This window comes from Anas acuta, chromosome 24 (assembly GCF_963932015.1).
Source record: "Anas acuta chromosome 24, bAnaAcu1.1, whole genome shotgun sequence".
Classification (NCBI taxonomy): Eukaryota; Metazoa; Chordata; class Aves; order Anseriformes; family Anatidae; genus Anas; species Anas acuta.
Window position 1 is genome coordinate 514,030 of NC_089002.1, and position 69,213 is coordinate 583,242.

Below are 69,213 nucleotides of genomic sequence, written 5' to 3' on the forward strand. Positions count from 1 at the left end.
GCGAATGGGGCTCTTAACACATTTTCTGTGGCCCGAGCTTTCAGTCGACTGCCAGGCGTGCAAGGGCTATATTTAGGCTTGCGGTGAAAGAGTGAACCCAAAGGGTCCAGTTGCATGTGGGGCTGCATAAAGGCTCCCCTGGGGAGTTCGGTTGTACCCAAAGCCTTCCTTTGGGGGCACTTCTGGATGGGTGAATGGGGCTTGAAACTCTTTTTCTGTGGCCCGAGTTTTCAGTCTTCTGCCATGGTGGCTAGGGGTATATTTAGGGTTGCTCGTAAACAGTGAACAAGGAGGGTCCAGTTGCATGTGGGGCTGCGTTAAGGCTCCCCTGGGGAGTTCACTTGTACCCAAAGCCTTCCTCAGGGGGCACTTTTGGATGGGCGAATTAGGCTTTTAATGCATTTTCTGGGGCCAGAGTTTTCAGTCGACTGCCAGGCGGGCCAGGGCTATATTTAGGGTTGCTGTGAAAGAGCGAATACGGAGGGTCCAGTTGCATGTGGGGCTGCATAAAGGCTCCCCTGGGGAGTCCAATTGTACCCAAAGCCTTCCTTTGGGGGCACTTTTGGATGGTCCAAAGGGAATCGCAATGCGTTTTCTGAGGCCCGCTTTTTCAGTCTTCTCCCATTGCGCCGAGGGCGATATTTAGGCTTGCGGTGAAAGAGCGAATACGGAGGGTCCAGTTGCATGTGGGGCTGCATAAAGGCTCCTCTGGGGAGTTCACTTGTACCCAAAGCCTTCCTTTGGGGGCACTTCTGGATGGGCGAATGGGGAATCGCAATGCGTTTTCTGAGGCCCGCTTTTTCAGTCTTCTCCCATTGCGCCGAGGGCTATATTTAGGCTTGCGGTGAAAGAGTGAACCTGGAGGGTCCAGTTGCATGTGGGGCTGCGTAAAGGCTCCCCTGGGGAGTCCAGTTGTACCCAAAGCCTTCCTCTGGGGGCACTTTTGGATGGGCGAATTAGGCTTTTAACAGTTTTTCTAGGGCCCGAGTTTTCAGTCGACTGCCAGGCGGGCCAGGGTTATATTTAGGATTCCTGTGAAAGAGCGAATACGGAGGGTCCAGTTGCATGTGGGGCTGCATAAAGGCTCCCCTGGGGAGTTCACTTGTACCCAAAGCCTTCCTTTGGGGGCACTTCTGGATGGGCGAAAGGGGCTTGAAACGCTTTTTCTGTGGCCCGAGTTTTCAGTCTTCTGCCATGCTGGCTAGGGTTATATTTAGGGTTGCTGTAAAGAGCGAACACGGAGGGTCCAGTTGCATGTGGGGCTGTGTAAAGGCTCCCCTGGGGAGTTCAGATGTACCCAAAGCCTTCCTTTGGGGCACTTTTGGATGGGCGAATGGGGCTCGTAACACATTTTCTGTGGCCCGAGCTTTCAGTCGACTGCCAGGAGTGCAAGGGCTGTATTTAGGCTTGCGGTGAAAGAGTGAACCCGGAGGGTCCAGTTGCATGTGGGGCTGCATAAAGGCTCCCCTGGGGAGTTCGGTTGTACCCAAAGCCTTCCTTTGGGGGCACTTCTGGATGGGTGAATGGGGCTTGAAGCGCATTTTCTGGAGCCCGAGTTTTCAGTCTTCTGCCATGCTGGCTAGGGGTATATTTAGGGTTGCTCGTAAACAGTGAACAAGGAGGGTCCAGTTGCATGTGGGGCTGCGTTAAGGCTCCCCTGGGGAGTTCAGTTGTACCCAAAGCCTTCCTCTGGGGGCACTTTTGGATGGGCGAATTAGGCTTTTAATGCATTTTCTGGGGCCCGAGTTTTCAGTCGACTGCCAGGCGGGCCAGGGCTATATTTAGGTTTGCTGTGAAAGAGCGAATACGGAGGGTCCAGTTGCATGTGGGGCTGCATAAAGGCTCTCCTGGGGAGTCCAATTGTACCCAAAGCCTTCCTTTGGGGGCACTTTTGGATGGTCCAAAGGGAATCGCAATGCGTTTTCTGAGGGACGCTTTTTCAGTCTTCTCCCATTGCGCCGAGGGCTATATTTAGGCTTGCGGTGAAAGAGCGAATACGGAGGGTCCAGTTGCATGTGGGGCTGCATAAAGGCTCCTCTGGGGAGTTCACTTGTACCCAAAGCCTTCCTCTGGGGGCACTTTTGGATGGGCGAATGGGGCTCGTAACACATTTTCTGTGGCCCGAGCTTTCAGTCGACTGCCAGGCGTGCTAGGGCAATATTTAGGCTTGCGGTGAAAGAGCGAATACGGAGGGTCCAGTTGCATGTGGGGCTGCATAAAGGCTCCCCTGGGGAGTTCAGTTGTACCCAAAGCCTTCCTTTGGGGGCACTTCTGGATGGGGGAATGGGGCTTGAAACGCATTTTCTAGAGCCCGAGTTTTCAGTCTTCTGCCATGCTGGCTAGGGGTATATTTAGGGTTGCTCGTAAACAGTGAACAAGGAGGGTCCAATTGCATGTGGGGCTGCGTAAAGGCTCCCCTGGGGAGTTCAGTTGTACCCAAAGCCTTCCTTTGGGGGCACTTCTGGATGGGTGAATGGGGCTTGAAACGCATTTTCTGGAGCCCGAGTTTTCAGTCTTCTGCCATGCTGGCTAGGGGTATATTAAGGGTTGCTCGTAAACAGTGAACAAGGAGGGTCCAGTTGCATGTGGGGCTGCGTAAAGGCTCCCCTGGGGAGTTCACTTGTACCCAAAGCCTTCCTCTGGGGGCACGTTTGGATGGGCGAATTAGGCTTTTAACAGTTTTTCTGGGGCCCGAGTTTTCAGTCGACTGCCAGGCGGGCCAGGGCTATATTTAGGGTTGCTGCGAAAGAGTAAATACGGAGGGTTCAGTTGCATGTGGGGCTGCGTAAAGGCTCCCCTGGGGAGTCCAGTTGTACCCAAAGCCTTCTTTTGGGGGCACTTTGGGATGGTCCAAAGGGAATCGCAATGCGTTTTCTGAGGGACGCTTTTTCAGTCTTCTCCCATTGCGCCGAGGGCTATATTTAGGCTTGCGGTGAAAGAGCGAATACGGAGGGTCCAGTTGCATGTGGGGCTGCATAAAGGCTCCCCTGGGGAGTTCACTTGTTCCCAAAGCCTTCCTTTGGGGGCACTTTTGGATGGTCGAATGGGGCTTGTAGCACGTTTTCTCTGGCCCGAGTTTTCAGTCTTCTGCCATGCTGGCTAGGGTTATATTTAGGGTTGCTGTAAAGAGCGAACACGGAGGGTCCAGTTGCATGTGGGGCTGCGTAAAGGCTCCCCTGGGGAGTTCAGATGTACCCAAAGCCTTCCTTTGGAGGCACTTTTGGATGGGCGAATGGGGCTCGTAACACATTTTCTGTGGCCCGAGCTTTCAGTCGACTGCCAGGCGTGCTAGGGCTATATTTACGCTTGCGGTGAAAGAGCGAATACGGAGGGTCCAGTTGCATGTGGGGCTGCATAAAGGCTCCCCTGGGGAGTTCACTTGTACCCAAAGCCTTCCTTTGGGGGCACTTCTGGATGGGTGAATGGGGCTTGAAACGCATTTTCTGGAGCCCGAGTTTTCAGTCTTCTGCCATGCTGGCTAGGGGTATATTTAGGGTTGCTCGTAAACAGTGAACAAGGAGGGTCCAGTTGCATGTGGGGCTGCGTAAAGGCTCCCCTGGGGAGTTCACTTGTACCCAAAGCCTTCCTCTGGGGGCACTTTTGGATGGGCGAATTAGGCTTTTAACGCATTTTCTGGGGCCCGAGTTTTCAGTCGACTGCCAGGCGGGCCAGGGCTATATTTAGGGTTGCTGTGAAAGAGCAAATACGGAGGGTCCAGTTGCATGTGGGGCTGCGTTAAGGCTCCCCTGGGGAGTTCACTTGTACCCAAAGCCTTCCTCTGGGGGCACTTTTGAATGGGCGAATTAGGCTTTTAACGCATTTTCTGGGGGCCGAGTTTTCAGTCGACTGCCAGGCAGGCCAGAGCTATATTTAGAGTTGCTGTGAAAGAGTGAACCCGGAGGGTCCAGTTGCATGTGGGGCTGCATAAAGGCTCCCCTGGGGAGTTCACTTGTACCCAAAGCCTTCCTTTGGGGGCACTTCTGGATGGGTGAATGGGGATTGAAACGCATTTTCTGGAGCCCGAGTTTTCAGTCTTCTGCCATGCTGGCTAGGGTTATATTTAGGGTTGCTGTAAAGAGCGAATACGGAGGGTCCAGTTGCATGTGGGGCTGCGTAAAGGCTCCCCTGTGGAGTTCATTTCTACCCAAAGCCTTCCTCTGGGAGCACTTCTGGATGGGTGAATGGGGCTTGAAACGCTTTTTCTGTGGCCCGAGTTTTCAGTCTTCTGCCATGGTGGCTAGGGGTATATTTAGGGTTGCTCGTAAACAGTGAACAAGGAGGGTCCAGTTGCATGTGGGGCTGCGTAAAGGCTCCCCTGGGGAGTTCACTTGTACCCAAAGCCTTCCTCTGGGGGCACTTTTGGATGGGCGAATTAGGCTTTTAACGCATTTTCTGGGGCCCGAGTTTTCAGTCGACTGCCAGGCAAGCCAGGGTTATATTTAGGGTTGCTGTGAAAGAGTGAACCCGGAGGGTCCAGTTGCATGTGGGGCTGCGTTAAGGCTCCCCTGGGGAGTTCAGTTGTACCCAAAGCCTTCCTCTGGGGGCACTTTTGGATGGGCGAATTAGGCTTTTAACAGTTTTTCTGTGGCCCGAGTTTTCAGTTTTCTGCCATGCTGGCTAGTGTTATATTTAGGGTTGCTCGTAAACAGCGAACAAGGAGGGTCCAGTTGCGTATGGGCCTGCATAAAGGCTCCCCTGGGGTGTTCACTTGTACCCAAAGCCTTCCTTTGGGGGCACTTTTGGATGGGCGAATGGGGCTTGTAGCACGTTTTCTGTGGCCCGATTTTTCAGTCGTCTGTCCTGCGGGCCAGGGTTATATTTAGGGTTGCTGTGAAAGAGCGAATACGGAGGGTCCAGTTGCATGTGGGGCTGCATAAAGGCTCCCCTGGGGAGTTCACTTGTACCCAAAGCCTTCCTTTGGGGGCACTTCTGGATGGGCGAAAGGGGCTTGAAACGCATTTTCTGGAGCCCGAGTTTTCAGTCTTCTGCCATGGTGGCTAGGGGTATATTTAGGGTTGCTCGTAAACAGTGAACAAGGAGGGTCCAGTTGCATGTGGGGCTGCGTAAAGGCTCCCCTGGGGAGTTCAGTTGTAGCCAAAGCCTTCCTCTGGGGGCACTTTTGGATGGGCGAATTAGGATTTTAATGTATTCTCTGGGGCCCGAGTTTTAAGTCGACTGCCAGGCGAGCCAGGGTTATATTTAGGGTTGCTGTGAAAGAGTGAACCCGGAGGGTCCAGTTGCATGTGGGGCTGCGTTAAGGCTCCCCTGGGGAGTTCAGTTGTACCGAAAGCCTTCCTCTGGGGGCACTTTTGGATGGGCGAATTAGGCTTTTAACAGTTTTTCTGTGGCCCGAGTTTTCATTCTTCTGACATGCTGGCTAGGGTTATATTTAGGGTTGCTGTAAAGAGCGAACACGGAGGGTCCAGTTGCATGTGGGGCTGTGTAAAGGCTCCCCTGGGGAGTTCACTTGTACCCAAAGCCTTCCTTTGGGGGCACTTCTGGATGGGCGAAAGGGGCTTGAAACGCTTTTTCTGTGGCCCGAGTTTTCAGTCTTCTGCCATGCTGGCTAGGGTTATATTTAGGGTTGCTGTAAAGAGCGAACACGGAGGGTCCAGTTGCATGTGGGGCTGTGTAAAGGCTCCCCTGGGGAGTTCAGATGTACCCAAAGCCTTCCTTTGGGGCACTTTTGGATGGGCGAATGGGGCTCTTAACACATTTTCTGTGGCCCGAGCTTTCAGTCGACTGCCAGGCGTGCAAGGGCTATATTTAGGCTTGCGGTGAAAGAGTGAACCCAAAGGGTCCAGTTGCATGTGGGGCTGCATAAAGGCTCCCCTGGGGAGTTCGGTTGTACCCAAAGCCTTCCTTTGGGGGCACTTCTGGATGGGTGAATGGGGCTTGAAACTCTTTTTCTGTGGCCCGAGTTTTCAGTCTTCTGCCATGGTGGCTAGGGGTATATTTAGGGTTGCTCGTAAACAGTGAACAAGGAGGGTCCAGTTGCATGTGGGGCTGCGTTAAGGCTCCCCTGGGGAGTTCACTTGTACCCAAAGCCTTCCTCAGGGGGCACTTTTGGATGGGCGAATTAGGCTTTTAATGCATTTTCTGGGGCCAGAGTTTTCAGTCGACTGCCAGGCGGGCCAGGGCTATATTTAGGGTTGCTGTGAAAGAGCGAATACGGAGGGTCCAGTTGCATGTGGGGCTGCATAAAGGCTCCCCTGGGGAGTCCAATTGTACCCAAAGCCTTCCTTTGGGGGCACTTTTGGATGGTCCAAAGGGAATCGCAATGCGTTTTCTGAGGCCCGCTTTTTCAGTCTTCTCCCATTGCGCCGAGGGCGATATTTAGGCTTGCGGTGAAAGAGCGAATACGGAGGGTCCAGTTGCATGTGGGGCTGCATAAAGGCTCCTCTGGGGAGTTCACTTGTACCCAAAGCCTTCCTTTGGGGGCACTTCTGGATGGGCGAATGGGGAATCGCAATGCGTTTTCTGAGGCCCGCTTTTTCAGTCTTCTCCCATTGCGCCGAGGGCTATATTTAGGCTTGCGGTGAAAGAGTGAACCTGGAGGGTCCAGTTGCATGTGGGGCTGCATAAAGGCTCCCCTGCGGAGTCCAGTTCTACCCAAAGCCTTCCTTTGGGGGCACTTCTGGATGGGTGAATGGGGCTTGAAACGCATTTTCTGGGGCCCGAGTTTTCAGTCTTCTGCCATGGTGGCTAGGGGTATATTTAGGGTTGCTCGTAAACAGTGAACAAGGAGGGTCCAGTTGCATGTGGGGCTGCGTTAAGGCTCCCCTGGGGAGTTCAGTTGTACCCAAAGCCTTCCTCTGGGGGCACTTTTGGATGGGCGAATTAGGCTTTTAACAGTTTTTCTAGGGCCCGAGTTTTCAGTCGACTGCCAGGCGGGCCAGGGCTATATTTAGGATTCCTGTGAAAGAGCGAATACGGAGGGTCCAGTTGCATGTGGGGCTGCATAAAGGCTCCCCTGGGGAGTTCACTTGTACCCAAAGCCTTCCTTTGGGGGCACTTCTGGATGGGCGAAAGGGGCTTGAAACGCTATTTCTGTGGCCCGAGTTTTCAGTCTTCTGCCATGCTGGCTAGGGTTATATTTAGGGTTGCTGTAAAGAGCGAACACGGAGGGTCCAGTTGCATGTGGGGCTGCGTAAAGGCTCCCCTGGGGAGTTCAGATGTACCCAAAGCCTTCCTTTGGGGCACTTTTGGATGGGCGAATGGGGCTCGTAACACATTTTCTGTGGCCCGAGTTTTCAGTCTTCTGCCATGCTGGCTAGGGGTATATTTAGGGTTGCTCGTAAACAGTGAACAAGGAGGGTCCAGTTGCATGTGGGGCTGCGTTAAGGCTCCCCTGGGGAGTTCACTTGTACCCAAAGCCTTCCTCAGGGGGCACTTTTGGATGGGCGAATTAGGCTTTTAATGCATTTTCTGGGGCCAGAGTTTTCAGTCGACTGCCAGGCGGGCCAGGGCTATATTTAGGGTTGCTGTGAAAGAGCGAATACGGAGGGTCCAGTTGCATGTGGGGCTGCATAAAGGCTCCCCTGGGGAGTCCAATTGTACCCAAAGCCTTCCTTTGGGGGCACTTTTGGATGGTCCAAAGGGAATCGCAATGCGTTTTCTGAGGCCCGCTTTTTCAGTCTTCTCCCATTGCGCCGAGGGCGATATTTAGGCTTGCGGTGAAAGAGCGAATACGGAGGGTCCAGTTGCATGTGGGGCTGCATAAAGGCTCCTCTGGGGAGTTCACTTGTACCCAAAGCCTTCCTTTGGGGGCACTTCTGGATGGGCGAATGGGGAATCGCAATGCGTTTTCTGAGGCCCGCTTTTTCAGTCTTCTCCCATTGCGCCGAGGGCTATATTTAGGCTTGCGGTGAAAGAGTGAACCTGGAGGGTCCAGTTGCATGTGGGGCTGCATAAAGGCTCCCCTGCGGAGTCCAGTTGTACCCAAAGCCTTCATCTGGGGGCACTTTTGGATGGGCGATTTAGGCTTTTAACAGTTTTTCTAGGGCCCGAGTTTTCAGTCGACTGCCAGGCGGGCCAGGGTTATATTTAGGATTCCTGTGAAAGAGCGAATACGGAGGGTCCAGTTGCATGTGGGGCTGCATAAAGGCTCCCCTGGGGAGTTCACTTGTACCCAAAGCCTTCCTTTGGGGGCACTTCTGGATGGGCGAAAGGGGCTTGAAACGCTTTTTCTGTGGCCCGAGTTTTCAGTCTTCTGCCATGCTGGCTAGGGTTATATTTAGGGTTGCTGTAAAGAGCGAACACGGAGGGTCCAGTTGCATGTGGGGCTGCGTAAAGGCTCCCCTGGGGAGTTCAGATGTACCCAAAGCCTTCCTTTGGGGCACTTTTGGATGGGCGAATGGGGCTCGTAACACATTTTCTGTGGCCCGAGCTTTCAGTCGACTGCCAGGCGTGCAAGGGCTATATTTAGGCTTGCGGTGAAAGAGTGAACCCGGAGGGTCCAGTTGCATGTGGGGCTGCATAAAGGCTCCCCTGGGGAGTTCGGTTGTACCCAAAGCCTTCCTTTGGGGGCACTTCTGGATGGGTGAATGGGGCTTGAAGCGCATTTTCTGGAGCCCGAGTTTTCAGTCTTCTGCCATGCTGGCTAGGGGTATATTTAGGGTTGCTCGTAAACAGTGAACAAGGAGGGTCCAGTTGCATGTGGGGCTGCGTTAAGGCTCCCCTGGGGAGTTCAGTTGTACCCAAAGCCTTCCTCTGGGGGCACTTTTGGATGGGCGAATTAGGCTTTTAATGCATTTTCTGGGGCCCGAGTTTTCAGTCGACTGCCAGGCGGGCCAGGGCTATATTTAGGTTTGCTGTGAAAGAGCGAATACGGAGGGTCCAGTTGCATGTGGGGCTGCATAAAGGCTCTCCTGGGGAGTCCAATTGTACCCAAAGCCTTCCTTTGGGGGCACTTTTGGATGGTCCAAAGGGAATCGCAATGCGTTTTCTGAGGGACGCTTTTTCAGTCTTCTCCCATTGCGCCGAGGGCTATATTTAGGCTTGCGGTGAAAGAGCGAATACGGAGGGTCCAGTTGCATGTGGGGCTGCATAAAGGCTCCTCTGGGGAGTTCACTTGTACCCAAAGCCTTCCTCTGGGGGCACTTTTGGATGGGCGAATGGGGCTCGTAACACATTTTCTGTGGCCCGAGCTTTCAGTCGACTGCCAGGCGTGCTAGGGCAATATTTAGGCTTGCGGTGAAAGAGCGAATACGGAGGGTCCAGTTGCATGTGGGGCTGCATAAAGGCTCCCCTGGGGAGTTCAGTTGTACCCAAAGCCTTCCTTTGGGGGCACTTCTGGATGGGTGAATGGGGCTTGAAACGCATTTTCTAGAGCCCGAGTTTTCAGTCTTCTGCCATGCTGGCTAGGGGTATATTTAGGGTTGCTCGTAAACAGTGAACAAGGAGGGTCCAATTGCATGTGGGGCTGCGTAAAGGCTCCCCTGGGGAGTTCAGTTGTACCCAAAGCCTTCCTTTGGGGGCACTTCTGGATGGGTGAATGGGGCTTGAAACGCATTTTCTGGAGCCCGAGTTTTCAGTCTTCTGCCATGCTGGCTAGGGGTATATTTAGGGTTGCTCGTAAACAGTGAACAAGGAGGGTCCAGTTGCATGTGGGGCTGCGTTAAGGCTCCCCTGGGGAGTTCAGATGTACCCAAAGCCTTCCTCTGGGGGCACGTTTGGATGGGCGAATTAGGCTTTTAACAGTTTTTCTGGGGCCCGAGTTTTCAGTCGACTGCCAGGCGGGCCAGGGCTATATTTAGGGTTGCTGTGAAAGAGTAAATACGGAGGGTTCAGTTGCATGTGGGGCTGCGTTAAGGCACCCCTGGGGAGGCCAGTTGTACCCAAAGCCTTCTTTTGGGGGCACTTTGGGATGGTCCAAGGGGAATCGCAATGCGTTTTCTGAGGGACGCTTTTTCAGTCTTCTCCCATTGCGCCGAGGGCTATATTTAGGCTTGCGGTGAAAGAGCGAATACGGAGGGTCCAGTTGCATGTGGGGCTGCATAAAGGCTCCCCTGGGGAGTTCACTTGTTCCCAAAGCCTTCCTTTGGGGGCACTTTTGGATGGTCGAATGGGGCTTGTAGCACGTTTTCTCTGGCCCGAGTTTTCAGTCTTCTGCCATGCTGGCTAGGGTTATATTTAGGGTTGCTGTAAAGAGCGAACACGGAGGGTCCAGTTGCATGTGGGGCTGCATAAAGGCTCCCCTGGGGAGTTCAGATGTACCCAAAGCCTTCCTTTGGAGGCACTTTTGGATGGGCGAATGGGGCTCGTAACACATTTTCTGTGGCCCGAGCTTTCAGTCGACTGCCAGGCGTGCTAGGGCTATATTTACGCTTGCGGTGAAAGAGCGAATACGGAGGGTCCAGTTGCATGTGGGGCTGCATAAAGGCTCCCCTGGGGAGTTCACTTGTACCCAAAGCCTTCCTTTGGGGGCACTTCTGGATGGGTGAATGGGGCTTGAAACGCATTTTCTGGAGCCCGAGTTTTCAGTCTTCTGCCATGCTGGCTAGGGGTATATTTAGGGTTGCTCGTAAACAGTGAACAAGGAGGGTCCAGTTGCATGTGGGGCTGCGTAAAGGCTCCCCTGGGGAGTTCACTTGTACCCAAAGCCTTCCTCTGGGGGCACTTTTGGATGGGCGAATTAGGCTTTTAACGCATTTTCTGGGGCCCGAGTTTTCAGTCGACTGCCAGGCGGGCCAGGGCTATATTTAGGGTTGCTGTGAAAGAGCGAATACGGAGGGTCCAGTTGCATGTGGGGCTGCGTTAAGGCTCCCCTGGGGAGTTCAGATGTACCCAAAGCCTTCCTCTGGGGGCACTTTTGGATGGGCGAATTAGGCTTTTAACGCATTTTCTGGGGGCCGAGTTTTCAGTCGACTGCCAGGCAGGCCAGAGCTATATTTAGGGTTGCTGTGAAAGAGTGAACCCGGAGGGTCCAGTTGCATGTGGGGCTGCATAAAGGCTCCCCTGGGGAGTTCACTTGTACCCAAAGCCTTCCTTTGGGGGCACTTCTGGATGGGTGAATGGGGATTGAAACGCATTTTCTGGAGCCCGAGTTTTCAGTCTTCTGCCATGCTGGCTAGGGTTATATTTAGGGTTGCTGTAAAGAGCGAATACGGAGGGTCCAGTTGCATGTGGGGCTGCGTAAAGGCTCCCCTGGGGAGTTCATTTCTACCCAAAGCCTTCCTCTGGGAGCACTTCTGGATGGGTGAATGGGGCTTGAAACGCTTTTTCTGTGGCCCGAGTTTTCAGTCTTCTGCCATGGTGGCTAGGGGTATATTTAGGGTTGCTCGTAAACAGTGAACAAGGAGGGTCCAGTTGCATGTGGGGCTGCGTAAAGGCTCCCCTGGGGAGTTCACTTGTACCCAAAGCCTTCCTCTGGGGGCACTTTTGGATGGGCGAATTAGGCTTTTAACGCATTTTCTGGGGCCCGAGTTTTCAGTCGACTGCCAGGCGAGCCAGGGTTATATTTAGGGTTGCTGTGAAAGAGTGAACCCGGAGGGTCCAGTTGCATGTGGGGCTGCGTTAAGGCTCCCCTGGGGAGTTCAGTTGTACCCAAAGCCTTCCTCTGGGGGCACTTTTGGATGGGCGAATTAGGCTTTTAACAGTTTTTCTGTGGCCCGAGTTTTCAGTTTTCTGCCATGCTGGCTAGTGTTATATTTAGGGTTGCTTGTAAACAGCGAACAAGGAGGGTCCAGTTGCGTATGGGCCTGCATAAAGGCTCCCCTGGGGTGTTCACTTGTACCCAAAGCCTTCCTTTGGGGGCACTTTTGGATGGGCGAATGGGGCTTGTAGCACTTTTTCTGTGGCCCGATTTTTCAGTCGTCTGTCCTGCGGGCCAGGGTTATATTTAGGGTTGCTGTGAAAGAGCGAATACGGAGGGTCCAGTTGCATGTGGGGCTGCATAAAGGCTCCCCTGGGGAGTTCACTTGTACCCAAAGCCTTCCTTTGGGGGCACTTCTGGATGGGCGAAAGGGGCTTGAAACGCATTTTCTGGAGCCCGAGTTTTCAGTCTTCTGCCATGGTGGCTAGGGGTATATTTAGGGTTGCTCGTAAACAGTGAAAAAGGAGGGTCCAGTTGCATGTGGGGCTGCGTAAAGGCTCCCCTGGGGAGTTCACTTGTACCCAAAGCCTTCCTCTGGGGGCACTTTTGGATGGGCGAATTAGGCTTTTAACGCATTTTCTGGGGCCCGAGTTTTCAGTCGACTGCCAGGCGGGCCAGGGTTATATTTAGGGTTGCTGTGAAAGAGTGAACCCGGAGGGTCCAGTTGCATGTGGGGCTGCGTTAAGGCTCCCCTGGGGAGTTCAGTTGTACCCAAAGCCTTCCTCTGGGGGCACTTTTGGATGGGCGAATTAGGCTTTTAACATTTTTTCTGTGGCCCGAGTTTTCAGTTTTCTGCCATGCTGGCTAGGGTTATATTTAGGGTTGCTTGTAAACAGCAAACACGGGGAGTCCAGTTGCGTATGGGCCTGCATAAAGGCTCCCCTGGGGAGTTCACTTGTACCCAAAGCCTTCCTCTGGGGGCACTTTTGGATGGGCGAATTAGGATTTTAATGTATTCTCTGGGGCCCGAGTTTTAAGTCGACTGCCAGGCGAGCCAGGGTTATATTTAGGGTTGCTGTGAAAGAGTGAACCCGGAGGGTCCAGTTGCATGTGGGGCTGCGTTAAGGCTCCCCTGGGGAGTTCAGTTGTACCGAAAGCCTTCCTCTGGGGGCACTTTTGGATGGGCGAATTAGGCTTTTAACAGTTTTTCTGTGGCCCGAGTTTTCATTCTTCTGACATGCTGGCTAGTGTTATATTTAGGGTTGCTTTAAACAGCGAACAAGGAGGGTCCAGTTGCGTATGGGCCTGCATAAAGGCACCCCTGGGGTGTTCACTTGTACCCAAAGCCTTCCTTTGGGGGCACTTTTGGATGGGCGAATGGGGCTTGTAGCACGTTTTCTGTGGCCCGATTTTTCAGTCGTCTGTCATGCGGGCCAGGGTTATATTTAGGGTTGCTGTGAAAGAGCGAATACGGAGGGTCCAGTTGCATGTGGGGCTGCATAAAGGCTCCCCTGGGGAGTTCACTTGTACCCAAAGCCTTCCTTTGGGGCACTTCTGGATGAGCGAAAGGGGCTTGAAACGCATTTTCTGGAGCCCGAGTTTTCAGTCTTCTGCCATGGTGGCTAGGGGTATATTTAGGGTTGCTCGTAAACAGTGAACAAGGAGGGTCCAGTTGCATGTGGGGCTGCGTAAAGGCTCCCCTGGGGAGTTCACTTGTACCCAAAGCCTTCCTCTGGGGGCACTTTTGGATGGGCGAATTAGGCTTTTAACGCATTTTCTGGGGGCCGAGTTTTCAGTCGAATGCCAGGCGGGCCAGGGCTATATTTAGGGTTGCTGTGAAAGAGTGAACCCGGAGGGTCCAGTTGCATGTGGGGCTGCATAAAGGCTCCCCTGGTGAGTTCAGTTGTACCCAAAGCCTTGCTTTGGGGGCACTTCTGGATGGGCGAAAGGGGATTGAAACGCATTTTCTGGAGCCCGAGTTTTCAGTCTTCTGCTATGGTGGCTAGGGGTATATTTAGGGTTGCTCGTAAACAGTGAACAAGGAGGGTCCAGTTGCATGTGGGGCTGCGTAAAGGCTCCACTGGGGAGTTCAGATGTACCCAAAGCCTTCCTCTGGGGGCACTTTTGGATGGGCGAATTAGGCTTTTAACAGTTTTTCTGGGGCCCGAGTTTTCAGTCGACTGCCAGGCGGGCCAGGGCTATATTTAGGGTTGCTGTGAAAGAGCGAATACGGAGGGTCCAGTTGCATGTGGGGCTGCGTTAAGGCTCCCCTGGGGAGTCCAATTGTACCCAAAGCCTTCCTTTGGGGGCACTTCTGGATGGGTGAATGGGGCTTGAAACGCATTTTCTGGAGCCCGAGTTTTCAGTCGTCTGCCATGCGGGCCAGGGTTATATTTAGGGTTGCTGTGAAAGAGCGAATACGGAGGGTCCAGTTGCATGTGGGGCTGCATAAAGGCTCCCCTGGGGAGTTCACTTGTACCCAAAGCCTTCCATTGGGTGCACTTCTGGTTGGGCGAATGGGGCTTGAAACGCTTTTTCTGTGGCCCGAGTTTTCAGTTTTCTGCCATGCTGGCTAGGGTTATATTTAGGGTTGCTGTAAAGAGCGAACACGGAGGGTCCAGTTGCATGTGGGGCTGCGTAAAGGCTCCCCTGGGGAGTTCACTTGTACCCAAAGCCTTCCTCTGGGGGCACTTTTGGATGGGCGAATTAGGCTTTTAACGCATTTTCTGGGGCCCGAGTTTTCAGTCGACTGCCAGGCGAGCCAGGGTTATATTTAGGGTTGCTGTGAAAGAGTGAACCCGGAGGGTCCAGTTGCATGTGGGGCTGCGTTAAGGCTCCCCTGGGGAGTTCAGTTGTACCCAAAGCCTTCCTCTGGGGGCACTTTTGGATGGGCGAATTAGGCTTTTAACAGTTTTTCTGTGGCCCGAGTTTTCAGTTTTCTGCCATGCTGGCTAGTGTTATATTTAGGGTTCCTTGTAAACAGCGAACAAGGAGGGTCCAGTTGCGTATGGGCCTGCATAAAGGCTCCCCTGGGGTGTTCACTTGTACCCAAAGCCTTCCTTTGGGGCACTTCTGGATGGGCGAAAGGGGCTTGAAACGCATTTTCTGGGGCCCGAGTTTTCAGTCTTCTGCCATGGTGGCTAGGGGTATATTTAGGGTTGCTCGTAAACAGTGAACAAGGAGGGTCCAGTTGCATGTGGGGCTGCGTAAAGGCTCCCCTGGGGAGTTCACTTGTACCCAAAGCCTTCCTCTGGGGGCACTTTTGGATGGGCGAATTAGGCTTTTAACGCATTTTCTGGGGCCCGAGTTTTCAGTCGACTGCCAGGCGGGCCAGGGTTATATTTAGGGTTGCTGTGAAAGAGTGAACCCGGAGGGTCCAGTTGCATGTGGGGCTGCGTTAAGGCTCCCCTGGGGAGTTCAGTTGTACCCAAAGCCTTCCTCTGGGGGCACTTTTGGATGGGCGAATTAGGCTTTTAACATTTTTTCTGTGGCCCGAGTTTTCAGTTTTCTGCCATGCTGGCTAGGGTTATATTTAGGGTTGCTTGTAAACAGCAAACACGGGGAGTCCAGTTGCGTATGGGCCTGCATAAAGGCTCCCCTGGGGAGTTCACTTGTACCCAAAGCCTTCCTTTGGGGGCACTTTTGGATGGGCGAATGGGGCTTCTAGCATGTTTTCTGTGGCCCGATTTTTCAGTCGTCTGCCATGCGGGCCTGGGTTATATTTAGGGTTGCTGTGAAAGAGCGAATACGGAGGGTCCAGTTGCATGTGGGGCTGCATAAAGGCTCCCCTGGGGAGTTCACTTGTACCCAAAGCCTTCCTTTGGGGGCACTTCTGGATGGGCGAAAGGGGCTTGAAACGCATTTTCTGGAGCCCGAGTTTTCAGTCTTCTGCCATGGTGGCTAGGGGTATATTTAGGGTTGCTCGTAAACAGTGAACAAGGAGGGTCCAGTTGCATGTGGGGCTGCGTAAAGGCTCCCCTGGGGAGTTCAGTTGTAGCCAAAGCCTTCCTCTGGGGGCACTTTTGGATGGGCGAATTAGGATTTTAATGTATTCTCTGGGGCCCGAGTTTTAAGTCGACTGCCAGGCGAGCCAGGGTTATATTTAGGGTTGCTGTGAAAGAGTGAACCCGGAGGGTCCAGTTGCATGTGGGGCTGCGTTAAGGCTCCCCTGGGGAGTTCACTTGTACCGAAAGCCTTCCTCTGGGGGCACTTTTGGATGGGCGAATTAGGCTTTTAACAGTTTTTCTGTGGCCCGAGTTTTCATTCTTCTGACATGCTGGCTAGTGTTATATTTAGGGTTGCTTTAAACAGCGAACAAGGAGGGTCCAGTTGCGTATGGGCCTGCATAAAGGCACCCCTGGGGTGTTCACTTGTACCCAAAGCCTTCCTTTGGGGGCACTTTTGGATGGGCGAATGGGGCTTGTAGCACGTTTTCTGTGGCCCGATTTTTCAGTCGTCTGCCATGCGGGCCAGGGTTATATTTAGGGTTGCTGTGAAAGAGCGAATACGGAGGGTCCAGTTGCATGTGGGGCTGCATAAAGGCTCCCCTGGGGAGTTCACTTGTACCCAAAGCCTTCCTTTGGGGCACTTCTGGATGAGCGAAAGGGGCTTGAAACGCATTTTCTGGAGCCCGAGTTTTCAGTCTTCTGCCATGGTGGCTAGGGGTATATTTAGGGTTGCTCGTAAACAGTGAACAAGGAGGGTCCAGTTGCATGTGGGGCTGCGTAAAGGCTCCCCTGGGGAGTTCACTTGTACCCAAAGCCTTCCTCTGGGGGCACTTTTGGATGGGCGAATTAGGCTTTTAACGCATTTTCTGGGGGCCGAGTTTTCAGTCGAATGCCAGGCGGGCCAGGGCTATATTTAGGGTTGCTGCGAAAGAGTGAACCCGGAGGGTCCAGTTGCATGTGGGGCTGCATAAAGGCTCCCCTGGGGAGGCCAGTTGTACCCAAAGCCTTCTTTTGGGGGCACTTTGGAATGGTCCAAGGGGAATCGCAATGCGTTTTCTGAGGGACGCTTTTTCAGTCTTCTCCCATTGCGCCGAGGGCTATATTTAGGCTTGCGGTGAAAGAGCGAATACGGAGGGTCCAGTTGCATGTGGGGCTGCATAAAGGCTCCCCTGGGGAGTTCACTTGTTCCCAAAGCCTTCCTTTGGGGGCACTTTTGGATGGTCGAATGGGGCTTGTAGCACGTTTTCTCTGGCCCGAGTTTTCAGTCTTCTGCCATGCTGGCTAGGGTTATATTTAGGGTTGCTGTAAAGAGCGAACACGGAGGGTCCAGTTGCATGTGGGGCTGCATAAAGGCTCCCCTGGGGAGTTCAGATGTACCCAAAGCCTTCCTTTGGAGGCACTTTTGGATGGGCGAATGGGGCTCGTAACACATTTTCTGTGGCCCGAGCTTTCAGTCGACTGCCAGGCGTGCTAGAGCTATATTTACGCTTGCGGTGAAAGAGCGAATACGGAGGGTCCAGTTGCATGTGGGGCTGCATAAAGGCTCCCCTGGGGAGTTCACTTGTACCCAAAGCCTTCCTTTGGGGGCACTTCTGGATGGGTGAATGGGGCTTGAAACGCATTTTCTGGAGCCCGAGTTTTCAGTCTTCTGCCATGCTGGCTAGGGGTATATTTAGGGTTGCTCGTAAACAGTGAACAAGGAGGGTCCAGTTGCATGTGGGGCTGCGTAAAGGCTCCCCTGGGGAGTTCACTTGTACCCAAAGCCTTCCTCTGGGGGCACTTTTGGATGGGCGAATTAGGCTTTTAACGCATTTTCTGGGGCCCGAGTTTTCAGTCGACTGCCAGGCGGGCCAGGGCTATATTTAGGGTTGCTGTGAAAGAGCAAATACGGAGGGTCCAGTTGCATGTGGGGCTGCGTTAAGGCTCCCCTGGGGAGTTCAGATGTACCCAAAGCCTTCCTCTGGGGGCACTTTTGGATGGGCGAATTAGGCTTTTAACGCATTTTCTGGGGGCCGAGTTTTCAGTCGACTGCCAGGCAGGCCAGAGCTATATTTAGGGTTGCTGTGAAAGAGTGAACCCGGAGGGTCCAGTTGCATGTGGGGCTGCATAAAGGCTCCCCTGGGGAGTTCACTTGTACCCAAAGCCTTCCTTTGGGGGCACTTCTGGATGGGTGAATGGGGATTGAAACGCATTTTCTGGAGCCCGAGTTTTCAGTCTTCTGCCATGCTGGCTAGGGTTATATTTAGGGTTGCTGTAAAGAGCGAATACGGAGGGTCCAGTTGCATGTGGGGCTGCGTAAAGGCTCCCCTGGGGAGTTCATTTCTACCCAAAGCCTTCCTCTGGGAGCACTTCTGGATGGGTGAATGGGGCTTGAAACGCTTTTTCTGTGGCCCGAGTTTTCAGTCTTCTGCCATGGTGGCTAGGGGTATATTTAGGGTTGCTCGTAAACAGTGAACAAGGAGGGTCCAGTTGCATGTGGGGCTGCGTAAAGGCTCCCCTGGGGAGTTCACTTGTACCCAAAGCCTTCCTCTGGGGGCACTTTTGGATGGGCGAATTAGGCTTTTAACGCATTTTCTGGGGCCCGAGTTTTCAGTCGACTGCCAGGCGAGCCAGGGTTATATTTAGGGTTGCTGTGAAAGAGTGAACCCGGAGGGTCCAGTTGCATGTGGGGCTGCGTTAAGGCTCCCCTGGGGAGTTCAGTTGTACCCAAAGCCTTCCTCTGGGGGCACTTTTGGATGGGCGAATTAGGCTTTTAACAGTTTTTCTGTGGCCCGAGTTTTCAGTTTTCTGCCATGCTGGCTAGTGTTATATTTAGGGTTGCTTGTAAACAGCGAACAAGGAGGGTCCAGTTGCGTATGGGCCTGCATAAAGGCTCCCCTGGGGTGTTCACTTGTACCCAAAGCCTTCCTTTGGGGGCACTTTTGGATGGGCGAATGGGGCTTGTAGCACGTTTTCTGTGGCCCGATTTTTCAGTCGTCTGTCCTGCGGGCCAGGGTTATATTTAGGGTTGCTGTGAAAGAGCGAATACGGAGGGTCCAGTTGCATGTGGGGCTGCATAAAGGCTCCCCTGGGGAGTTCACTTGTACCCAAAGCCTTCCTTTGGGGGCACTTCTGGATGGGCGAAAGGGGCTTGAAACGCATTTTCTGGGGCCCGAGTTTTCAGTCTTCTGCCATGGTGGCTAGGGGTATATTTAGGGTTGCTCGTAAACAGTGAACAAGGAGGGTCCAGTTGCATGTGGGGCTGCGTAAAGGCTCCCCTGGGGAGTTCACTTGTACCCAAAGCCTTCCTCTGGGGGCACTTTTGGATGGGCGAATTAGGCTTTTAACGCATTTTCTGGGGCCCGAGTTTTCAGTCGACTGCCAGGCGGGCCAGGGTTATATTTAGGGTTGCTGTGAAAGAGTGAACCCGGAGGGTCCAGTTGCATGTGGGGCTGCGTTAAGGCTCCCCTGGGGAGTTCACTTGTACCCAAAGCCTTCCTCTGGGGGCACTTTTGGATGGGCGAATTAGGCTTTTAACATTTTTTCTGTGGCCCGAGTTTTCAGTTTTCTGCCATGCTGGCTAGGGTTATATTTAGGGTTGCTTGTAAACAGCAAACACGGGGAGTCCAGTTGCGTATGGGCCTGCATAAAGGCTCCCCTGGGGAGTTCACTTGTACCCAAAGCCTTCCTTTGGGGGCACTTTTGGATGGGCGAATGGGGCTTCTAGCATGTTTTCTGTGGCCCGATTTTTCAGTCGTCTGCCATGCGGGCCTGGGTTATATTTAGGGTTGCTGTGAAAGAGCGAATACGGAGGGTCCAGTTGCATGTGGGGCTGCATAAAGGCTCCCCTGGGGAGTTCACTTGTACCCAAAGCCTTCCTTTGGGGGCACTTCTGGATGGGCGAAAGGGGCTTGAAACGCATTTTCTGGAGCCCGAGTTTTCAGTCTTCTGCCATGGTGGCTAGGGGTATATTTAGGGTTGCTCGTAAACAGTGAACAAGGAGGGTCCAGTTGCATGTGGGGCTGCGTAAAGGCTCCCCTGGGGAGTTCAGTTGTAGCCAAAGCCTTCCTCTGGGGGCACTTTTGGATGGGCGAATTAGGATTTTAATGTATTCTCTGGGGCCCGAGTTTTAAGTCGACTGCCAGGCGAGCCAGGGTTATATTTAGGGTTGCTGTGAAAGAGTGAACCCGGAGGGTCCAGTTGCATGTGGGGCTGCGTTAAGGCTCCCCTGGGGAGTTCAGTTGTACCGAAAGCCTTCCTCTGGGGGCACTTTTGGATGGGCGAATTAGGCTTTTAACAGTTTTTCTGTGGCCCGAGTTTTCATTCTTCTGACATGCTGGCTAGTGTTATATTTAGGGTTGCTTTAAACAGCGAACAAGGAGGGTCCAGTTGCGTATGGGCCTGCATAAAGGCACCCCTGGGGTGTTCACTTGTACCCAAAGCCTTCCTTTGGGGGCACTTTTGGATGGGCGAATGGGGCTTGTAGCACGTTTTCTGTGGCCCGATTTTTCAGTCGTCTGTCATGCGGGCCAGGGTTATATTTAGGGTTGCTGTGAAAGAGCGAATACGGAGGGTCCAGTTGCATGTGGGGCTGCATAAAGGCTCCCCTGGGGAGTTCACTTGTACCCAAAGCCTTCCTTTGGGGCACTTCTGGATGAGCGAAAGGGGCTTGAAACGCATTTTCTGGAGCCCGAGTTTTCAGTCTTCTGCCATGGTGGCTAGGGGTATATTTAGGGTTGCTCGTAAACAGTGAACAAGGAGGGTCCAGTTGCATGTGGGGCTGCGTAAAGGCTCCCCTGGGGAGTTCACTTGTACCCAAAGCCTTCCTCTGGGGGCACTTTTGGATGGGCGAATTAGGCTTTTAACGCATTTTCTGGGGGCCGAGTTTTCAGTCGAATGCCAGGCGGGCCAGGGCTATATTTAGGGTTGCTGTGAAAGAGTGAACCCGGAGGGTCCAGTTGCATGTGGGGCTGCATAAATGCTCCCCTGGGGAGTTCAGTTGTACCCAAAGCCTTGCTTTGGGGGCACTTCTGGATGGGCGAAAGGGGATTGAAACGCATTTTCTGGAGCCCGAGTTTTCAGTCTTCTGCTATGGTGGCTAGGGGTATATTTAGGGTTGCTCGTAAACAGTGAACAAGGAGGGTCCAGTTGCATGTGGGGCTGCGTAAAGGCTCCCCTGGGGAGTTCAGATGTACCCAAAGCCTTCCTCTGGGGGCACTTTTGGATGGGCGAATTAGGCTTTTAACAGTTTTTCTGGGGCCCGAGTTTTCAGTCGACTGCCAGGCGGGCCAGGGCTATATTTAGGGTTGCTGTGAAAGAGCGAATACGGAGGGTCCAGTTGCATGTGGGGCTGCGTTAAGGCTCCCCTGGGGAGTCCAATTGTACCCAAAGCCTTCCTTTGGGGGCACTTCTGGATGGGTGAATGGGGCTTGAAACGCATTTTCTGGAGCCCGAGTTTTCAGTCGTCTGCCATGCGGGCCAGGGTTATATTTAGGGTTGCTGTGAAAGAGCGAATACGGAGGGTCCAGTTGCATGTGGGGCTGCATAAAGGCTCCCCTGGGGAGTTCACTTGTACCCAAAGCCTTCCATTGGGTGCACTTCTGGTTGGGCGAATGGGGCTTGAAACGCTTTTTCTGTGGCCCGAGTTTTCAGTTTTCTGCCATGCTGGCTAGGGTTATATTTAGGGTTGCTGTAAAGAGCGAACACGGAGGGTCCAGTTGCATGTGGGGCTGCGTAAAGGCTCCCCTGGGGAGTTCACTTGTACCCAAAGCCTTCCTCTGGGGGCACTTTTGGATGGGCGAATTAGGCTTTTAACGCATTTTCTGGGGCCCGAGTTTTCAGTCGACTGCCAGGCGAGCCAGGGTTATATTTAGGGTTGCTGTGAAAGAGTGAACCCGGAGGGTCCAGTTGCATGTGGGGCTGCGTTAAGGCTCCCCTGGGGAGTTCAGTTGTACCCAAAGCCTTCCTCTGGGGGCACTTTTGGATGGGCGAATTAGGCTTTTAACAGTTTTTCTGTGGCCCGAGTTTTCAGTTTTCTGCCATGCTGGCTAGTGTTATATTTAGGGTTGCTTGTAAACAGCGAACAAGGAGGGTCCAGTTGCGTATGGGCCTGCATAAAGGCTCCCCTGGAGTGTTCACTTGTACCCAAAGCCTTCCTTTGGGGGCACTTTTGGATGGGCGAATGGGGCTTGTAGCACATTTTCTGTGGCCCGATTTTTCAGTCGTCTGTCCTGCGGGCCAGGGTTATATTTAGGGTTGCTGTGAAAGAGCGAATACGGAGGGTCCAGTTGCATGTGGGGCTGCATAAAGGCTCCCCTGGGGAGTTCACTTGTACCCAAAGCCTTCCTTTGGGGCACTTCTGGATGGGCGAAAGGGGCTTGAAACGCATTTTCTGGGGCCCGAGTTTTCAGTCTTCTGCCATGGTGGCTAGGGGTATATTTAGGGTTGCTCGTAAACAGTGAACAAGGAGGGTCCAGTTGCATGTGGGGCTGCGTAAAGGCTCCCCTGGGGAGTTCACTTGTACCCAAAGCCTTCCTCTGGGGGCACTTTTGGATGGGCGAATTAGGCTTTTAACGCATTTTCTGGGGCCCGAGTTTTCAGTCGACTGCCAGGCGGGCCAGGGCTATATTTAGGGTTGCTGCGAAAGAGTAAATACGGAGGGTTCAGTTGCATGTGGGGCTGCATAAAGGCTCCCCTGGGGAGTCCAGTTGTACCCAAAGCCTTCTTTTGGGGGCACTTTGGGATGGTCCAAGGGGAATCGCAATGTGTTTTCTGAGGGACGCTTTTTCAGTCTTCTCCCATTGCGCCGAGGGCTATATTTAGGCTTGCGGTGAAAGAGCGAATACGGAGGGTCCAGTTGCATGTGGGGCTGCATAAAGGCTCCCCTGGGGAGTTCACTTGTTCCCAAAGCCTTCCTTTGGGGGCACTTTTGGATGGTCGAATGGGGCTTGTAGCACGTTTTCTCTGGCCCGAGTTTTCAGTCTTCTGCCATGCTGGCTAGGGTTATATTTAGGGTTGCTGTAAAGAGCGAACACGGAGGGTCCAGTTGCATGTGGGGCTGCGTAAAGGCTCCCCTGGGGAGTTCAGATGTACCCAAAGCCTTCCTTTGGAGGCACTTTTGGATGGGCGAATGGGGCTCGTAACACATTTTCTGTGGCCCGAGCTTTCAGTCGACTGCCAGGCGTGCTAGGGCTATATTTAGGCTTGCGGTGAAAGAGCGAATACGGAGGGTCCAGTTGCATGTGTTGCTGCATAAAGGCTCCCCTGGGGAGTTCACTTGTACCCAAAGCCTTCCTTTGGGGGCACTTCTGGATGGGTGAATGGGGCTTGAAACGCATTTTCTGGAGCCCGAGTTTTCAGTCTTCTGCCATGGTGGCTAGGGGTATATTTAGGGTTGCTCGTAAACAGTGAACAAGGAGGGTCCAGTTGCATGTGGGGCTGCGTAAAGGCTCCCCTGGGGAGTTCACTTGTACCCAAAGCCTTCCTCTGGGGGCACTTTTGGATGGGCGAATTAGGCTTTTAACGCATTTTCTGGGGCCCGAGTTTTCAGTCGACTGCCAGGCGGGCCAGGGCTATATTTAGGGTTGCTGTGAAAGAGCAAATACGGAGGGTCCAGTTGCATGTGGGGCTGCGTTAAGGCTCCCCTGGGGAGTTCAGATGTACCCAAAGCCTTCCTCTGGGGGCACTTTTGGATGGGCGAATTAGGCTTTTAACGCATTTTCTGGGGGCCGAGTTTTCAGTCGACTGCCAGGCAGGCCAGAGCTATATTTAGGGTTGCTGTGAAAGAGTGAACCCGGAGGGTCCAGTTGCATGTGGGGCTGCGTTAAGGCTCCCCTGGGGAGTTCAGTTGTACCCAAAGCCTTCCTCTGGGGGCACTTTTGGATGGGCGAATTAGGCTTTTAACAGTTTTTCTGTGGCCCGAGTTTTCAGTTTTCTGCCATGCTGGCTAGTGTTATATTTAGGGTTGCTTGTAAACAGCGAACAAGGAGGGTCCAGTTGCGTATGGGCCTGCATAAAGGCTCCCCTGGGGTGTTCACTTGTACCCAAAGCCTTCCTTTGGGGGCACTTTTGGATGGGCGAATGGGGCTTGTAGCACGTTTTCTGTGGCCCGATTTTTCAGTCGTCTGTCATGCGGGCCAGGGTTATATTTAGGGTTGCTGTGAAAGAGCGAATACGGAGGGTCCAGTTGCATGTGGGGCTGCATAAAGGCTCCCCTGGGGAGTTCACTTGTACCCAAAGCCTTCCTTTGGGGGCACTTCTGGATGGGCGAAAGGGGCTTGAAACGCATTTTCTGGGGCCCGAGTTTTCAGTCTTCTGCCATGGTGGCTAGGGGTATATTTAGGGTTGCTCGTAAACAGTGAACAAGGAGGGTCCAGTTGCATGTGGGGCTGCATAAAGGCTCCCCTGGGGAGTTCACTTGTACCCAAAGCCTTCCTCTGGGGGCACTTTTGGATGGGCGAATTAGGCTTTTAACGCATTTTCTGGGGCCCGAGTTTTCAGTCGACTGCCAGGCGGGCCAGGGTTATATTTAGGGTTGCTGTGAAAGAGTGAACCCGGAGGGTCCAGTTGCATGTGGGGCTGCGTTAAGGCTCCCCTGGGGAGTTCAGTTGTACCCAAAGCCTTCCTCTGGGGGCACTTTTGGATGGGCGAATTAGGCTTTTAACAGTTTTTCTGTGGCCCGAGTTTTCAGTTTTCTGCCATGCTGGCTAGGGTTATATTTAGGGTTGCTTGTAAACAGCAAACACGGGGAGTCCAGTTGCGTATGGGCCTGCATAAAGGCTCCCCTGGGGAGTTCACTTGTACCCAAAGCCTTCCTTTGGGGGCACTTTTGGATGGGCGAATGGGGCTTCTAGCATGTTTTCTGTGGCCCGATTTTTCAGTCGTCTGCCATGCGGGCCTGGGTTATATTTAGGGTTGCTGTGAAAGAGCGAATACGGAGGGTCCAGTTGCATGTGGGGCTGCATAAAGGCTCCCCTGGGGAGTTCACTTGTACCCAAAGCCTTCCTTTGGGGGCACTTCTGGATGGGCGAAAGGGGCTTGAAACGCATTTTCTGGAGCCCGAGTTTTCAGTCTTCTGCCATGGTGGCTAGGGGTATATTTAGGGTTGCTCGTAAACAGTGAACAAGGAGGGTCCAGTTGCATGTGGGGCTGCGTAAAGGCTCCCCTGGGGAGTTCAGTTGTAGCCAAAGCCTTCCTCTGGGGGCACTTTTGGATGGGCGAATTAGGATTTTAATGTATTCTCTGGGGCCCGAGTTTTAAGTCGACTGCCAGGCGAGCCAGGGTTATATTTAGGGTTGCTGTGAAAGAGTGAACCCGGAGGGTCCAGTTGCATGTGGGGCTGCGTTAAGGCTCCCCTGGGGAGTTCAGTTGTACCCAAAGCCTTCCTCTGGGGGCACTTTTGGATGGGCGAATTAGGCTTTTAACAGTTTTTCTGTGGCCCGAGTTTTCATTCTTCTGACATGCTGGCTAGTGTTATATTTAGGGTTGCTTTAAACAGCGAACAAGGAGGGTCCAGTTGCGTATGGGCCTGCATAAAGGCACCCCTGGGGTGTTCACTTGTACCCAAAGCCTTCCTTTGGGGGCACTTTTGGATGGGCGAATGGGGCTTGTAGCACGTTTTCTGTGGCCCGATTTTTCAGTCGTCTGTCATGCGGGCCAGGGTTATATTTAGGGTTGCTGTGAAAGAGCGAATACGGAGGGTCCAGTTGCATGTGGGGCTGCATAAAGGCTCCCCTGGGGAGTTCACTTGTACCCAAACCCTTCCTTTGGGGCACTTCTGGATGAGCGAAAGAGGCTTGAAACGCATTTTCTGGAGCCCGAGTTTTCAGTCTTCTGCCATGGTGGCTAGGGGTATATTTAGGGTTGCTCGTAAACAGTGAACAAGGAGGGTCCAGTTGCATGTGGGGCTGCGTAAAGGCTCCCCTGGGGAGTTCAGTTGTAGCCAAAGCCTTCCTCTGGGGGCACTTTTGGATGGGCGAATTAGGCTTTTAACGCATTTTCTGGGGCCCGAGTTTTCAGTCGACTGCCAGGCGGGCCAGGGCTATATTTAGGGTTGCTGTGAAAGAGTGAACCCGGAGGGTCCAGTTGCATGTGGGGCTGCATAAAGGCTCCCCTGGGGAGTTCAGTTGTACCCAAAGCCTTGCTTTGGGGGCACTTCTGGATGGGCGAAAGGGGATTGAAACGCATTTTCTGGAGCCCGAGTTTTCAGTCTTCTGCCATGGTGGCTAGGGGTATATTTAGGGTTGCTGTGAAAGAGTGAACCCGGAGGGTCCAGTTGCATGTGGGGCTGCGTAAAGGCTCCCCTGGGGAGTTCAGATGTACCCAAAGCCTTCCTCTGGGGGCACTTTTGGATGGGCGAATTAGGCTTTTAACAGTTTTTCTGGGGCCCGAGTTTTCAGTCGACTGCCAGGCGGGCCAGGGCTATATTTAGGGTTGCTGTGAAAGAGCGAATACGGAGGGTCCAGTTGCATGTGGGGCTGCGTTAAGGCTCCCCTGGGGAGTCCAATTGTACCCAAAGCCTTCCTTTGGGGGCACTTCTGGATGGGTGAATGGGGCTTGAAACGCATTTTCTGGAGCCCGAGTTTTCAGTCGTCTGCCATGCGGGCCAGGGTTATATTTAGGGTTGCTGTGAAAGAGCAAATACGGAGGGTCCAGTTGCATGTGGGGCTGCATAAAGGCTCCCCTGGGGAGTTCACTTGTACCCAAAGCCTTCCATTGGGTGCACTTCTGGTTGGGCGAATGGGGCTTGAAACGCTTTTTCTGTGGCCCGAGTTTTCAGTTTTCTGCCATGCTGGCTAGGGTTATATTTAGGGTTGCTGTAAAGAGCGAACACGGAGGGTCCAGTTGCATGTGGGGCTGCGTAAAGGCTCCCCTGGGGAGTTCACTTGTACCCAAAGCCTTCCTTTGGGGGAACTTTTGGATGGGCGAATGGGGCTCGTAACACATTTTCTGTGGCCCGAGCTTTCAGTCGACTGCCAGGCGTGCTAGGGCTATATTTAGGCTTGCGGTGAAAGAGTGAACCCGGAGAGTCCAGTTGCATGTGGGGCTGCATAAAGGCTCCCCTGGGGAGTTCACTTGTACCCAAAGCCTTCCTTTGGGGGCACTTCTGGATGGGCGAAAGGGGCTTGAAACGCTTTTTCTGGAGCCCGAATTTTCAGTCTTCTGCAATGGTGGCTAGGGGTATATTTAGGGTTGCTCGTAAACAGTGAACAAGGAGGGTCCAGTTGCATGTGGGGCTGCGTAAAGGCTCCCCTGGGGAGTTCAGATGTACCCAAAGCCTTCCTCTGGGGGCACTTTTGGATGGGCGAATTAGGCTTTTAACGCATTTTCTGGGGCCTGAGTTTTCAGTCGACTGCCAGGCGAGCCAGGTTTATATTTAGGGTTGCTGTGAAAGAGCGAATACGGAGGGTCCAGTTGCATGTGGGGCTGCGTAAAGGCTCCCCTGGGGAGTTCAGTTGTAGCCAAAGCCTTCCTCTGGGGGCACTTTTGGATGGGCGAATTAGGCTTTTAACAGTTTTTCTGTGGCCCGAGATTTCAGTTTTCTGCCATGTTGGCTTGTGTTATATTTAGTGTTGCTTGTAAACAGCGAACACGGGGGGTCCAGTTGCGTATGAGCCTGCATAAAGGCTCCCCTGGGGAGTTCAGTTGTACCCAAAGCCTTCCTTTGGGGGCACTTCTGGATGGGCGAAAGGTGCTTGAAACGCATTTTCTGGAGCCCGAGTTTTCAGTCTTCTGCCATGGTGGCTAGGGGTATATTTAGGGTTGCTTGTAAACGGCGAACACGGGGGGTCCAGTTGCGTATGGGCCTGCATAAAGGCTCCCCTGGGGAGTTCACTTGTACCCAAACCCTTCCTTTGGGGGCACTTCTGGATGGGCGAATGGGGCTTGTAACACGTTTTCTGTGGCCCGAGTTTTCAGTCGACTGCCATGCTGGCTAGGGCTATATTTACGCTTGCGGTGAAAGATTGAACACGGAGGGTCCAGTTGCATGTGGGGCTGCATAAAGGCTCCCCTGGGGACTTCACTTGTACCCAAAGCCTTCCTTTGGGGGCACTTCTGGATGGGTGAATGGGGCTTGAAACGCATTTTCTGGAGCCCGAGTTTTCAGTCTTCTGCCATGGTGGCTAGGGGTATATTTAGGGTTGCTCGTAAACAGTGAACAAGGAGGGTCCAGTTGCATGTGGGGCTGCGTAAAGGCTCCCCTGTGGAGTTCACTTGTACCCAAAGCCTTCCTCTGGGGGCACTTTTGGATGGGCGAATTAGGCTTTTAACGCATTTTCTGGGGCCCGAGTTTTCAGTCGACTGCCATGCGAGCCAGGGCTATATTTAGGGTTGCTGTGAAAGAGCGAATACGGAGGGTCCAGTTGCATGTGGGGCTGCATAAAGGCTCCCCTGGGGAGTTCAGTTGTACCGAAAGCCTTCCTCTGGGGGCACTTTTGGATGGGCGAATTAGGCTTTTAACGCATTTTCTGGGGCCCGAGTTTTCAGTCGACTGCCAGGCGGGCCAGGGCTATATTTAGGGTTGCTGTGAAAGAGTGAACCCTAAGGGTCCAGTTGCATGTGGGGCTGCATAAAGGCTCCCCTGGGGACTTCACTTGTACCCAAAGCCTTCCTTTGGGGGCACTTCTGGATGGGCGAAAGGGGCTTGAAACGAATTTTCTGGAGCCCGAGTTTTCAGTCTTCTGCCATGGTGGCTAGGGGTATATTTAGGGTTGCTCGTAAACAGTGAACAAGGAGGGTCCAGTTGCATGTGGGGCTGCATAAAGGCTCCCCTGGGGAGTTCACTTGTACCCAAAGCCTTCCTCTGGGGGCACTTTTGGATTGGCTAATTAGGCTTTTAATGCATTTTCTGGGGCCCGAGTTTTCAGTATTCTGCCATGCTGGCTAGGGTTATATTTAGGGTTGCTGTGAAAGAGCGAATACGGAGGGTCCAGTTGCATGTGGGGCTGCGTTAAGGCTCCCCTGGGGAGTCCAGTTGTACCCAAAGCCTTCCTCTGGGGGCACTTTTGGATGGGCGAATTAGGCTTTTAACAGTTTTTCTGTGGCCCGAGTTTTCAGATTTCTGCCATGCTGGCTAGTGTTATATTTCGGGTTGCTTGTAAACAGCGAACACGGGGGGTCCAGTTGCGTATGGGCCTGCATAAAGGCTCCCCTGGGGAGTTCACTTGTACCCAAAGCCTTCCTTTGGGGGCACTTTTGGATGCGCGTATGGGGCTTGTAGCACGTTTTCTGGGGCCCGATTTTTCAGTCGTCTGCCATGCGGGCCAGGGATATATTTAGGGTTGCTGTGAAAGAGCGAATACGGAGGGTCCAGTTGCATGTGGGGCTGCATAAAGGCTCCCCTGGGGAGTTCACTTGTACCCAAAGCCTTCCTTTGGGGGCACTTCTGGATGGGCGAAAGGGGCTTGAAACGCTTTTTCTGTGGCCCGAGTTTTCAGTCTTCTGCCATTGCACCGAGGGCTATATTTAGGCTTGCGGTGAAAGAGTGAACCCGGAGGGTCCAGTTGCATGTGGGGCTGCATAAAGGCTCCCCTGGGGAGTTCACTTGTACCCAAAGCCTTCCTTTGGGGGCACTTCTGGATGGGTGAATGGGGCTTGAAACGCATTTTCTGGAGCCGGAGTTTTCAGTCTTCTGCCATGGTGGCTAGGGGTATATTTAGGGTTGCTCGTAAACAGTGAACAAGGAGGGTCCAGTTGCATGTGGGGCTGCGTAAAGGCTCCCCTGGGGAGTTCAGTTGTACCCAAAGCCTTCCTCTGGGGGCACTTTTGGATGGGCGAATTAGGCTTTTAACGCATTTTCTGGGGCCCGAGTTTTCAGTCGACTGCCAGGCGGGCCAGGGCTATATTTAGGGTTGCTGTGAAAGAGCGAATACGGAGGGTCCAGTTGCTTGTGGGGCTGCATAAAGGCTCTCCTGGGGAGATCACTTGTACCCAAAGCCTTCTTTTGGGGGCACTTTGGGATGGTCCAAGGGGAATCGCAATGCGTTTTCTGAGGCCCGCTTTTTCAGTCTTCTCCCATTGCGCCGAGGGCTATATTTAGGCTTGCGGTGAAAGAGTGAACCCGGAGGGTCCAGTTGCATGTGGGGCTGCATAAAGGCTCCCCTGGGGAGTTCAGTTGTACCCAAAGCCTTCCTCTGGGGGCACTTTTGGATGGGCGAATGGGGCTCGTAACACATTTTCTGTGGCCCGAGCTTTCAGTCGACTGCCAGGCGTGCTAGGGCTATATTTAGGCTTGCGGTGAAAGAGCGAATACGGAGGGTCCAGTTGCATGTGGGGCTGCGTAAAGGCTCCCCTGGGGAGTTCAGATGTACCCAAAGCCTTCCTTTGGAGGCACTTTTGGATGGGCGAATGGGGCTCGTAACACATTTTCTGTGGCCCGAGCTTTCAGTCGACTGCCAGGCGTGCTAGGGCTATATTTAGGCTTGCGGTGAAAGAGCGAATACGGAGGGTCCAGTTGCATGTGGGGCTGCATAAAGGCTCCCCTGGGGAGTTCAGTTGTACCCAAAGCCTTCCTCTGGGGGCACTTTTGGATGGGCGAATGAGGCTTTTAACGCATTTTCTGTGGCCCGAGTTTTCAGTCGACTGCCAGGCGGGCCAGGGCTATATTTAGGGTTGCTGCGAACGAGTAAATACCAAGGGTCCAGTTGCATGTGGGGCTGCGTTAAGGCTCCCCTGGGGAGTTCATTTGTACCCAAAGCCTTCCTTTGGGGGCACTTTTGGATGGGCGAATTAAGCTTTTAACAGTTTTTCTGGGGCCAGAGTTTTCAGTCGACTGCCAGGCAAGCCAGGGCTATATTTAGGTTTGCTGTGAAAGAGCGAATACAAAGGGTCCAGTTGCATGTGGGGCTGCGTTAAGGCTCCCCTGGGGAGTCCAGTTGTACCCAAAGCCTTCTTTTGGGGGCACTTTGGGATGGTCCAAGGGGAATCGCAATGCATTTTCTGATGCCCGCTTGTTCAGTCTTCTCCCATTGCGCCGAGGGCTATATTTAGGCTTGCGGTGAAAGAGTGAACCCGGAGGGTCAAGTTGCATGTGGGGCTGCATAAAATCTCCCCTGGGGAGTTCACTTGTTCCCAAAGCCTTCCTTTGGGGGCACTTTTGGATGGTCGAATGGGATTTCTAGCAGGTTTTCTGTGGCCCGAGTTTTCAGTCTTCTGCCATGCTGGCTAGGGTTATATTTAGGGTTGCTGTAAATAGCGAACACGGAGGGTCCAGTTGCATGTGGGGCTGCGTAAAGGCTCCCCTGGGGAGTTCAGATGTACCCAAAGCCTTCCTTTGGGGGCACTTTTGGATGGGCGAATGGGGCTCGTAACACATTTTCTGTGGCCCGAGATTTCAGTCGACTGCCAGGCGTGCTAGGGCTATATTTAGGCTTGCGGTGAAAGAGTGAACCCGGAGGGTCCAGTTGCATGTGGGGCTGCATAAAGGTTCGCCTGGGGAGTTCACTTGTACCCAAAGCCTTCCTTTGGGGGCACTTTTGGATGGTCGAATGGGATTTCTAGCAGGTTTTCTGTGGCCCGATTTTTCAGTCTTCTGCCATGCTGGCTAGGGCTATATTTAGGGTTGCTGTGAAAGAGCGAATACAGAGGGTCCAGTTGCATGTGGGGCTGCGTTAAGGCTCCCCTGGGGAGTTCAGTTGTACCCAAAACCTTCCTCTGGGGGCACTTTTGGATGGGCGAATTAGGCTTTTAACGCATTTTCTGGGGCCTGAGTTTTCAGTCTTCTGTTATGGTGGGTAGGGGTATATTTAGGGTTGCTCGTAAACAGTGAACAAGGAGGGTCCAGTTGCATGTGGGGCTGCGTAAAGGCTCCCCTGGGGAGTTCACTTGTACCCAAAGCCTTCCTTTGGGGGCACTTTTGGATGGTCGAATGGGGCTTGTATCACGTTTTCTGCGGCCCGATATTTCAGTCGTCTGCCATGCGGGCCAGGGTTATATTTAGGGTTGCTGTGAAAGAGCAAATACGGAGGGTCCAGTTGCATGTGGGGCTGCGTTAAGGCTCCCCTGGGGAGTCCAGTTGTACCCAAAGCCTTCCTTTGGAGGCACTTTGGGATGGTCCAAGGGGAATCGCAATGCGTTTTCTGAGGCCCGCTTTTTCAGTCTTCTCCCATTGCGCCGAGGGCTATATTTAGGCTTGCGGTGAAAGAGTGAACCCGGAGGGTCCAGTTGCATGTGGGGCTGCATAAAGGCTCCCCTGGGGAGTTCAGTTGTACCCAAAGCCTTCCTCTGGGGGCACTTTTGGATGGGCGAATGGGGCTCGTAACACATTTTCTGTGGCCCGAGCTTTCAGTCGACTGCCAGGCGTGCTAGGGATATATATTTAGGCTTGCCGTGAAAGAGCGAATACGGAGGGTCCAGTTGCATGTGGGGCTGCATAAAGGCTCCCCTGGGGAGTTCAGTTGTACCCAAAGCCTTCCTTTGGGGGCACTTCTGGATGGGTGAATGGGGCTTGAAACGCATTTTCTGGAGCCCGAGTTTTCAGTCTTCTGCCATGCTGGCTAGGGGTATATTTAGGGTTGCTCGTAAACAGTGAACAAGGAGGGTCCAGTTGCATGTGGGGCTGCGTAAAGGCTCCCCTGGGGAGTTCACTTGTACCCAAAGCCTTCCTCTGGGGGCACTTTTGGATGGGCGAATTAGGCTTTTAACAGTTTTTCTGGGGCCCGAGTTTTCAGTCGACTGCCAGGCGGGCCAGGGCTATATTTAGGGTTGCTGCGAAAGAGTAAATACGGAGGGTCCAGTTGCATGTGGGGCTGCGTTAAGGCTCCCCTGGGGAGTCCAGTTGTACCCAAAGCCTTCCTCTGGGGGCACTTCTGGATGGGTGAATGGGGCTTGAAACGCTTTTTCTGTGGCCCGAGTTTTCAGTTTTCTGCCATGCTGGCTAGTGTTATATTTAGGGTTCCTTGTAAACAGTGAACAAGGAGGGTCCAGTTGCATGTGGGGCTGCATAAAGGCTCCCCTGGGGAGTTCAGTTGTACCCAAAGCCTTCCTCTGGGGGCACTTTTGGATGGGCGAATTAGGCTTTTAACGCATTTTCTGTGGCCCGAGTTTTCAGTCGACTGCCAGGCGGGCCAGGGATATATTTAGGGTTGCTGTGAAAGAGCGAATACAAAGGGTCCAGTTGCATGTGGGGCTGCGTTAAGGCTCCCCTGGGGAGTCCAGTTGTACCCAAAGCCTTCTTTTGGGGGCACTTTTGGATGGGCGAATTAGGCTTTTAACAGTTTTTCTGTGGCACGAGATTTCAGTTTTCTGCCATGCTGGCTAGTGTTATATTTAGGGTTGCTTGTAAACAGCGAACACGGGGGGTCTAGTTGCGTATGAGCCTGCATAAAGGCTCCCCTGGGGACTTCACTTGTACCCAAAGCCTTCCTTTGGGGGCACTTCTGGATGGGCGAATGGGGCTTGAAACGCATTTTATGGAGCCCGAGTTTTCAGTCTTCTGCCATGGTGGCTAGGGGTATATTTAGGGTTGCTCGTAAACAGTGAACAAGGAGGGTCCAGTTGCATGTGGGGCTGCATAAAGGCTCCCCTGGCGAGTTCACTTGTACCCAAAGCCTTCCTCTGGGGGCACTTTTGTATGGGCGAATGGGGCTTGTAGCACGTTTTCTGTGGCCCGATTTTTCAAACGTCTGTCATGCGGGCCAGGGTTATATTTAGGGTTGCTGTGAAAGAGCGAATACGGAGGGTCCAGTTGCATGTGGGGCTGCATAAAGGCTCCCCTGGGGAGTTCACTTGTACCCAAAGCCTTCCTTTGGGGGCACTTCTGGATGGGCGAAAGGGGCTTGAAACGCATTTTCTGGAGCCGGAGTTTTCAGTCTTCTGCCATGGTGGCTAGGGGTATATTTAGGGTTGCTCGTAAACAGTGAACAAGGAGGGTCCAGTTGCATGTGGGGCTGCGTAAAGGCTCCCCTGGGGAGTTCACTTGTACCCAAAGCCTTCCTCTGGGGGCACTTTTGGATGGGCGAATTAGGCTTTTAACGCATTTTCTGGGGCCCGAGTTTTCAGTCGACTGCCAGGCGGGCCAGGGTTATATTTAGGGTTGCTGTGAAAGAGCGAATACGGAGGGTCCAGTTGCATGTGGGGCTGCGTTAAGGCTCCCCTGGGGAGTTCAGTTGTACCCAAAGCCTTCCTCTGGGGGCACTTTTGGATGGGCGAATTAGGCTTTTAACAGTTTTTCTGTGGCCCGAGTTTTCATTCTTCTGCCATGCTGGCTAGTGTTATATTTAGGGTTGCTTGTAAACAGCGAACAAGGAGGGTCCAGTTGCGTATGGGCCTGCATAAAGGCACCCCTGGGGTGTTCACTTGTACCCAAAGCCTTCCTTTGGGGGCACTTCTGGATGGGTGAATGGGGCTTGAAACGCATTTTCTGGAGCCCGAGTTTTCAGTCGTCTGCCATGCGGGCCAGGGTTATATTTAGGGTTGCTGTGAAAGAGCAAATACGGAGGGTCCAGTTGCATGTGGGGCTGCATAAAGGCTCCCCTGGGGAGTTCACTTGTACCCAAAGCCTTCCATTGGGTGCACTTCTGGTTGGGCGAATGGGGCTTGAAACGCTTTTTCTGTGGCCCGAGTTTTCAGTTTTCTGCCATGCTGGCTAGGGTTATATTTAGGGTTGCTGTAAAGAGCGAACACGGAGGGTCCAGTTGCATGTGGGGCTGCGTAAAGGCTCCCCTGGGGAGTTCACTTGTACCCAAAGCCTTCCTTTGGGGGAACTTTTGGATGGGCGAATGGGGCTCGTAACACATTTTCTGTGGCCCGAGCTTTCAGTCGACTGCCAGGCGTGCTAGGGCTATATTTAGGCTTGCGGTGAAAGAGTGAACCCGGAGAGTCCAGTTGCATGTGGGGCTGCATAAAGGCTCCCCTGGGGAGTTCACTTGTACCCAAAGCCTTCCTTTGGGGGCACTTCTGGATGGGCGAAAGGGGCTTGAAACGCTTTTTCTGGAGCCCGAATTTTCAGTCTTCTGCAATGGTGGCTAGGGGTATATTTAGGGTTGCTCGTAAACAGTGAACAAGGAGGGTCCAGTTGCATGTGGGGCTGCGTAAAGGCTCCCCTGGGGAGTTCAGATGTACCCAAAGCCTTCCTCTGGGGGCACTTTTGGATGGGCGAATTAGGCTTTTAACGCATTTTCTGGGGCCTGAGTTTTCAGTCGACTGCCAGGCGAGCCAGGTTTATATTTAGGGTTGCTGTGAAAGAGCGAATACGGAGGGTCCAGTTGCATGTGGGGCTGCGTAAAGGCTCCCCTGGGGAGTTCACTTGTACCCAAAGCCTTCCTCTGGGGGCACTTTTGGATGGGCGAATTAGGCTTTTAACAGTTTTTCTGTGGCCCGAGATTTCAGTTTTCTGCCATGTTGGCTTGTGTTATATTTAGTGTTGCTTGTAAACAGCGAACACGGGGGGTCCAGTTGCGTATGAGCCTGCATAAAGGCTCCCCTGGGGAGTTCAGTTGTACCCAAAGCCTTCCTTTGGGGGCACTTCTGGATGGGCGAAAGGTGCTTGAAACGCATTTTCTGGAGCCCGAGTTTTCAGTCTTCTGCCATGGTGGCTAGGGGTATATTTAGGGTTGCTTGTAAACGGCGAACACGGGGGGTCCAGTTGCGTATGGGCCTGCATAAAGGCTCCCCTGGGGAGTTCACTTGTACCCAAACCCTTCCTTTGGGGGCACTTCTGGATGGGCGAATGGGGCTTGTAACACGTTTTCTGTGGCCCGAGTTTTCAGTCGACTGCCATGCTGGCTAGGGCTATATTTACGCTTGCGGTGAAAGATTGAACACGGAGGGTCCAGTTGCATGTGGGGCTGCATAAAGGCTCCCCTGGGGACTTCACTTGTACCCAAAGCCTTCCTTTGGGGGCACTTCTGGATGGGTGAATGGGGCTTGAAACGCATTTTCTGGAGCCCGAGTTTTCAGTCTTCTGCCATGGTGGCTAGGGGTATATTTAGGGTTGCTCGTAAACAGTGAACAAGGAGGGTCCAGTTGCATGTGGGGCTGCGTAAAGGCTCCCCTGTGGAGTTCACTTGTACCCAAAGCCTTCCTCTGGGGGCACTTTTGGATGGGCGAATTAGGCTTTTAACGCATTTTCTGGGGCCCGAGTTTTCAGTCGACTGCCATGCGAGCCAGGGCTATATTTAGGGTTGCTGTGAAAGAGCGAATACGGAGGGTCCAGTTGCATGTGGGGCTGCATAAAGGCTCCCCTGGGGAGTTCAGTTGTACCGAAAGCCTTCCTCTGGGGGCACTTTTGGATGGGCGAATTAGGCTTTTAACGCATTTTCTGGGGCCCGAGTTTTCAGTCGACTGCCAGGCGGGCCAGGGCTATATTTAGGGTTGCTGTGAAAGAGTGAACCCTAAGGGTCCAGTTGCATGTGGGGCTGCATAAAGGCTCCCCTGGGGACTTCACTTGTACCCAAAGCCTTCCTTTGGGGGCACTTCTGGATGGGCGAAAGGGGCTTGAAACGAATTTTCTGGAGCCCGAGTTTTCAGTCTTCTGCCATGGTGGCTAGGGGTATATTTAGGGTTGCTCGTAAACAGTGAACAAGGAGGGTCCAGTTGCATGTGGGGCTGCATAAAGGCTCCCCTGGGGAGTTCACTTGTACCCAAAGCCTTCCTCTGGGGGCACTTTTGGATTGGCTAATTAGGCTTTTAATGCATTTTCTGGGGCCCGAGTTTTCAGTATTCTGCCATGCTGGCTAGGGTTATATTTAGGGTTGCTGTGAAAGAGCGAATACGGAGGGTCCAGTTGCATGTGGGGCTGCGTTAAGGCTCCCCTGGGGAGTCCAGTTGTACCCAAAGCCTTCCTCTGGGGGCACTTTTGGATGGGCGAATTAGGCTTTTAACAGTTTTTCTGTGGCCCGAGTTTTCAGATTTCTGCCATGCTGGCTAGTGTTATATTTCGGGTTGCTTGTAAACAGCGAACACGGGGGGTCCAGTTGCGTATGGGCCTGCATAAAGGCTCCCCTGGGGAGTTCACTTGTACCCAAAGCCTTCCTTTGGGGGCACTTTTGGATGCGCGTATGGGGCTTGTAGCACGTTTTCTGGGGCCCGATTTTTCAGTCGTCTGCCATGCGGGCCAGGGATATATTTAGGGTTGCTGTGAAAGAGCGAATACGGAGGGTCCAGTTGCATGTGGGGCTGCATAAAGGCTCCCCTGGGGAGTTCACTTGTACCCAAAGCCTTCCTTTGGGGGCACTTCTGGATGGGCGAAAGGGGCTTGAAACGCTTTTTCTGTGGCCCGAGTTTTCAGTCTTCTGCCATTGCACCGAGGGCTATATTTAGGCTTGCGGTGAAAGAGTGAACCCGGAGGGTCCAGTTGCATGTGGGGCTGCATAAAGGCTCCCCTGGGGAGTTCACTTGTACCCAAAGCCTTCCTTTGGGGGCACTTCTGGATGGGTGAATGGGGCTTGAAACGCATTTTCTGGAGCCCGAGTTTTCAGTCTTCTGCCATGCTGGCTAGGGGTATATTTAGGGTTGCTCGTAAACAGTGAACAAGGAGGGTCCAGTTGCATGTGGGGCTGCGTAAAGGCTCCCCTGGGGAGTTCACTTGTACCCAAAGCCTTCCTCTGGGGGCACTTTTGGATGGGCGAATTAGGCTTTTAACGCATTTTCTGGGGCCCGAGTTTTCAGTCGACTGCCAGGCGGGCCAGGGCTATATTTAGGGTTGCTGTGAAAGAGCGAATACGGAGGGTCCAGTTGCTTGTGGGGCTGCATAAAGGCTCTCCTGGGGAGATCACTTGTACCCAAAGCCTTCTTTTGGGGGCACTTTGGGATGGTCCAAGGGGAATCGCAATGCGTTTTCTGAGGCCCGCTTTTTCAGTCTTCTCCCATTGCGCCGAGGGCTATATTTAGGCTTGCGGTGAAAGAGTGAACCCGGAGGGTCCAGTTGCATGTGGGGCTGCATAAAGGCTCCCCTGGGGAGTTCAGTTGTACCCAAAGCCTTCCTCTGGGGGCACTTTTGGATGGGCGAATGGGGCTCGTAACACATTTTCTGTGGCCCGAGCTTTCAGTCGACTGCCAGGCGTGCTAGGGCTATATTTAGGCTTGCGGTGAAAGAGCGAATACGGAGGGTCCAGTTGCATGTGGGGCTGCGTAAAGGCTCCCCTGGGGAGTTCAGATGTACCCAAAGCCTTCCTTTGGAGGCACTTTTGGATGGGCGAATGGGGCTCGTAACACATTTTCTGTGGCCCGAGCTTTCAGTCGACTGCCAGGCGTGCTAGGGCTATATTTAGGCTTGCGGTGAAAGAGCGAATACGGAGGGTCCAGTTGCATGTGGGGCTGCATAAAGGCTCCCCTGGGGAGTTCAGTTGTACCCAAAGCCTTCCTCTGGGGGCACTTTTGGATGGGCGAATGAGGCTTTTAACGCATTTTCTGTGGCCCGAGTTTTCAGTCGACTGCCAGGCGGGCCAGGGCTATATTTAGGGTTGCTGCGAACGAGTAAATACCAAGGGTCCAGTTGCATGTGGGGCTGCGTTAAGGCTCCCCTGGGGAGTTCATTTGTACCCAAAGCCTTCCTTTGGGGGCACTTTTGGATGGGCGAATTAAGCTTTTAACAGTTTTTCTGGGGCCAGAGTTTTCAGTCGACTGCCAGGCAAGCCAGGGCTATATTTAGGTTTGCTGTGAAAGAGCGAATACAAAGGGTCCAGTTGCATGTGGGGCTGCGTTAAGGCTCCCCTGGGGAGTCCAGTTGTACCCAAAGCCTTCTTTTGGGGGCACTTTGGGATGGTCCAAGGGGAATCGCAATGCATTTTCTGATGCCCGCTTGTTCAGTCTTCTCCCATTGCGCCGAGGGCTATATTTAGGCTTGCGGTGAAAGAGTGAACCCGGAGGGTCAAGTTGCATGTGGGGCTGCATAAAATCTCCCCTGGGGAGTTCACTTGTTCCCAAAGCCTTCCTTTGGGGGCACTTTTGGATGGTCGAATGGGATTTCTAGCAGGTTTTCTGTGGCCCGAGTTTTCAGTCTTCTGCCATGCTGGCTAGGGTTATATTTAGGGTTGCTGTAAATAGCGAACACGGAGGGTCCAGTTGCATGTGGGGCTGCGTAAAGGCTCCCCTGGGGAGTTCAGATGTACCCAAAGCCTTCCTTTGGGGGCACTTTTGGATGGGCGAATGGGGCTCGTAACACATTTTCTGTGGCCCGAGATTTCAGTCGACTGCCAGGCGTGCTAGGGCTATATTTAGGCTTGCGGTGAAAGAGTGAACCCGGAGGGTCCAGTTGCATGTGGGGCTGCATAAAGGTTCGCCTGGGGAGTTCACTTGTACCCAAAGCCTTCCTTTGGGGGCACTTTTGGATGGTCGAATGGGATTTCTAGCAGGTTTTCTGTGGCCCGATTTTTCAGTCTTCTGCCATGCTGGCTAGGGCTATATTTAGGGTTGCTGTGAAAGAGCGAATACAGAGGGTCCAGTTGCATGTGGGGCTGCGTTAAGGCTCCCCTGGGGAGTTCAGTTGTACCCAAAACCTTCCTCTGGGGGCACTTTTGGATGGGCGAATTAGGCTTTTAACGCATTTTCTGGGGCCTGAGTTTTCAGTCTTCTGTTATGGTGGGTAGGGGTATATTTAGGGTTGCTCGTAAACAGTGAACAAGGAGGGTCCAGTTGCATGTGGGGCTGCGTAAAGGCTCCCCTGGGGAGTTCACTTGTACCCAAAGCCTTCCTTTGGGGGCACTTTTGGATGGTCGAATGGGGCTTGTATCACGTTTTCTGCGGCCCGATATTTCAGTCGTCTGCCATGCGGGCCAGGGTTATATTTAGGGTTGCTGTGAAAGAGCAAATACGGAGGGTCCAGTTGCATGTGGGGCTGCGTTAAGGCTCCCCTGGGGAGTTCACTTGTACCCAAAGCCTTCCTCTGGGGGCACTTTTGGATGGGCGAATTAGGCTTTTAACGCATTTTCTGGGGCCCGAGTTTTCAGTCGACTGCCAGGCGGGCCAGGGCTATATTTAGGGTTGCTGTGAAAGAGCGAATACGGAGGGTCCAGTTGCTTGTGGGGCTGCATAAAGGCTCTCCTGGGGAGATCACTTGTACCCAAAGCCTTCTTTTGGGGGCACTTTGGGATGGTCCAAGGGGAATCGCAATGCGTTTTCTGAGGCCCGCTTTTTCAGTCTTCTCCCATTGCGCCGAGGGCTATATTTAGGCTTGCGGTGAAAGAGTGAACCCGGAGGGTCCAGTTGCATGTGGGGCTGCATAAAGGCTCCCCTGGGGAGTTCAGTTGTACCCAAAGCCTTCCTCTGGGGGCACTTTTGGATGGGCGAATGGGGCTCGTAACACATTTTCTGTGGCCCGAGCTTTCAGTCGACTGCCAGGCGTGCTAGGGCTATATTTAGGCTTGCGGTGAAAGAGCGAATACGGAGGGTCCAGTTGCATGTGGGGCTGCGTAAAGGCTCCCCTGGGGAGTTCAGATGTACCCAAAGCCTTCCTTTGGAGGCACTTTTGGATGGGCGAATGGGGCTCGTAACACATTTTCTGTGGCCCGAGCTTTCAGTCGACTGCCAGGCGTGCTAGGGCTATATTTAGGCTTGCGGTGAAAGAGCGAATACGGAGGGTCCAGTTGCATGTGGGGCTGCATAAAGGCTCCCCTGGGGAGTTCAGTTGTACCCAAAGCCTTCCTCTGGGGGCACTTTTGGATGGGCGAATGAGGCTTTTAACGCATTTTCTGTGGCCCGAGTTTTCAGTCGACTGCCAGGCGGGCCAGGGCTATATTTAGGGTTGCTGCGAACGAGTAAATACCAAGGGTCCAGTTGCATGTGGGGCTGCGTTAAGGCTCCCCTGGGGAGTTCATTTGTACCCAAAGCCTTCCTTTGGGGGCACTTTTGGATGGGCGAATTAAGCTTTTAACAGTTTTTCTGGGGCCAGAGTTTTCAGTCGACTGCCAGGCAAGCCAGGGCTATATTTAGGTTTGCTGTGAAAGAGCGAATACAAAGGGTCCAGTTGCATGTGGGGCTGCGTTAAGGCTCCCCTGGGGAGTCCAGTTGTACCCAAAGCCTTCTTTTGGGGGCACTTTGGGATGGTCCAAGGGGAATCGCAATGCATTTTCTGATGCCCGCTTGTTCAGTCTTCTCCCATTGCGCCGAGGGCTATATTTAGGCTTGCGGTGAAAGAGTGAACCCGGAGGGTCAAGTTGCATGTGGGGCTGCATAAAATCTCCCCTGGGGAGTTCACTTGTTCCCAAAGCCTTCCTTTGGGGGCACTTTTGGATGGTCGAATGGGATTTCTAGCAGGTTTTCTGTGGCCCGAGTTTTCAGTCTTCTGCCATGCTGGCTAGGGTTATATTTAGGGTTGCTGTAAATAGCGAACACGGAGGGTCCAGTTGCATGTGGGGCTGCGTAAAGGCTCCCCTGGGGAGTTCAGATGTACCCAAAGCCTTCCTTTGGGGGCACTTTTGGATGGGCGAATGGGGCTCGTAACACATTTTCTGTGGCCCGAGATTTCAGTCGACTGCCAGGCGTGCTAGGGCTATATTTAGGCTTGCGGTGAAAGAGTGAACCCGGAGGGTCCAGTTGCATGTGGGGCTGCATAAAGGTTCGCCTGGGGAGTTCACTTGTACCCAAAGCCTTCCTTTGGGGGCACTTTTGGATGGTCGAATGGGATTTCTAGCAGGTTTTCTGTGGCCCGATTTTTCAGTCTTCTGCCATGCTGGCTAGGGCTATATTTAGGGTTGCTGTGAAAGAGCGAATACAGAGGGTCCAGTTGCATGTGGGGCTGCGTTAAGGCTCCCCTGGGGAGTTCAGTTGTACCCAAAACCTTCCTCTGGGGGCACTTTTGGATGGGCGAATTAGGCTTTTAACGCATTTTCTGGGGCCTGAGTTTTCAGTCTTCTGTTATGGTGGGTAGGGGTATATTTAGGGTTGCTCGTAAACAGTGAACAAGGAGGGTCCAGTTGCATGTGGGGCTGCGTAAAGGCTCCCCTGGGGAGTTCACTTGTACCCAAAGCCTTCCTTTGGGGGCACTTTTGGATGGTCGAATGGGGCTTGTATCACGTTTTCTGCGGCCCGATATTTCAGTCGTCTGCCATGCGGGCCAGGGTTATATTTAGGGTTGCTGTGAAAGAGCAAATACGGAGGGTCCAGTTGCATGTGGGGCTGCGTTAAGGCTCCCCTGGGGAGTCCAGTTGTACCCAAAGCCTTCCTTTGGAGGCACTTTGGGATGGTCCAAGGGGAATCGCAATGCGTTTTCTGAGGCCCGCTTTTTCAGTCTTCTCCCATTGCGCCGAGGGCTATATTTAGGCTTGCGGTGAAAGAGTGAACCCGGAGGGTCCAGTTGCATGTGGGGCTGCATAAAGGCTCCCCTGGGGAGTTCAGTTGTACCCAAAGCCTTCCTCTGGGGGCACTTTTGGATGGGCGAATGGGGCTCGTAACACATTTTCTGTGGCCCGAGCTTTCAGTCGACTGCCAGGCGTGCTAGGGATATATATTTAGGCTTGCCGTGAAAGAGCGAATACGGAGGGTCCAGTTGCATGTGGGGCTGCATAAAGGCTCCCCTGGGGAGTTCAGTTGTACCCAAAGCCTTCCTTTGGGGGCACTTCTGGATGGGTGAATGGGGCTTGAAACGCATTTTCTGGAGCCCGAGTTTTCAGTCTTCTGCCATGCTGGCTAGGGGTATATTTAGGGTTGCTCGTAAACAGTGAACAAGGAGGGTCCAGTTGCATGTGGGGCTGCGTAAAGGCTCCCCTGGGGAGTTCACTTGTACCCAAAGCCTTCCTCTGGGGGCACTTTTGGATGGGCGAATTAGGCTTTTAACAGTTTTTCTGGGGCCCGAGTTTTCAGTCGACTGCCAGGCGGGCCAGGGCTATATTTAGGGTTGCTGCGAAAGAGTAAATACGGAGGGTCCAGTTGCATGTGGGGCTGCGTTAAGGCTCCCCTGGGGAGTCCAGTTGTACCCAAAGCCTTCCTCTGGGGGCACTTCTGGATGGGTGAATGGGGCTTGAAACGCTTTTTCTGTGGCCCGAGTTTTCAGTTTTCTGCCATGCTGGCTAGTGTTATATTTAGGGTTCCTTGTAAACAGTGAACAAGGAGGGTCCAGTTGCATGTGGGGCTGCATAAAGGCTCCCCTGGGGAGTTCAGTTGTACCCAAAGCCTTCCTCTGGGGGCACTTTTGGATGGGCGAATTAGGCTTTTAACGCATTTTCTGTGGCCCGAGTTTTCAGTCGACTGCCAGGCGGGCCAGGGATATATTTAGGGTTGCTGTGAAAGAGCGAATACAAAGGGTCCAGTTGCATGTGGGGCTGCGTTAAGGCTCCCCTGGGGAGTCCAGTTGTACCCAAAGCCTTCTTTTGGGGGCACTTTTGGATGGGCGAATTAGGCTTTTAACAGTTTTTCTGTGGCACGAGATTTCAGTTTTCTGCCATGCTGGCTAGTGTTATATTTAGGGTTGCTTGTAAACAGCGAACACGGGGGGTCTAGTTGCGTATGAGCCTGCATAAAGGCTCCCCTGGGGACTTCACTTGTACCCAAAGCCTTCCTTTGGGGGCACTTCTGGATGGGCGAATGGGGCTTGAAACGCATTTTATGGAGCCCGAGTTTTCAGTCTTCTGCCATGGTGGCTAGGGGTATATTTAGGGTTGCTCGTAAACAGTGAACAAGGAGGGTCCAGTTGCATGTGGGGCTGCATAAAGGCTCCCCTGGCGAGTTCACTTGTACCCAAAGCCTTCCTCTGGGGGCACTTTTGTATGGGCGAATGGGGCTTGTAGCACGTTTTCTGTGGCCCGATTTTTCAAACGTCTGTCATGCGGGCCAGGGTTATATTTAGGGTTGCTGTGAAAGAGCGAATACGGAGGGTCCAGTTGCATGTGGGGCTGCATAAAGGCTCCCCTGGGGAGTTCACTTGTACCCAAAGCCTTCCTTTGGGGGCACTTCTGGATGGGCGAAAGGGGCTTGAAACGCATTTTCTGGAGCCGGAGTTTTCAGTCTTCTGCCATGGTGGCTAGGGGTATATTTAGGGTTGCTCGTAAACAGTGAACAAGGAGGGTCCAGTTGCATGTGGGGCTGCGTAAAGGCTCCCCTGGGGAGTTCACTTGTACCCAAAGCCTTCCTCTGGGGGCACTTTTGGATGGGCGAATTAGGCTTTTAACGCATTTTCTGGGGCCCGAGTTTTCAGTCGACTGCCAGGCGGGCCAGGGTTATATTTAGGGTTGCTGTGAAAGAGCGAATACGGAGGGTCCAGTTGCATGTGGGGCTGCGTTAAGGCTCCCCTGGGGAGTTCAGTTGTACCCAAAGCCTTCCTCTGGGGGCACTTTTGGATGGGCGAATTAGGCTTTTAACAGTTTTTCTGTGGCCCGAGTTTTCATTCTTCTGCCATGCTGGCTAGTGTTATATTTAGGGTTGCTTGTAAACAGCGAACAAGGAGGGTCCAGTTGCGTATGGGCCTGCATAAAGGCACCCCTGGGGTGTTCACTTGTACCCAAAGCCTTCCTTTGGGGGCACTTTTGGATGGTCCAAGGGGAATCGCAATGCGTTTTCTGAGGCCCGCTTTTTCAGTCTTCTCCCATTGCGCCGAGGGCTATATTTAGGGTTGCTGTGAAAGAGTGAACCCGGAGGGTCCAGTTGCATGTGGGGCTGCATAAAGGCTCCCCTGGGGAGTTCAGTTGTACCCAAAGCCTTCCTTTGGGGGCACTTCTGGATGGGTGAATGGGGCTTGAAACGCATTTTCTGGAGCCCGAGTTTTCAGTCGTCTGCCATGCGGGCCAGGGTTTTATTTAGGGTTGCTGTGAAAGAGCGAATACGGAGGGTCCAGTTGCATGTGGGGCTGCATAAAGGCTCCCCTGGGGAGTTCACTTGTACCCAAAGCCTTCCTTTGTGGGCACTTCTGGATGGGTGAATGGGGCTTGAAACGCTTTTTCTGTGGCCCGAGTTTTCAGTTTTCTGCCATGCTGGCTAGTGTTATATATAGGGTTGCTTGTAAACAGTGAACAAGGAGGGTCCAGTTGCATGTGGGGCTGCATAAAGGCTCCCCTGGGGAGTTCAGTTGTACCAAAAGCCTTCCTCTGGGGGCACTTTTGGATGGGCGAATGGGGCTTGAAACGCTTTTTCTGTGGCCCGAGTTTTCAGTCTTCTACCATGCTGGCTAGGGTTATATTTAGGGTTGCTGTAAAGAGCGAACACGGAGGGTCCAGTTGCATGTGGGGCTGCGTAAAGGCTCCCCTGGGGAGTTCAGATGTACCCAAAGCCTTCCTTTGGGGGCACTTTTGGATGGGCGAATGGGGCTCGTAACACATTTTCTGTGGCCTGAGCTTTCAGTCGACTGCCAGGCGTGCTAGGGCTATATTTAGGCTTGCGGTGAAAGAGTGAACCCGGAGGGTCCAGTTGCATGTGGGGCTGCATAAAGGCTCCCCTGGGGAGTTCAGTTGTACCCAAAGCCTTCCTTTGGGGGCACTTCTGGATGGGTGAATGGGGCTTGAAACGCATTTTCTGGATCCCGAGTTTTCAGTCTTCTGCCATGGTGGCTAGGGTTATATTTAGGGTTGCTGTAAAGAGCGAACACGGAGGGTCCAGTTGCATGTGGGGCTGCGTAAAGGCTCCCCTGGGGAGTTCAGATGTACCCAAAGCCTTCCTTTGGGGGCACTTTTGAATGGGCGAATGGGGCTTGTAGCACGTTTTCTGTGGCCCGATTTTTCAGTCGTCTGTCATGCGGTCCAGGGTTATATTTAGGGTTGCTGTGAAAGAGCGAATACGGAGGGTCCAGTTGCATGTGGGGCTGCATAAAGGCTCCCCTGGGGAGTTCAGATGTACCCAAAGCCTTCCTTTGGGGGAACTTTTGGATGGTCGAATGGGATTTGTAGCACGTTTTCTGTGGCCCGAGTTTTCAGTCTTCTGCCATGCTGGCTAGGGTTATATTTAGGGTTGCTGTAAAGAGTGAACACGGAGGGTCCAGTTGCATGTGGGGCTGCGTAACGGCTCCCCTGGGGAGTTCAGATGTACCCAAAGCCTTCCTTTGGGGGCACTTTTGGATGGTCGAATGGGGCTTGTAGCACGTTTTCTGTGGCCCGATTTTTCAGTCTTCTGCCATGCTGGCAAGCGTTATATTTAGGGTTGCTGTAAAGAGTGAACCCGGAGGGTCCAGTTGCATGTGGGGCTGCATAAAGGCTCTCCTGGGGAGTTAACTTGGACCCAAAGCCTTCCTCTGGGGGCACTTTTGGATGGGCGAATTAGGCTTTTAATGCATTTTCTGTGGCCCGAGTTTTCAGTCGACTGCCAGGCAGGCCAGGGCTATATTTAGGGTTGCTGTGAAAGAGCGAATATGGAGGGTCCAGTTGCATGTGGGGCTGCGTTAAGGCTCCCCTGGGGAGTTCAGTTGTACCCAAAGCCTTCCTCTGGGGGCACTTTTGGATGGGCGAATTAGGCTTTTAACAGTTTTTCTGTGGCCCGAGATTTCAGTTTTCTGCCATGCTGGCTAGTGTTATATTTAGGGTTGCTTGTAAACAGCGAACACGGGGGGTCTAGTTGCGTATGAGCCTGCATAAAGGCTCCCCTGGGGAGTTCACTTGTACCCAAAGCCTTCCTTTGGGGGCACTTCTGGATGGGCGAATGGGGCTTGAAACGCATTTTATGGAGCCCGAGTTTTCAGTCTTCTGCCATGGTGGGTAGGGGTATATTTAGGGTTGCTCGTAAACAGTGAACAAGGAGGGTCCAGTTGCATGTGGGGCTGTATAAAGGCTCCCCTGGGGAGTTCACTTGTGCCCAAAGCCTTCCTTTGGGGGCACTTTTGTATGGGCGAATGGGGCTTGTAGCACGTTTTCTGTGGCCCGATTTTTCAGACGTCTGTCATGCGGGCCAGGGTTATATTTAGGGTTGCTGTGAAAGAGCGAATACGGAGGGTCCAGTTGCATGTGGGGCTGCATAAAGGCTCCCCTGGGGAGTTCACTTGTACCCAAAGCCTTCCTTTGGGGGCACTTCTGGATGGGTGAATGGGGCTTGAAACGCATTTTCTGGATCCCGAGTTTTCAGTCTTCTGCCATGGTGGCTAGGGTTATATTTAGGGTTGCTTGTAAACAGCGAACAAGGAGGGTCCAGTTGCGTATGGGCCTGCATAAAGGCTCCCCTGGGGTGTTCACTTGTACCCAAAGCCTTCCTTTGGGGGCACTTTTGAATGGGCGAATGGGGCTTGTAGCACGTTTTCTGTGGCCCGATTTTTCAGTCGTCTGTCATGCGGTCCAGGGTTATATTTAGGGTTGCTGTGAAAGAGCGAATACGGAGGGTCCAGTTGCATGTGGGGCTGCATAAAGGCTCCCCTGGGGATTTCAGATGTACCCAAAGCCTTCCTTTGGGGGAACTTTTGGATGGTCGAATGGGATTTGTAGCACGTTTTCTGTGGCCCGAGTTTTCAGTCTTCTGCCATGCTGGCTAGGGTTATATTTAGGGTTGCTGTAAAGAGTGAACACGGAGGGTCCAGTTGCATGTGGGGCTGCGTAACGGCTCCCCTGGGGAGTTCAGATGTACCCAAAGCCTTCCTTTGGGGGCACTTTTGGATGGTCGAATGGGGCTTGTAGCACGTTTTCTGTGGCCCGATTTTTCAGTCTTCTGCCATGCTGGCAAGCGTTATATTTAGGGTTGCTGTAAAGAGTGAACCCGGAGGGTCCAGTTGCATGTGGGGCTGCATAAAGGCTCTCCTGGGGAGTTAACTTGGACCCAAAGCCTTCCTCTGGGGGCACTTTTGGATGGGCGAATTAGGCTTTTAATGCATTTTCTGTGGCCCGAGTTTTCAGTCGACTGCCAGGCAGGCCAGGGCTATATTTAGGGTTGCTGTGAAAGAGCGAATATGGAGGGTCCAGTTGCATGTGGGGCTGCGTTAAGGCTCCCCTGGGGAGTTCAGTTGTACCCAAAGCCTTCCTCTGGGGGCACTTTTGGATGGGCGAATTAGGCTTTTAACAGTTTTTCTGTGGCCCGAGATTTCAGTTTTCTGCCATGCTGGCTAGGGTTATATTTAGGGTTGCTTGTAAACAGCGAACACGGGGGGTCTAGTTGCGTATGAGCCTGCATAAAGGCTCCCCTGGGGAGTTCACTTGTACCCAAAGCCTTCCTTTGGGGGCACTTCTGGATGGGCGAATGGGGCTTGAAACGCATTTTATGGAGCCCGAGTTTTCAGTCTTCTGCCATGGTGGGTAGGGGTATATTTAGGGTTGCTCGTAAACAGTGAACAAGGAGGGTCCAGTTGCATGTGGGGCTGCATAAAGGCTCCCCTGGGGAGTTCACTTGTACCCAAAGCCTTCCTTTGGGGGCACTTTTGTATGGGCGAATGGGGCTTGTAGCACGTTTTCTGTGGCCCGATTTTTCAGACGTCTGTCATGCGGGCCAGGGTTATATTTAGGGTTGCTGTGAAAGAGCGAATACGGAGGGTCCAGTTGCATGTGGGGCTGCATAAAGGCTCCCCTGGGGTGTTCACTTGTACCCAAAGCCTTCCTTTGGGGGCACTTTTGAATGGGCGAATGGGGCTTGTAGCACGTTTTCTGTGGCCCGATTTTTCAGTCGTCTGTCATGCGGTCCAGGGTTATATTTAGGGTTGCTGTGAAAGAGCGAATACGGAGGGTCCAGTTGCATGTGGGGCTGCATAAAGGCTCCCCTGGGGAGTTCAGTTGTACCCAAAGCCTTCCTTTGGGGGAACTTTTGGATGGTCGAATGGGATTTGTAGCACGTTTTCTGTGGCCCGATTTTTCAGTCTTCTGCCATGCTGGCTAGGGTTATATTTAGGGTTGCTGTAAAGAGTGAACACGGAGGGTCCAGTTGCATGTGGGGCTGCGTAACGGCTCCCCTGGGGAGTTCAGATGTACCCAAAGCCTTCCTTTGGGGGCACTTTTGGATGGTCGAATGGGGCTTGTAGCACGTTTTCTGTGGCCCGATTTTTCAGTCTTCTGCCATGCTGGCAAGCGTTATATTTAGGGTTGCTGTAAAGAGTGAACCCGGAGGGTCCAGTTGCATGTGGGGCTGCATAAAGGCTCTCCTGGGGAGTTAACTTGGACCCAAAGCCTTCCTCTGGGGGCACTTTTGGATGGGCGAATTAGGCTTTTAATGCATTTTCTGTGGCCCGAGTTTTCAGTCGACTGCCAGGCAGGCCAGGGCTATATTTAGGGTTGCTGTGAAAGAGCGAATATGGAGGGTCCAGTTGCATGTGGGGCTGCGTTAAGGCTCCCCTGGGGAGTTCAGTTGTACCCAAAGCCTTCCTCTGGGGGCACTTTTGGATGGGCGAATTAGGCTTTTAACAGTTTTTCTGTGGCCCGAGATTTCAGTTTTCTGCCATGCTGGCTAGTGTTATATTTAGGGTTGCTTGTAAACAGCGAACACGGGGGGTCTAGTTGCGTATGAGCCTGCATAAAGGCTCCCCTGGGGAGTTCACTTGTACCCAAAGCCTTCCTTTGGGGGCACTTCTGGATGGGCGAATGGGGCTTGAAACGCATTTTATGGAGCCCGAGTTTTCAGTCTTCTGCCATGGTGGCTAGGGGTATATTTAGGGTTGCTCGTAAACAGTGAACAAGGAGGGTCCAGTTGCATGTGGGGCTGCATAAAGGCTCCCCTGGGGAGTTCACTTGTACCCAAAGCCTTCCTTTGGGGGCACTTTTGGATGGGCGAATGGGGCTTGTAGCACGTTTTCTGTGGCCCGATTTTTCAGACGTCTGTCATGCGGGCCAGGGTTATATTTAGGGTTGCTGTGAAAGAGCGAATACGGAGGGTCCAGTTGCATGTGGGGCTGCATAAAGGCTCCCCTGGGGAGTTCACTTGTACCCAAAGCCTTCCTTTGGGGGCACTTCTGGATGGGCGAAAGGGGCTTGAAACGCATTTTCTGGAGCCCGAGTTTTCAGTCTTCTGCCATGGTGGGTAGGGGTATATTTAGGGTTGCTCGTAAACAGTGAACAAGGAGGGTCCAGTTGCATGTGGGGCTGCGTAAAGGCTCCCCTGGGGAGTTCACTTGTACCCAAAGCCTTCCTCTGGGGGCACTTTTGGATGGGCGAATTAGGCTTTTAACGCATTTTCTGGGGCCCGAGTTTTCAGTCGACTGCCAGGCGGGCCAGGGTTATATTTAGGGTTGCTGTGAAAGAGCGAATACGGAGGGTCCAGTTGCATGTGGGGCTGCGTTAAGGCTCCCCTGGGGAGTTCAGTTGTACCCAAAGCCTTCCTCTGGGGGCACTTTTGGATGGGCGAATTAGGCTTTTAACAGTTTTTCTGTGGCCCGAGTTTTCATTCTTCTGCCATGCTGGCTAGTGTTATATTTAGGGTTGCTTGTAAACAGCGAACAAGGAGGGTCCAGTTGCGTATGGGCCTGCATAAAGGCACCCCTGGGGTGTTCACTTGTACCCAAAGCCTTCCTTTGGGGGCACTTTTGGATGGTCCAAGGGGAATCGCAATGCGTTTTCTGAGGCCCGCTTTTTCAGTCTTCTCCCATTGCGCCGAGGGCTATATTTAGGGTTGCTGTGAAAGAGTGAACCCGGAGGGTCCAGTTGCATGTGGGGCTGCATAAAGGCTCCCCTGGGGAGTTCACTTGTACCCACAGCCTTCCTTTGGGGGCACTTCTGGATGGGTGAATGGGGCTTGTATCACGTTTTATGTGGCCCGCTTTTTCAGTCGTCTGCCATGCGGGCCAGGGCTATATTAAGGGTTGCTGTGAAAGAGCGAATACAGAGGGTCCAGTTGCATGTGGGGCTGCGTTAAGGCTCCCCTGGGGAGTCCATCTGTACCCAAAACCTTCCTCTGGGGGCACTTTTGGATGGGTGAATTAGGCTTTTAACGCATTTTCTGGGGCCTGAGTTTTCAGTCTTCTGCTATGGTGGGTAGGGGTATATTTAGGGTTGCTCGTAAACAGTGAACAAGGAGGGTCCAGTTGCATGTGGGGCTGCGTAAAGGCTCCCCTGGGGAGTTCACTTGTACCCAAAGCCTTCCTTTGGGGGCACTTTTGGATGGTCGAATGGGGCTTGTAGCACGTTTTCTGCGGCCCGATATTTCAGTCGTCTGCCATGCGGGCCAGGGTTATATTTAGGGTTGCTGTGAAAGAGCAAATACGGAGGGTCCAGTTGCATGTGGGGCTGCGTTAAGGCTCTCCTGGGGAGTCCAGTTGTACCCAAAGCCTTCCTTTGGAGGCACTTTGGGATGGTCCAAGGGGAATCGCAATGCGTTTTCTGAGGCCCGCTTTTTCAGTCTTCTCCCATTGCGCCGAGGGCTATATTTAGGCTTGCGGTGAAAGAGTGAACCCGGAGGGTCCAGTTGCATGTGGGGCTGCATAAAGGCTCCCCTGGGGAGTTCAGTTGTACCCAAAGCCTTCCTCTGGGGGCACTTTTGGATGGGCGAATGGGGCTCGTAACACATTTTCTGTGGCCCGAGCTTTCAGTCGACTGCCAGGCGTGCTAGGGCTATATTTAGGCTTGCGGTGAAAGAGCGAATACGGAGGGTCCAGTTGCATGTGGGGCTGCATAAAGGCTCCCCTGGGGAGTTCACTTGTACCCAAAGCCTTCCTTTGGGGGCACTTCTGGATGGGTGAATGGGGCTTGAAACGCATTTTCTGGAGCCCGAGTTTTCAGTCTTCTGCCATGCTGGCTAGGGGTATATTTAGGGTTGCTCGTAAACAGTGAACAAGGAGGGTCCAGTTGCATGTGGGGCTGCATAAAGGCTCCCCTGGGGAGTTCACTTGTTCCCAAAACCTTCCTTTGGGGGCACTATTAGATGGTCGAATGGGGCTTGTAGCACGTTTTCTCTGGCCCGAGTTTTCAGTCTTCTGCCATGCTGGCTAGGGTTATATTTAGGGTTGCTGTAAAGAGCAAACACGGAGGGTCCAGTTGCATGTGGGGCTGCGTAAAGGCTCCCCTGGGGAGTTCAGATGTACCCAAAGCCTTCCTTTGGAGGCACTTTTGGATGGGCGAATGGGGCTCGTAACACATTTTCTGTGGCCCGAGCTTACAGTCGACTGCCAGGCGTGCTAGGGCTATATTTAGGCTTGCGGTGAAAGAGCGAATACGGAGGGTCCAGTTGCATGTGGGGCTGCATAAAGGCTCCCCTGGGGAGTTCACTTGTACCCAAAGCCTTCCTTTGGGGGCACTTCTGGATGGGTGAATGGGGCTTGAAACGCTTTTTCTGTGGCCCGAGTTTTCAGTTTTCTGCCATGGTGGCTAGTGTTATATTTAGGGTTGCTTGTAAACAGTGAACAAGGAGGGTCCAGTTGCATGTGGGGCTGCATAAAGGCTCCCCTGGGGAGTTCAGTTGTACCCAAAGCCTTCCTCTGGGGGCACTTTTGGATGGGCGAATGGGGCTCGTAACACATTTTCTGTGGCCCGAGCTTTCAGTCGACTGCCAGGCGGGCCAGGGCTATATTTAGGCTTGCTGTGAAAGAGTGAACCCGGAGGGTCCAGTTGCATGTGGGGCTGCATAAAGGCTCCCCTGGGGAGTTCACTTGTATCCAAAGCCTTACTTTGGGGCACTTCTGGATGGGTGAATGGGGCTTGAAACTCATTTTCTGGAGCCCGAGTTTTCAGTCTTCTGCCATGGTGGGTAGGTGTATATTTAGGGTTGCTCGTAAACAGTGAACAAGGAGGGTCCAGTTGCATGTGGGGCTGCGTAAAGGCTCCCCTGGGGAGTTCAGTTGTACCCAAAGCCTTCCTCTGGGGGCACTTTTGGATGGGCGAATTAGGCTTTTAACGCATTTTCTGGGGCCCGAGTTTTCAGTCGACTGCCAGGCGGGCCAGGGCTATATTTAGGGTTGCTGTGAAAGAGCAAATACGGAGGGTCCAGTTGCATGTGGGGCTGCGTTAAGGCTCCCCTGGGGAGTTCAGTTGTACCCAAAGCCTTCCTCTGGGGGCACTTTTGGATGGGCGAATTAGGCTTTTAACAGTTTTTCTGTGGCCCGAGATTTCAGTTTTCTGCCATGCTGGCTAGTGTTATATTTAGGGTTGCTTGTAAACAGCGAACACGGGGGGTCTAGTTGCGTATGAGCCTGCATAAAGGCTCCCCTGGGGAGTTCACTTGTACCCAAAGCCTTCCTTTGGGGGCACTTCTGGATGGGCGAATGGGGCTTGAAACGCATTTTATGGAGCCCGAGTTTTCAGTCTTCTGCCATGGTGGGTAGGGGTATATTTAGGGTTGCTCGTAAACAGTGAACAAGGAGGGTCCAGTTGCATGTGGGGCTGCATAAAGGCTCCCCTGGGGAGTTCAGTTGTACCCAAAGCCTTCCTTTGGAGGCACTTTTGGATGGGCGAATTAGGCTTTTAACAGTTTTTCTGTGGCCCGAGTTTTCAGATTTCTGCCATGCTGGCTAGTGTTATATTTAGGGTTGCTTGTAAACAGCGAACAAGGAGGGTCCAGTTGCATGTGGGGCTGCATAAAGGCTCCCCTGGGGAGTTCACTTGTACCCAAAGCCTTCCTCTGGGGGCACTTTTGTATGGGCGAATGGGGCTTGTAGCACGTTTTCTGGGGCCCGATTTTTCAGTCGTCTGCCATGCGGGCCAGGGATATATTTAGGGTTGCTGTGAAAGAGCGAATACGGAGGGTCCAGTTGCATGTGGGGCTGCATAAAGGCTCCCCTGGGGAGTTCACTTGTACCCAAAGCCTTCCTTTGGGGGCACTTCTGGATGGGCGAAAGGGGCTTGAAACGCTTTTTCTGTGGCCCGAGTTTTCAGTCTTCTGCCATTGCACCGAGGGCTATATTTAGGGTTGCTTGTAAACAGCGAACACGGGGGGTCCAGTTGCGTATGGGCCTGCATAAAGGCTCCCCTGGGGAGTTCACTTGTACCCAAAGCCTTCCGCTGGGGGCACTTTTGGATGGGCGAATTAGGCTTTTAACGCATTTTCTGGGGCCCGAGTTTTCAGTCGACTGCCAGGCGGGCCAGGGCTATATTTAGGGTTGCTGTGAAAGAGCGAATACGGAGGGTCCAGTTGCATGTGGGGCTGCATAAAGGCTCCCCTGGGGAGTTCAGTTGTACCCAAAGCCTTCCTCTGGGGGCACTTTTGGATGGGCGAATTAGGCTTTTAACGCATTTTCTGGGGCCTGAGTTTTCAGTCGACTGCCAGGCGGGCCAGGGCTATATTTAGGGTTGCTGTGAAAGCGTGAACCCGGAGGGTCCAGTTGCATGTGGGGCTGCGTAAAGGCTCCCCTGGGGAGTTCACTTGTACCCAAAGCCTTCCTCTGGGGGCACTTTTGGATGGGCGAATTAGGCTTTTAACAGTTTTTCTGTGGCCCGAGTTTTCAGATTTCTGCCATGCTGGCTAGTGTTATATTTAGGGTTGCTTGTAAACAGCGAACACGGGGGGTCCAGTTGCGTATGGGCCTGCATAAAGGCTCCCCTGGGGAGTTCACTTGTACCCAAAGCCTTCCTTTGGGGGCACTTTTGGATGGGCGAATGGGGCTTGTAGCACGTTTTCTGGGGCCCGATTTTTCAGTCGTCTGCCATGCGGGCCTGGGATATATTTAGGGTTGCTGTGAAAGAGCGAATACGGAGGGTCCAGTTGCATGTGGGGCTGCATAAAGGCTCCCCTGGGGAGTTCACTTGTACCCAAAGCCTTCCTTTGGGGGCACTTCTGGATGGGCGAAAGGGTCTTGAAACGCTTTTTCTGTGGCCCGAGTTTTCAGTCTTCTGCCATTGCGCCGAGGGCTATATTTAGGGTTGTTGTGAAAGAGTGAACCCGGATGTTCCAGTTGCATGTGGGGCTGCATAAAGGCTCCCCTGGGGAGTTCAGTTGTACCCAAAGCCTTCCTTTGGGGGCACTTGGGTTCTGTCTTGGGCGAATCGGGGCAGGAGATCCCTCGACACAGTGGTCCGGCCACGAGCTGCATGCGTAGCAGCCGTGTCGTGAAACAAGAGGCTGTCATCCTCTGGCTCGGGGGCTGGCTGTCCCCGAGACGAAAGCTTCTGTCCTGTCCGGAGCGGCCGCCGTCCTTCCCGAACAGCCACGCTCCGGTCCTGGGCGAAGTGTGCGCTAGCTGCACTAGGACCCGGTCGAACCTCTGTCGGCTCCGCTATTTCGATCGCAGGAAACGTGTGTCCCTCTACGGGCTGCGTGGGTCCGGCTTCCCGAGCCCCTAGGCTCCGGTCCTGGGCGACGTGTGTGCTAGCCGCACTGGGGTCCGGGTGGGACCTCGGTCGGCTCCGGTATTTCGATCGCAGGACACGAGTGTCCCTCCACGGGCAGCGTGGGTCCGGCTTCCCGAGCCCTTTGACTCCATCCTGGGTGTCGTGTTTGCTCGCCGCACCGGGGTCCGGATCCCATTTCGGGCGCCTCCTACGACACGGTTGTCCGGCCACAAGCGCTGTGGCTGCCAGCCGTGTCGAGAAGTGGAGGCTGTCGTTCAGCGGCTCGGAGTTACTCAGTGCCGGGGACCGGGGATTCAGACAATCCAGAGCGGCAGGCGTCCGGATGTGGACCCTGGGCTTCGGTCCTGGGCGACGTGTATGCTAGCCGCGCCGGGGTCCGGGTCCCGCCTTGGGCGGCTGGACTAAAGTGATCGCAAGAAACGGTTGTGCGGCCACAAGCGCTGTGGCTGCCAGCCGTGTCGAGAAGTGGAGGCTGTCGTTCAGCGACTCGGAGTTACGCAGTGCCGGGGAACGGGGATTCAGACAGTCCAGAGCGGCAGGTGTCCGGATATGGACCCTGGGCTTCGTCCTGGGCGACGTGTGTGCTAGCCGCACTGGGGTCCGGGTTCTGTCTTGGGAGAATCGGGGAAGGAGATCCCACGACACAGTGGTCCGGCCACGAGCTGCATGCGTAGCAGCCGTGTCGTGAAACAAGAGGCTGTCATCCTCTGGCTCGGGGGCTGGCTGTCCCCGAGACGAAAGCTTCTGTCCTGTCCGGAGCGGCCGCCGTCCTTCCCGAACAGCCACGCTCCGGTCCTGGGCGAAGTGTGCGCTAGCTGCACTAGGACCCGGTCGAACCTCTGTCGGCTCCGCTATTTCGATCGCAGGAAACGTGTGTCCCTCTACGGGCTGCGTGGGTCCGGCTTCCCGAGACCCTAGGCTCCGGTCCTGGGCGACGTGTGTGCTAGCCGCACTGGGGTCCGGGTGGGACCTCGGTCGGCTCCGGTATTTCGATCGCAGGACACGAGTGTCCCTCCACGGGCAGCGTGGGTCCGGCTTCCCGAGCCCTTTGACTCCATCCTGGGTGTCGTGTTTGCTCGCCGCACCGGGGTCCGGATCCCATTTCGGGCGCCTCGGGGAAGGAGATCCTACGACACGGTTGTCCGGCCACAAGCGCTGTGGCTGCCAGCCGTGTCGAGAAGTGGAGGCTGTCGTTCAGCGGCTCGGAGTTACGCAGTGCCGGGGACCGGGGATTCAGACAGTCCAGAGCGGCAGGCGTCCGAATGTGGACCCTGGGCTTCGGTCCTGGGCGACGTGTGTGCTAGCCGCACCGGGGTCCGGGTCCCGCCTTGGGCGGCTCGACTAAAATGATCGCAAGATACGGGTGACCCGCCGCAAGCGGTGTGGCTGCCAGCCTTGCCGCGAAGCGTGTGGCTGTCCTCCGCCGGCTCGTGGGCTGGCAGTCGCGGGGACATGGGGTTCTGTCCTCTACGGAGCGGCAGCCGTCCGTCCCGAACAACCACGCTCCTATCCTGGGCGACGTGTGTGCTAGCCGCACTGGGGTCCGGGTTCTGTCTTGGGCGAATCGGGGAAGGAGATCCCACGACACAGTGGTCCGGCCACGAGCTGCATGCGTAGCAGCCGTGTCGTGAAACAGGAGGCTGTCATCCTCTGGCTCGGGGGCTGGCTGTCCCCGAGACGAAAGCTTCTGTCCTGTCCGGAGCGGCGGCCGTCCTTCCCGAACAGCCACGCTCCGGTCCCGGGCGATGTGTGTGCTAGCCGCACTAGGACCCAGTCGAACCTCTGTCGGCTCCGCTATTTCGATCGCAGGAAACGTGTGTCCCTCTACGGGCGGCGTGGGTCCGGCTTCCCGAGCCCCTAGGCTCCGGTCCTGCGCGACGTGTGTTCTAGCAGCGCCGGGGTCCCGATCCCGCCTTGGTCGGCTCGACGAAAGTGATCGCAAGACACGGTTGTGCGGCCACAAGTGCTGTGTCTGCCCGCCGTGTCGAGAAGTGGAGGCTGTCGTTCAGCGGCTCGGAGTTACGCAGTGCCGGGGACCGGGGATTCAGACAGTCAAGAGCGGCAGGTGTCCGGATATGGACCCTGGGCTTCGGTCCTGGGCGACGTGTGTGCTAGCCGCACCGGGGTCCGGATCCCATTTCGGGCGCCTCGGGGAAGGAGATCCTACGACACGGATGTCCGGCCACAAGCGCTGTGGCTGCCAGCCGTGTCGAGAAGTGGAGGCTGTCGTTCAGCGGCTCGGAGTTACGCAGTGCCGGGGACCGGGGATTCAGACAATCCAGAGCGGCAGGCGTCCGGATGTGGACCCTGGGCTTCGGTCCTGGGCGACGTGTGTGCTAGCCGCACCCGGGTCCGGGTCCGCCTTGGGCGGCTCGACGAAAGTGATCGCAAGACAGGGATGAACGGCCACTAGCGGTGTGGCTGCCAGCCGTGTCGAGAAGTGGACGCTGTCCTTCAGCGGCTCGGCGTTACGCAGTGCTGGGGACCGGGGATTCAGACAGTCCAGAGCGGCAGGCGTCCGGATGTGGACCCTGGGCTTCGGTCCTGGGCGACGTGTGTGCTAGCCGCACTGGGGTCCGGGTGGGACCTCGGTCGGCTCCGGTATTTCGATCGCAGGACACGAGTGTCCCTCCACGGGCAGCGTGGGTCCGGCTTCCCGAGCCCTTTGACTCCATCCTGGGTGTCGTGTTTGCTCGCCGCACCGGGGTCCGGATCCCATTTCGGGCGCCTCGGGGAAGGAGATCCTACGACACGGTTGTCCGGCCACAAGCGCTGTGGCTGCCAGCCGTGTCGAGAAGTGGAGGCTGTCGTTCAGCGGCTCGGAGTTACGCAGTGCCGGGGACCGGGGATTCAGACAGTCCAGAGCGGCAGGCGTCCGGATGTGGACCCTGGGCTTCGGTCCTGGGCGACGTGTGTGCTAGCCGCACCGGGGTCCGTGTCCCGCCTTGGGCGGCTCGACTAAAATGATCGCAAGATACGGGTGACCCGCCGCAAGCGGTGTGGCTGCCAGCCTTGCCGCGAAGCGTGTGGCTGTCCTCCGCCGGCTCGTGGGCTGGCAGTCGCGGGGACATGGGGTTCTGTCCTCTACGGAGCGGCAGCCGTCCGTCCCGAACAACCACGCTCCTATCCTGGGCGACGTGTGTGCTAGCCGCACTGGGGTCCGGGTTCTGTCTTGGGCGAATCGGGGAAGGAGATCCCACGACACAGTGGTCCGGCCACGAGCTGCATGCGTAGCAGCCGTGTCGTGAAACAGGAGGCTGTCATCCTCTGGCTCGGGGGCTGGCTGTCCCCGAGACGAAAGCTTCTGTCCTGTCCGGAGCGGCGGCCGTCCTTCCCGAACAGCCACGCTCCGGTCCCGGGCGATGTGTGTGCTAGCCGCACTAGGACCCAGTCGAACCTCTGTCGGCTCCGCTATTTCGATCGCAGGAAACGTGTGTCCCTCTACGGGCGGCGTGGGTCCGGCTTCCCGAGCCCCTAGGCTCCGGTCCTGCGCGACGTGTGTTCTAGCAGCGCCGGGGTCCCGATCCCGCCTTGGTCGGCTCGACGAAAGTGATCGCAAGACACGGTTGTGCGGCCACAAGTGCTGTGTCTGCCCGCCGTGTCGAGAAGTGGAGGCTGTCGTTCAGCGGCTCGGAGTTACGCAGTGCCGGGGACCGGGGATTCAGACAGTCAAGAGCGGCAGGTGTCCGGATATGGACCCTGGGCTTCGGTCCTGGGCGACGTGTGTGCTAGCCGCACCGGGGTCCGGATCCCATTTCGGGCGCCTCGGGGAAGGAGATCCTACGACACGGATGTCCGGCCACAAGCGCTGTGGCTGCCAGCCGTGTCGAGAAGTGGAGGCTGTCGTTCAGCGGCTCGGAGTTACGCAGTGCCGGGGACCGGGGATTCAGACAATCCAGAGCGGCAGGCGTCCGGATGTGGACCCTGGGCTTCGGTCCTGGGCGACGTGTGTGCTAGCCGCACCCGGGTCCGGGTCCGCCTTGGGCGGCTCGACGAAAGTGATCGCAAGACAGGGATGAACGGCCACTAGCGGTGTGGCTGCCAGCCGTGTCGAGAAGTGGACGCTGTCCTTCAGCGGCTCGGCGTTACGCAGTGCTGGGGACCGGGGATTCAGACAGTCCAGAGCGGCAGGCGTCCGGATGTGGACCCTGGGCTAAGGTCCTGGGCGACGTGTGTGCTAACAGCACTGGGGTCCGGGTTCTGTCTTGGGAGAATCGGGGAAGGAGATAACAAGACACAGTGGTCCGGCCACGAGCTGCGTGCGTAGCAGCCGTGTCGTGAAAAAAGAGGCTGTCATCCTCTGGCTCAGGGGCTGGTTTTCCCCGAGACGAAAGCTTCTTTCCTGTCCGGAGCGGCGGCCGTCCTTCCCGAACAGCCACGCTCCGGTCCTGCGCGACGTGTGTTCTAGCCGCGCCGGGGTCCGGGTCCCGCCTTGGGCGGCTCGACGAAAGTGATCGCAAGACACGGGTAACCGGCCACAAGCGGTGTGGGTGCCAGCCTTGCCGCGAAGCAGGAACTTGTGTTCCGTTCTCTCGGCAACTATTCGTCCCGGAGTGGCCGCCGTCTTTCCCGAACGCCAAGACTCCGGTCCTGGGAGACGTGTATGCTAGCCGCGCAAGGGTAAGAATCCCGTTTCGGGCGGACTGGGGACAACGATCCCATGACACGGTTGTCCGGCCACGAGCGGCATGGGAGTCAGACTTGCCGCGAAGCGTGCGGCTGTCCACCGCCGGCTCGTGGGCTAGCAGTCTCGGGGCCAAGGGGTTCTGTCCTCTACGGAGCGGCAGCTGTCCGTCCCGAACAACCACGCTCCTATGCTGGGCGACGTGTGTGCTAGCCGCACTGGGGTCCGGGTTCTGTCTTGGGCGAATCGGGGAAGGAGATCCCACGACACAGTGGTCCGGCCACGAGCTGCATGCGTAGCAGCCGTGTCGTGAAACAGGAGGCTGTCATCCTCTGGCTCGGGGGCTGGCTGTCCCCGAGACGAAAGCTTCTGTCCTGTCCGGAGCGGCGGCCGTCCTTCCCGAACAGCCACGCTCCGGTCCTGGGCGACGTGTGTGCTAGCCGCACTGGGGTCCGGGTGGGACCTCGGTCGGCTCCGCTATTTCGATCGCAGGACACGAGTGTCCCTCCACGGGCAGCGTGGGTCCGGCTTCCCGAGCCCTTTGACTCCATCCTGGGTGTCGTGTTTGCTCGCCGCACCGGGGTCCGGATCCCATTTCGGGCGCCTCGGGGAAGGAGATCCTACGACACGGTTGTCCGGCCACAAGCGCTGTGGCTGCCAGCCGTGTCGAGAAGTGGAGGCTGTCCTTCAGCGGCTCGGCGTTACGCAGTGCCGGGGACCGGGGATTCAGACAGTCCAGAGCGGCAGGCGTCCGGATGTGGACCCTGGGCTTCGGTCCTGGGCGACGTGTGTGCTAGCCGCACCGGGGTCCGGGTCCCGCCTTGGGCGGCTCGACTAAAATGATCGCAAGATACGGGTGACCCGCCGCAAGCGGTGTGGCTGCCAGCCTTGCCGCGAAGCGTGTGGCTGTCCTCCGCCGGCTCGTGGGCTGGCAGTCGCGGGGACATGGGGTTCTGTCCTCTACGGAGCGGCAACCGTCCGTCCCGAACAACCACGCTCCTATGCTGGGCGACGTGTGTGCTAGCCGCACTGGGGTCCGGGTTCTGTCTTGGGCGAATCGGGGAAGGAGATCCCACGACACAGTGGTCCGGCCACGAGCTGCATGCGTAGCGGCCGTGTCGTGAAACAAGAGGCTGTCATCCTCTGGCTCGGGGGCTGGCTGTCCCCGAGACGAAAGCTTCTGTCCTGTCCGGAGCGGCGGCCGTCCTTCCCGAACAGCCACGCTCCGGTCCCGGGCGATGTGTGTGCTAGCCGCACTAGGACCCAGTCGAACCTCTGTCGGCTCCGCTATTTCGATCGCAGGAAACGTGTGTCCCTCTACGGGCGGCGTGGGTCCGGCTTCCCGAGCCCCTAGGCTCCGGTCCTGCGCGACGTGTGTTCTAGCAGCGCCGGGGTCCCGATCCCGCCTTGGTCGGCTCGACGAAAGTGATCGCAAGACACGGTTGTGCGGCCACAAGTGCTGTGTCTGCCCGCCGTGTCGAGAAGTGGAGGCTGTCGTTCAGCGGCTCGGAGTTACGCAGTGCCGGGGACCGGGGATTCAGACAGTCAAGAGCGGCAGGTGTCCGGATATGGACCCTGGGCTTCGGTCCTGGGCGACGTGTGTGCTAGCCGCACCGGGGTCCGGATCCCATTTCGGGCGCCTCGGGGAAGGAGATCCTACGACACGGATGTCCGGCCACAAGCGCTGTGGCTGCCAGCCGTGTCGAGAAGTGGAGGCTGTCGTTCAGCGGCTCGGAGTTACGCAGTGCCGGGGACCGGGGATTCAGACAATCCAGAGCGGCAGGCGTCCGGATGTGGACCCTGGGCTTCGGTCCTGGGCGACGTGTGTGCTAGCCGCACCCGGGTCCGGGTCCGCCTTGGGCGGCTCGACGAAAGTGATCGCAAGACAGGGATGAACGGCCACTAGCGGTGTGGCTGCCAGCCGTGTCGAGAAGTGGACGCTGTCCTTCAGCGGCTCGGCGTTACGCAGTGCTGGGGACCGGGGATTCAGACAGTCCAGAGCGGCAGGCGTCCGGATGTGGACCCTGGGCTAAGGTCCTGGGCGACGTGTGTGCTAACAGCACTGGGGTCCGGGTTCTGTCTTGGGAGAATCGGGGAAGGAGATAACAAGACACAGTGGTCCGGCCACGAGCTGCGTGCGTAGCAGCCGTGTCGTGAAAAAAGAGGCTGTCATCCTCTGGCTCGGGGGCTGGTTTTCCCCGAGACGAAAGCTTCTTTCCTGTCCGGAGCGGCGGCCGTCCTTCCCGAACAGCCACGCTCCGGTCCCGGGCGATGTGTGTGCTATCCGCACTAGGACACGGTCGAACCTCTGTCGGCTCCGCTATTTCGATCGCAGGAAACGTGTGTCCCTCTACGGGCGGCGTGGGTCCGGCTTCCCGAGCCCCTAGGCTCCGGTCCTGCGCGACGTGTGTTCTAGCCGCGCCGGGGTCCGGGTCCCGCCTTGGGCGGCTCGACGAAAGTGATCGCAAGACACGGGTAACCGGCCACAAGCGGTGTGGGTGCCAGCCTTGCCGCGAAGCAGGAACTTGTGTTCCGTTCTCTCGGCAACTATTCGTCCCGGAGTGGCCGCCGTCTTTCCCGAACGCCAAGACTCCGGTCCTGGGAGACGTGTATGCTAGCCGCGCAAGGGTAAGAATCCCGTTTCGGGCGGACTGGGGACAACGATCCCATGACACGGTTGTCCGGCCACGAGCGGCATGGGAGTCAGACTTGCCGCGAAGCGTGCGGCTGTCCACCGCCGGCTCGTGGGCTAGCAGTCTCGGGGCCAAGGGGTTCTGTCCTCTACGGAGCGGCAGCTGTCCGTCCCGAACAACCACGCTCCTATGCTGGGCGACGTGTGTGCTAGCCGCACTGGGGTCCGGGTTCTGTCTTGGGCGAATCGGGGAAGGAGATCCCACGACACAGTGGTCCGGCCACGAGCTGCATGCGTAGCAGCCGTGTCGTGAAAGGAGGCTGTCATCCTCTGGCTCGGGGGCTGGCTGTCCCCGAGACGAAAGCTTCTGTCCTGTCCGGAGCGGCGGCCGTCCTTCCCGAACAGCCACGCTCCGGTCCTGGGCGACGTGTGTGCTAGCCGCACTGGGGTCCGGGTGGGACCTCGGTCGGCTCCGCTATTTCGATCGCAGGACACGAGTGTCCCTCCACGGGCAGCGTGGGTCCGGCTTCCCGAGCCCTTTGACTCCATCCTGGGTGTCGTGTTTGCTCGCCGCACCGGGGTCCGGATCCCATTTCGGGCGCCTCGGGGAAGGAGATCCTACGACACGGTTGTCCGGCCACAAGCGCTGTGGCTGCCAGCCGTGTCGAGAAGTGGAGGCTGTCGTTCAGCGGCTCGGAGTTACGCAGTGCCGGGGACCGGGGATTCAGACAATCCAGAGCGGCAGGCGTCCGGATGTGGACCCTGGGCTTCGGTCCTGGGCGACGTGTGTGCTAGCCGCACCCGGGTCCGGGTCCGCCTTGGGCGGCTCGACGAAAGTGATCGCAAGACAGGGATGAACGGCCACTAGCGGTGTGGCTGCCAGCCGTGTCGAGAAGTGGACGCTGTCCTTCAGCGGCTCGGCGTTACGCAGTGCCGGGGACCAGGGATTCAGACAGTCCAGAGCGGCAGGCGTCCGGATGTGGACCCTGGGCTTCGGTCCTGGGCGACGTTTGTGCTAGCCGCACTGGGGTCCGGGTTCTGTCTTGGGCGGCTCGGGGAAGGAGATCCCAAGACACAGTGGTCCGGCCACGAGCTGCGTGCGTAGCGGCCGTGTCGTGAAACAAGAGGCTGTCATCCTCTGGCTCGGGGGCTGGTTTTCCCGGAGACGAAAGCTTCTTTCCTGTCCGGAGCGGCGGCCGTCCTTCCCGAACAGCCACGCTCCGGTCCCGGGCGATGTGTGTGCTATCCGCACTAGGACACGGTCGAACCTCTGTCGGCTCCGCTATTTCGATCGCAGGAAACGTGTGTCCCTCTACGGGCGGCGTGGGTCCGGCTTCCCGAGCCCCTAGGCTCCGGTCCTGGGCGACGTGTGTGCTAGCCGCACCGGGGTCCGTGTCCCGCCTTGGGCGGCTCGACTCAAATGATCGCAAGATACGGGTGACCCGCCGCAAGCGGTGTGGCTGCCAGCCTTGCCGCGAAGCAGGAACTTGTGTTCCGTTCTCTCGGCAACTATTCGTCCCGGAGTGGCCGCCGTCTTTTCCGAACGCCAAGACTCCGGTCCTGGGAGACGTGTATGCTAGCCGCGCAAGGGTAAGAATCCCGTTTCGGGCGGACTGGGGACAACGATCCCATGACACGGTTGTCCGGCCACGAGCGGCATGGGAGTCAGACTTGCCGCGAAGCGTGCGGCTGTCCACCGCCGGCTCGTGGGCTAGCAGTCTCGGGGCCAAGGGGTTCTGTCCTCTACGGAGCGGCAGCTGTCCGTCCCGAACAACCACGCTCCTATGCTGGGCGACGTGTGTGCTAGCCGCACTGGGGTCCGGGTTCTGTCTTGGGCGAATCGGGGAAGGAGATCCCACGACACAGTGGTCCGGCCACGAGCTGCATGCGTAGCAGCCGTGTCGTGAAACAGGAGGCTGTCATCCTCTGGCTCGGGGGCTGGCTGTCCCCGAGACGAAAGCTTCTGTCCTGTCCGGAGCGGCGGCCGTCCTTCCCGAACAGCCACGCTCCGGTCCTGGGCGACGTGTGTGCTAGCCGCACTGGGGTCCGGGTGGGACCTCGGTCGGCTCCGCTATTTCGATCGCAGGACACGAGTGTCCCTCCACGGGCAGCGTGGGTCCGGCTTCCCGAGCCCTTTGACTCCATCCTGGGTGTCGTGTTTGCTCGCCGCACCGGGGTCCGGATCCCATTTCGGGCGCCTCGGGGAAGGAGATCCTACGACACGGTTGTCCGGCCACAAGCGCTGTGGCTGCCAGCCGTGTCGAGAAGTGGAGGCTGTCCTTCAGCGGCTCGGCGTTACGCAGTGCCGGGGACCGGGGATTCAGACAGTCCAGAGCGGCAGGCGTCCGGATGTGGACCCTGGGCTTCGGTCCTGGGCGACGTGTGTGCTAGCCGCACCGGGGTCCGGGTCCCGCCTTGGGCGGCTCGACTAAAATGATCGCAAGATACGGGTGACCCGCCGCAAGCGGTGTGGCTGCCAGCCTTGCCGCGAAGCGTGTGGCTGTCCTCCGCCGGCTCGTGGGCTGGCAGTCGCGGGGACATGGGGTTCTGTCCTCTACGGAGCGGCAACCGTCCGTCCCGAACAACCACGCTCCTATGCTGGGCGACGTGTGTGCTAGCCGCACTGGGGTCCGGGTTCTGTCTTGGGCGAATCGGGGAAGGAGATCCCACGACACAGTGGTCCGGCCACGAGCTGCATGCGTAGCGGCCGTGTCGTGAAACAAGAGGCTGTCATCCTCTGGCTCGGGGGCTGGTTGTCCCCGAGACGAAAGCTTCTGTCCTGTCCGGAGCGGCGGCCGTCCTTCCCGAACAGCCTCGCTCCGGTCCCGGGCGATGTGTGCGCTAGCTGCACTAGGACCCGGTCGAACCTCTGTCGGCTCCGCTATTTCGATCGCAGGAAACGTGTGTCCCTCTACGGGCGGCGTGGGTCCGGCTTCCCGAGCCCCTAGGCTCCGGTCCTGCGCGACGTGTGTTCTAGGCGCGCCGGGGTCCGGGTCCCGCCTTGGGCGGCTCGACGAAAGTGATCGCAAGACACGGGTAACCGGCCACAAGCGGTGTGGGTGCCAGCCTTGCCGCGAAGCAGGAACTTGTGTTCCGTTCTCTCGGCAACTATTCGTCCCGGAGTAGCCGCCGTCTTTCCCGAACGCCAAGACTCCGGTCCTGGGAGACGTGTATGCTAGCCGCGCAAGGGTAAGAATCCCGTTTCGGGCGGACTGGGGACAACGATCCCATGACACGGTTGTCCGGCCACGAGCGGCATGGGAGTCAGACTTGCCGCGAAGCGTGCGGCTGTCCACCGCCGGCTCGTGGGCTGGCAGTCTCGGGGCCAAGGGGTTCTGTCCTCTACGGAGCGGCAGCTGTCCGTCCCGAACAACCACGCTCCTATGCTGGGCGACGTGTGTGCTAGCCGCACTGGGGTCCGGGTTCTGTCTTGGGCGAATCGGGGAAGGAGATCCCACGACACAGTGGTCCGGCCACGAGCTGCATGCGTAGAAGCCGTGTCGTGAAACAGGAGGCTGTCATGCTCTGGCTCGGGGGCTGGCTGTCCCCGAGACGAAAGCTTCTGTCCTGTCCGGAGCGGCGGCCGTCCTTCCCGAACAGCCACGCTCCGGTCCTGGGCGACGTGTGTGCTAGCCGCACTGGGGTCCGGGTGGGACCTCTGTCGGCTCCGCTATTTCGATCGCAGGACACGAGTGTCCCTCCACGGGCAGCGTGGGTCCGGCTTTCCGAGCCCTTTGACTCCATCCTGGGTGTCGTGTTTGCTCGCCGCACCGGGGTCCGGATCCCATTTCGGGCGCCTCGGGGAAGGAGATCCTACGACACGGTTGTCCGGCCACAAGCGCTGTGGCTGCCAGCCGTGTCGAGAAGTGGAGGCTGTCGTTCAGCGGCTCGGAGTTACGCAGTGCCGGGGACCGGGGATTCAGACAATCCAGAGCGGCAGGCGTCCGGATGTGGACCCTGGGCTTCGGTCCTGGGCGACGTGTGTGCTAGCCGCACCCGGGTCCGGGTCCGCCTTGGGCGGCTCGACGAAAGTGATCGCAAGACAGGGATGAACGGCCACTAGCGGTGTGGCTGCCAGCCGTGTCGAGAAGTGGACGCTGTCCTTCAGCGGCTCGGCGTTACGCAGTGCCGGGGACCAGGGATTCAGACAGTCCAGAGCGGCAGGCGTCCGGATGTGGACCCTGGGCTTCGGTCCTGGGCGACGTTTGTGCTAGCCGCACTGGGGTCCGGGTTCTGTCTTGGGCGGCTCGGGGAAGGAGATCCCAAGACACAGTGGTCCGGCCACGAGCTGCGTGCGTAGCAGCCGTGTCGTGAAACAAGAGGCTGTCATCCTCTGGCTCGGGGGCTGGTTTTCCCGGAGACGAAAGCTTCTTTCCTGTCCGGAGCGGCGGCCGTCCTTCCCGAACAGCCACGCTCCGGTCCCGGGCGATGTGTGTGCTATCCGCACTAGGACCCGGTCGAACCTCTGTCGGCTCCGCTATTTCGATCGCAGGAAACGTGTGTCCCTCTACGGGCGGCGTGGGTCCGGCTTCCCGAGCCCCTAGGCTCCGGTCCTGGGCGACGTGTGTGCTAGCCGCACCGGGGTCCGTGTCCGGCCTTGGGCGGCTCGACTAAAATGATCGCAAGATACGGGTGACCCGCCGCAAGCGGTGTGGCTGCCAGCCTTGCCGCGAAGCAGGAACTTGTGTTCCGTTCTCTCGGCAACTATTCGTCCCGGAGTGGCCGCCGTCTTTTCCGAACGCCAAGACTCCGGTCCTGGGAGACGTGTATGCTAGCCGCGCAAGGGTAAGAATCCCGTTTCGGGCGGACTGGGGACAACGATCCCATGACACGGTTGTCCGGCCACGAGCGGCATGGGAGTCAGACTTGCCGCGAAGCGTGCGGCTGTCCACCGCCGGCTCGTGGGCTAGCAGTCTCGGGGCCAAGGGGTTCTGTCCTCTACGGAGCGGCAGCTGTCCGTCCCGAACAACCACGCTCCTATGCTGGGCGACGTGTGTGCTAGCCGCACTGGGGTCCGGGTTCTGTCTTGGGCGAATCGGGGAAGGAGATCCCACGACACAGTGCTCCGGCCACGAGCTGCATGCGTAGCAGCCGTGTCGTGAAACAGGAGGCTGTCATCCTCTGGCTCGGGGGCTGGCTGTCCCCGAGACGAAAGCTTCTGTCCTGTCCGGAGCGGCGGCCGTCCTTCCCGAACAGCCACGCTCCGGTCCTGGGCGACGTGTGTGCTAGCCGCACTGGGGTCCGGGTGGGACCTCGGTCGGCTCCGCTATTTCGATCGCAGGACACGAGTGTCCCTCCACGGGCAGCGTGGGTCCGGCTTCCCGAGCCCTTTGACTCCATCCTGGGTGTCGTGTTTGCTCGCCGCACCGGGGTCCGGATCCCATTTCGGGCGCCTCGGGGAAGGAGATCCTACGACACGGTTGTCCGGCCACAAGCGCTGTGGCTGCCAGCCGTGTCGAGAAGTGGAGGCTGTCCTTCAGCGGCTCGGCGTTACGCAGTGCCGGGGACCGGGGATTCAGACAGTCCAGAGCGGCAGGCGTCCGGATGTGGACCCTGGGCTTCGGTCCTGGGCGACGTGTGTGCTAGCCGCACCGGGGTCCGGGTCCCGCCTTGGGCGGCTCGACTAAAATGATCGCAAGATACGGGTGACCCGCCGCAAGCGGTGTGGCTGCCAGCCTTGCCGCGAAGCGTGTGGCTGTCCTCCGCCGGCTCGTGGGCTGGCAGTCGCGGGGACATGGGGTTCTGTCCTCTACGGAGCGGCAACCGTCCGTCCCGAACAACCACGCTCCTATGCTGGGCGACGTGTGTGCTAGCCGCACTGGGGTCCGGGTTCTGTCTTGGGCGAATCGGGGAAGGAGATCCCACGACACAGTGGTCCGGCCACGAGCTGCATGCGTAGCGGCCGTGTCGTGAAACAAGAGGCTGTCATCCTCTGGCTCGGGGGCTGGTTGTCCCCGAGACGAAAGCTTCTGTCCTGTCCGGAGCGGCGGCCGTCCTTCCCGAACAGCCTCGCTCCGGTCCCGGGCGATGTGTGCGCTAGCTGCACTAGGACCCGGTCGAACCTCTGTCGGCTCCGCTATTTCGATCGCAGGAAACGTGTGTCCCTCTACGGGCGGCGTGGGTCCGGCTTCCCGAGCCCCTAGGCTCCGGTCCTGCGCGACGTGTGTTCTAGGCGCGCCGGGGTCCGGGTCCCGCCTTGGGCGGCTCGACGAAAGTGATCGCAAGACACGGGTAACCGGCCACAAGCGGTGTGGGTGCCAGCCTTGCCGCGAAGCAGGAACTTGTGTTCCGTTCTCTCGGCAACTATTCGTCCCGGAGTAGCCGCCGTCTTTCCCGAACGCCAAGACTCCGGTCCTGGGAGACGTGTATGCTAGCCGCGCAAGGGTAAGAATCCCGTTTCGGGCGGACTGGGGACAACGATCCCATGACACGGTTGTCCGGCCACGAGCGGCATGGGAGTCAGACTTGCCGCGAAGCGTGCGGCTGTCCACCGCCGGCTCGTGGGCTGGCAGTCTCGGGGCCAAGGGGTTCTGTCCTCTACGGAGCGGCAGCTGTCCGTCCCGAACAACCACGCTCCTATGCTGGGCGACGTGTGTGCTAGCCGCACTGGGGTCCGGGTTCTGTCTTGGGCGAATCGGGGAAGGAGATCCCACGACACAGTGGTCCGGCCACGAGCTGCATGCGTAGAAGCCGTGTCGTGAAACAGGAGGCTGTCATGCTCTGGCTCGGGGGCTGGCTGTCCCCGAGACGAAAGCTTCTGTCCTGTCCGGAGCGGCGGCCGTCCTTCCCGAACAGCCACGCTCCGGTCCTGGGCGACGTGTGTGCTAGCCGCACTGGGGTCCGGGTGGGACCTCTGTCGGCTCCGCTATTTCGATCGCAGGACACGAGTGTCCCTCCACGGGCAGCGTGGGTCCGGCTTTCCGAGCCCTTTGACTCCATCCTGGGTGTCGTGTTTGCTCGCCGCACCGGGGTCCGGATCCCATTTCGGGCGCCTCGGGGAAGGAGATCCTACGACACGGTTGTCCGGCCACAAGCGCTGTGGCTGCCAGCCGTGTCGAGAAGTGGAGGCTGTCGTTCAGCGGCTCGGAGTTACGCAGTGCCGGGGACCGGGGATTCAGACAATCCAGAGCGGCAGGCGTCCGGATGTGGACCCTGGGCTTCGGTCCTGGGCGACGTGTGTGCTAGCCGCACCCGGGTCCGGGTCCGCCTTGGGCGGCTCGACGAAAGTGATCGCAAGACAGGGATGAACGGCCACTAGCGGTGTGGCTGCCAGCCGTGTCGAGAAGTGGACGCTGTCCTTCAGCGGCTCGGCGTTACGCAGTGCCGGGGACCAGGGATTCAGACAGTCCAGAGCGGCAGGCGTCCGGATGTGGACCCTGGGCTTCGGTCCTGGGCGACGTTTGTGCTAGCCGCACTGGGGTCCGGGTTCTGTCTTGGGCGGCTCGGGGAAGGAGATCCCAAGACACAGTGGTCCGGCCACGAGCTGCGTGCGTAGCAGCCGTGTCGTGAAACAAGAGGCTGTCATC